The sequence below is a fragment of the Cariama cristata genome, unplaced genomic scaffold (genome assembly GCF_000690535.1).
Source record: "Cariama cristata isolate BGI_N322 unplaced genomic scaffold, ASM69053v1 scaffold144, whole genome shotgun sequence".
Taxonomy (NCBI): domain Eukaryota; kingdom Metazoa; phylum Chordata; class Aves; order Cariamiformes; family Cariamidae; genus Cariama; species Cariama cristata.
This window is the reverse complement of record NW_009614444.1, coordinates 34,425-105,726: the sequence shown is the minus strand read 5'-3', so window position 1 is coordinate 105,726 and position 71,302 is coordinate 34,425. Positions and strand designations below refer to the sequence as shown.

Genomic DNA, 71,302 nt, shown 5'->3' with positions numbered 1-71,302 from the left:
TCCAGCATGTCAACCACATCACACAGCTTGGCGTCATCGGCAAATGTGCTGAGGGTGCACTCAGTTCCACTGTCCGTGTCACCAAAAAAGATGTTAAATAGCTCTGGTCCCAATACTGACCTCTGAGGAAAGCCACTTGTCACCGATCTCCACTTGGACATGGAGCTGTTGACTGCAAAAATGAGGAAATGTGTCTGCAAAATGCTGAATTTTCCCCGAAGTGAGTTAACTTGAACATACCATTTTCCCAGAGGAGACAGGACCTCATAGTATTTCTGCACTTCTTTCCCTCACCCATGTTTCTTACAGTGATGGCTCACTCTGACATGTGGTGCTCTGAGCACTGGGATTACCAAAACCTGCCTTCCTCTGGATTCATGCCTTGTGGTTGACTCTCTAATGTCCAGTAAGTGTTGAGGTTTTGCTACAGACTTTCCCTCTGGACAACCAGTAAAGGTTTTCTCCATTGACTATGAGCAGAAAATCATTAGCTGTAGAATACCTCCGAGGTCTCCACCTTTCTGTCAAAAGTGATCGAAATTGGACAGCATGTCCAAAAATACCTGGGGAAAAAAGAAGAGGACTGAATAGTTAAGCAGGCAAAGACGCTTATGGGGAGGCAATTGCAAAGGTAGTGCGATTACATAGCACTCTTTTCCCTAGGAAACCAGGGCAAACAACACTTTCATTGCTTTTGATTATGTCCTGCTGTGCATTGCCATCTTCAGCCTGCAAACATCAAAAAGCCACTGCTGTCGTAACCACACATGACATCTGATGCTGAATAGGAGGAGATGAAATCCCCAGGAACAGGGGACCTATTTTTATCTAAACTTCCTGGGCAATAACACTAGAAAAGTGTTTTATAAAATGCAAAACATAATGACAAGCTGAGAAAATATTTTCAAAAGTTCATTTCCAATCCTCTCTAAGAATTGCCATCAAATCTTAAAATTTTGTTCTCATTTCAGTGCAAAACAAAATAAGTGTTAAATAAGGTCTGTTTTATGGCCTGAATGAATCTGGAGATATTTGCATTGAGACCTCTACCTGCAAGGGAGGGAGCAACAAGATCATGGACTATAAGATAAGACTGGGCAGATGATGTAAGCAACAGACGGTGACATTTCATAGCATTGTCCCTAGACAGCCCCATGTCGGTTCCAGGAATCACTATGCAACCTGGTGGATCACAAGATGCTGAGAAACATCGTAGAGAGCAACTGCTAAAGGGGATGTCAAGGTAGTAGCAATGATGTGATGGGGAGTCCTTCCTTCGAAAGGAGGTCTTCTACGGAGGGGTATATTTTGGTCCTGTTACATTCGAGTTTGCTTGTCACAAACCTTTGTGCTATGAACTCTCTAGTCCTCTAGGTACTTCTACTTCTTCCTTAACCAAAACCAGGAAATAAGTCACTCCTTATCTACAGAAATGGAGAAACATTTTCTTTGAGTACCACGTTAATGGGAAGAACCAGCAGGGAATTCTTGAAAAGCACAATAGATACAATACATTTGCTGTATCATCTCAGATCTTGCATCTACCAGTGATGAAGGGACACGTGTCACCCTCTTTAATGCCATGGTGGGTTGAAATGTGAAAATTTCACATGTTTGTGTTTATTAGCAGCCTTGTTGAGAGAGGTGTTCAAGTCCTTCTCTCCTGTTTGTGAATTCTTTCCACTTGCATTTGTTAGTTGCAGCTGGACTCACCATTTCTGTCCTGAAGCAGACTTCTCCTTAGCCTAGGCAATGCTCAATGAAACATCGACAAGTCAGTCATGTCATTAGATGAAAGATGATCCACCTGGGCACAAGGTTTCCATCAGGTACCTTGGAAGAGGTGATTGTGCAGTTGCAAACACATCTGTGCAAGCCCCAGAGCTGGACCAGTGAGAAACATCGCAGCAGAAGCAACATGAATGGTGACTACTTGTAGGATCCACAGGGATGTGTGCCCAGTGTGGGGGCTGAGCAGCTCTGAAGGCAGCTGGGTACAAATACAGACGTACACCTTTCTGGATCCAGTCTGCATTGATCTGGGCTGGGCATGGACCTACCAGCTCAGGTCTTTGATAATCTGGGGGTTCTCGCTGTGGTGTAAACATGGTCTAATAGCCAGAGGGTTAAACACAAGAGTTAACATCCCTTTTCACACCTGTTGGCACTAATGATGGTACCTATATGATAGTCATATAAAAATCAAATTCTTTTGGAAGGCTATTCATTTCCTGCCTCCTGAAAAACAGTCTCCTCCCTTAGAAAGAAACTAAACCACAAAAATTCTTCTCCCTTTGGAAACCAGTGTCAAAGAGGCCGCTTCAAGACAGAGACACTTGGCCCTGTCACCTCTGAAAAGTTTGGAAACCAGTGTCAAAGAGGCCGCTTCAGGACAGAGACACTTAGCCCTGTCAACTCTGAAAAGCCAAAAGACTCCATGTTACTCCCAGAGGAAGCTGTGGTGGTCCCATGCACATGTTTATATGGGTTATACTGGTCACATTGCTAGGACAGTGTATCTGATCCACCGTGTCTTCAGTGCGATTCAAACATCATGGTGGCGGAGGCACCATCCTTAGATGAGGTGGGTGAGAGACTGAATGTCCAACCCACCCCAAAATCAGAATTCTTGGTTAACCTCTGAAATGTTAAGGCATTATTTAACCTCAAGAAATCTGCACACTCACCCAGGCTGGTTGTCACTAGTTTTGATTTGACCAACTTTGAGCTTTGTACATTCAGATACTTTGGCAGCTCTCTCATAAGAATGACATGTGTGAAGATCCTTCCTCCATCAGCTGAAGCACCAGTAGCTGAGATGAGAATGCCTAAAATAGCCATCATCCTTGTTGATACAGCAAGAATTAAACCTAATGTCTTCAGAAAATGTATAGAATCTGTCACACACCAAGCCAAGTCATCACAGACTCACCTAGCTAGGGCTGAAGGAGATCCTCTTCAGTTAGAAATGGGTTGGGGCAAGTAACACGCATCCATCTTGTACAAACAAAACCATTTGAGACAACAGCAAAGCCTTAAAGCAATCAAAGCAACTCCCAACAGTGCCAATAGTTGTGATTCTAGTCTAGAAGCGTGCTGAAGCTGTGCCTTGGTTGACTGTCTATTGCTGCACGTTGGTTGTTTGAGGGCAGCACTGGGGAAGGTGTCAATAGCCACCTTAGTCCCGCGAGTGCCGTGGGCTACAGGGAACATCATGCGCTAGCCATACGAGGCTGAGGCGACCACCAGGCTCAGAATACGCTGTGGCCATTTTGCTGCAGAGAATATAATTTGTTACCTGGTTTTTCTGCTGTAAACATATGGCCATCATTAATACTAATCACTGATTATGCCAGTTTCTAATTGAACACAAGACACCTTGATGTGCAAAATAGGATGAAAATATATTGGCAGACATGCTAAAAAGACAAAAGTGAGGATTGTGTGGGTTCATGTGGGGATGTGATGGTCTAGAAGAGTGAACCAGAACCTAGTTTGACCAGTCATCTGCCATTCACACAAAGATGTCATTTGTGATTGTAGCTGAAGACATGCCTGCTCACTATTTCTTTCCTACTGTGTTATCCCTACTCATTTTAAAGTATGAACTGCATTGTGGAGTCAGACTCATAAAGGAAGCCAATAATTAACAAAATCATTGCTACATCTGTTAACCACAGATTCATCCTTCCACGTCTTGCCAATTCCCCACCAGGGTCATATTTTCCCCTACTATTTCATTTTGGCAGAATTTTCAGACATAACTGCCGTGACACAGAATGACACATATTGGCTGAATAGCAGCTCTTAGGGCATTGTATTCATCAGTTGTAAGTTTTTATCCCAGCTAAACATGTTTATTTTCTTAATATTATAGTAGTGATTTGGACAAAAAGATCCATGGATTAGAGAAATCTGAAAACTTGGAATAAAATGCAAGAATGTTTTTTCTGGGTCAAACAGTGACTTGTCTCTGACATGTCAAGTCGAGAGCCTGTGGAAAATTTGTAATGGACAAAGATAAAGTGAATCTTTCCTAACAGAACTTCTCAGCTTTTAGTAGCAAGTGATTTAGAGACCTCCCGAGCTAGAGCATGAATATGGACTACACTTTCTGCACGCCTAACATGGACATACATTTTTTGGATGCCATCTAGAAGCAAATTTCCATGCATCAAGTGAAAAAGAAACATGCCGTTCCTGCTTGTTTTAAACCTGACACCAGGAACTTCTTCAGAAGTTCCTTCATCACCGAACAGTGAATAATCCTCCCCTTCTCTGCACTGCTCATGGTTGTACAGATCATGATATAATAAGCAGCCCAGGTAGACAAATTCACCTGCAGATTACCTAACTGGGATTTTGGTAACCCTCTTCCCCTCCAAATGATTGTTATTATTTACGTGTTGATTTTGGTTTCAAATCAGCTTCATCTGACTTGGCAAAAGCTTCTGCTGTGCTTTGTTTCCAAGGAAATATTTGGGTCAAACATAGCAACCAGAAGTTGCTGTTATTATTATTTAGCAAATAGCTCAAACGTTTGCTCTCCATCCAAGCATCCCTCAGACTTTGAAGAGTTTGGAAATCTAATCCCACACTGAAGCTTTGCAAACAATCCCTCTCTTTGTAATGGGCCAAACCACAAAGCCAAATCCAATCATGCCGAACCTTTGCATTGCTCAGTACTTGATGTGAGCTCCAATTGCTGCCGTGTGTTTCCATCTCTGTTGTTCGTTACTGCTGTTATGCTCTACCTCCTTCTCCCTGTATCCATAGGAAAATGCATCAGACCAAAACTGATGAGGCTTTCTAATATTCTCAATGGTGTTATTGCGGAACTGTATCCGTTAGGTACCTTGAGGCTTATTAGAAGCATCTGGAAAGTTATCCATCAAGGGTGTCGACAAAGACCTCTGAGATTTCACCTTTTTCCTCTCAGACAAGCCTCTTTTAATTTTCTTTTGGGTAAACAGCTCCAAAACACCTCTGCTTCATCTCTAGTCAAAATATCACACATGAGGTAAGCATACCCCATTTATATTCAAAATTTTGCTTGCTAGCTTGGTTTTTTATTTTTGTTTGGTTTTTTTTTCCCTCCAGAGTTGCACAATAAAAATTTAATGATCCTCTGCATATATTATAGACTTATATGGAGATCTACGCTGCTTAAAAGTTAAGCAAAAGTGTTCGCTTCATAACAAATTGCTGCAGAGGTTTACACTGCCCGTAAAACAGCACTCAGCATGGGGCAATGAGAGCCAGGAGTTGCTGTTTAGAGATGTGACCCACTTTAACCAACATTAAATGGAAATCCAACCACTGATACGGGCAAAGGAGTGAATTATAAAACATCATCAGTGCCTGGTTCCTACATACGTGCGTGTCCTTGATTCTTTCTGCCTTCCTGCTATATGACTTTCTAGTTCCTGTGGCTTTTGGGCTTTTCTACTAAAGGTTTGGAGTTTTCTGTAGGCTTCTGGGAAGCTGTGACATCTTCTTGGTGGTTTTCCATGAATCTCTCTGGACTATGTGGCTTCACCTGTTCTACTAAAGAATATTCTCTGTCTCTGGGGCCAAATAATACTGCTCAGACTATGTCCATATAGCTGGTTTCTCTCACCCCAGAACTGAGTGGTCTCCTCCATGCTGCCTAATCGGAACAGCCTTTAACCTGTGCTCTCCTCCAGACTTCCTGAGCGTTGCCTCATCTGTTCACTGGCATGAGACAGCACATCACCAACTCACAGTAACACTGAAATGGACTGAACAGCTACAGAACTGTGCTAGAGATCATGCCCTGGCAAGGGTTATTCAGCTGGGACACGTGTAGACCACACCTGCTGTAGTTGTATGAGGTGGATGAACTCAGGATGTTTTCCAAGGGTCCTTCCAGTCAAATGTTCCTCTGATTTTACCTAAAGAAATTTAGATATTGATGCACAACTGAGTCTTAAAAGGACAGTAACAGATTTTTATATCCATTATTTTAGAGCAAATATGGAAAAACTACCCTGACCAGCTAGCTGAGGGCACAGTTTACCACTAGAGGAGATCAAACAAGTAAGGCTCAGGTACGTAGAGTGGTTTACACTCTGCAGCTGAATTCAGAGCTGGCATTTGCCCTCCGTGGGGAGCTGACAGCAAACATGGAGCTGGACTGCCCTTGGCAGCAGGTGACACCGGGATGGGTAGGTGATTGCTGGCATGGACCTTGCTATTCAGGACGGCCGCTCTTGGCATCACTCCCTACCTCCACAGCGGCAGTGACTTTGGCATTCCACCTACCTTGAGGACAGCACCTTACCTGTAACACTGGAACCCTGCAGTGGGGACCTACAACAATTCAATGTCACTGAGAAGGAGCTTCCTTTGACAAAGGCCCTTGAAGACACCACAGCTTGGAAGAGAGATGATGAACAGAAGGTAACTTGCCGTTTTGCACCCAAAACATCATGCTGTGGCATTGGTTCAGGCTAATTCAGGATGGTAAGTAGACATAATTCATCAAGACCAACTGTTGAAGTCAGCTTCTCAATGTATAGGCATCAGCTATCTGTGGCAATAGCCTCTCAAGGGAAACAGGATGGCAATGCCAGGACATCCACCTTTGCCCCTTTTCCAGCTCTGTTCCTGCCTTCTTCTGCCTCCTTCCTTCCTGCATTTGCCATGTTCTAGCTCTTAATCAAACCTCAATCTTGCTGGGAAGCCTGAGTCACAATCTGTCTTTGATGCCTCCCGAAAGACCCAGAGACCTCGGCCTGATGTGTTGGGCTTCATGCATCACACTCATGTAGCACAGAAGTCTAAGCCAACATTGCTGAGCTCCAGGCTGTACAGTTTGAGAAGACGTTCAGTTTCATTCATCGTACAGCCAGTCCTCTCTCCCAGTTTCCATCTGAACTAAACTAGCAGTGTCACTAAGCTAAGTCAGTTTAGATACACAGCTTTTTGACACTGCGATGGTGCAAACCGAAATCTGGCTAGCAATAAACTTTATCCTCCTTCATTACTACGCCTCATTTTTGCTTAGTCACTGCTTGATGTCAGGGGTTCATTTCCTTGGAACAACATGTCTTCTGCCCTGGAACAAGGCTTCCTTGTGAAAAGATGGATGCTGTGAACAGAGATGCCTGCCCAGCTGGAGGGTTCAGCTCCGGGGGTGGGGGCTGGACAAGTTCTGTGCAGAACAGATACTTTAATATGGTCCTCTCTCCTACCGCAACAGTTAACTCACTGCAAAACATGACCCTTTCTGTATTTCTTGCTGGGAGCTCCTTTAGTGTCAGCACAGATGTCCACTCAGGGGAATTATTTGCTTTTCCTCTATTTATCCGTTTTTCTGCCAGACAATGAAATAATAGGGGTTAGCACTCCCATCCTTGACTGGATGTTTATAACAAGCCAGTTCCAGCTAAACAAACTCTGGAGGAGACCTATATATTTTACCGGACCTCAGAAATAAAGAATGCTGATAAAGATACATAAAATCCTTGCGGGACACCATGCCCTGTGGCCAGGGAGTGGCAACTACATTTTGCACTCTATTTCTGGATGAACTCATGGCAGGAACACCAGTGAATAAAGACCTGTGTATAAACAGCAAGCAGGAGACACAAATGCATTTCCATTATCATTTCGACTTGATTCCATCCACCCATAATTCAATGGCTCCCGTTGCCATAGCAATGGAGTGCCTCAACATTTTCATGTATTTTTCTTTGCAACACCCCTGTGAGTTGAGGACGTATTGTCTACACATTACAGATGGGGAAACGAGGCACAGCAGGAGATGTTCCAATCCCCCCCTCTTAGCACCTAATTGAAGTGGTGGGTTCATTTCAACACTCTGGCTCATGGCAAAGAGGGAGCCAGACACCAGCACCCCAAGTCTGACATGTCCCAGTGTCTCCCTGCTCAGGAAGAGGGGGAATTGCAGATGTAAAGTGTTTTACCAGTTAAAAGCAGTCCAAGGACAGTGCTGAGAGACAGCACATCTTGGTCAGAGGATGCTAGGAGGTCTCTGGAAGATCACAAAGTTGAATACTGATCCAAACCAATCCCTCTTACCACGTCCCTGGTTGCTCAGATACAGTGATACCCACATGCCTGTGTGTACTTGGGCCTGGAGGCACCGTCTCACAGGGATTAAACTGTGGTAGCATCCCTCCCATTAACTCCCATCTACTCAAAGTGGAGTGCAGTGGGAGCTTCCTTTTAAACACCCTCTTTCTGGGCAGCTATCCCCTCGCCGTACAGCAGCAACTGAACACCAATTACCGTGCACCCACAGGGCCCTCTGCTTTGAAAGGACAATATAATGCACTGTATGAGCAGGAAATTACACTAATTCTCTTAGTGTCCAACCCCATGCCATCCAAAACTCAGCAATTAGCATTTTCCCCCTTCGTTTGTTCTTTTTTTTCCCCTGCAGTGGTTTTGGTAAAATCTAAAGATAATCCCCCTGAAACATAGTTGGGCTGCTTGCAGCTGTAATTTGCAGAAAGAACCTTTCATTTATACCCCTGGTCCTGGGAATTTAGTATTTATGTTGGGATATAAGGACTGTGGCTAGTCACTCTCCCTGGCAGGATGGCAGGCTGAGCATCCCAATGCACGGGGACCCACAGGCTTTGCCACGTCCCCTCTGCACTGTGGCCACAGTACAGGGAGCACCATCCAGAGCTGAGCCACCTCTCTCTGGTTTTCTCCTTTGAGGCTGTGCTTGTCTGCTCTCTTCTTACATCTCTGTGCTTGTCTCCTGCATTTGACCACGCTTCTCCTAGGTGGATGTCCTCTCTGACCAGTTTCTCTCCCATCCCAGCCTTCCCAGTCCCAATCCTCATTGGTGCTCTCTGGTCACTGCTGTGTTGCTGGTGCATGCAAAACAGAGCAATGGTAGCAGACAACCTTCGGTTGAGCAGTGTTCCCTCCTCTCACTCCCTTCCCCTAGCTCCTTTCCCTCCTACCTACTGGGACTAGTGATGGGATAAAATGTCTGTTCTCCCCCTCCTCATTAATAAAGAGTGACAAGCCCATAGCTCATCTCCACAGTCTGCTCAGCCTGGAGATGCCAATTACAGCGCTAATGATGTGGATGTCAGTCCACTGGCAGTTGGAAGGACACCACCGGTCTGCTCTGCAAAGGCTGTCATCTGCTGGTGTTGTTTAAGTTGTATTGACTTGAGGTACCACTTGACCATCAGTTTTCAGGCACACAGGGCACTTCCAAGCTCCCGAGAGGTTTGGACATCTTAGCCATTGGCCTGGATCTTGCCTCTTAACAGACTGGAAGAGGGCAAGGAACACATCTGGGTTCAGACCAGCCACCCATCCAGGAGCACCTTGTACAGTTTGAGATGCCCTGGAGTATCTGAGACATCTGCATGGTGCTGGTGATAGGTATGACATAGCCTATGGGAGACTCTTGCTTGTTTTTAAAAGTCAATAGGAGACCAGGTGGGACAACTTTGGGACCTCAGAGGGCATTAGGGAACAAGGTAGATATGATTTGTGTGACCACACTCTGGTATTTAGTGGAGCAGGAGATGGTCTAGGGCATTGCAGCTCCAGTAAAGCAAGCAACTCCTACCTGAGGCATGTCTGACACTACACTGATATGTTAGACCCAGAGGACAACATATATGTCGATATATACCTGGGGGTGCAACTGAATGGAGCTATTCAGCTACTCCAGTGTTTTAGGAGGAGCTGAGTTACTTTCCAGGCTCTCCGGGGGCTCCACTAACTCTGTCACGGGAGCTTGGGTACCCTGTGGACATGGACACACATCCTGGCATCATCTGGAGGGCTCAAACCCACACCAGTGCTGCCACAGGGGATGCATCTGCCGCAAGGCAGAGCTGGGAGGGGTTTTCTTACAGCTGAAGGGCTGTGTTGGAGGAAAGAAAGTTTCAAAGGATATCAGGAAAGGAGGGACAAACTCAAAGTTCAAGGCATTTTTGAAGGACCCAGCTTTCCATCCAATGTCCATTGCTGTTCATCCAAAGACCACTTCCTGGGCTAGCCCCCAGCCTCACTACTAGGGTGCTGGGCAACTCAGGTTCCCCAATTTTAAAGCAGGGGCTTTACCTTGCCATTCACAATGTCTGGCCCCACTGCCCTGGAGAGGACAGCCTTTCTTCACCTCTCCCAGTGCAGCAGGATGGTGAGTCAAGCACAGTCTCCATTTCTATCCAACACAGAGCAATGTGTGAGAGACAGCACACCAGGCAGGCAACACCATTCTCCCCCCAGCCACCAGGTCCAAGCATCACTTTAATCATGACTGAGGGCATTCCCGTTCCCTGAAGGAACAAGCTGGGTGTTTTTCAGGCATCATGCTTCATTAAGTGTTTTTATTACATTACTTTGCAGCTGCAGGGTGCGGTAAGTGGGGGGCTGCAGCTCTGACTTGCTCATTAGTGCAAGAACTCTTACGTACATGGCTCAATGAGACCCAGTGATCATCTGAGCAGGAAAAAGCTCAGAATAACATAAAATCTGGAGTGGTTATAAGTCTGGCATTTGGGGAGTCCTATGAACTGTCTGTCATCCTCATACGTTCACCACGAGGGAAACTTAATTAAAATGAGACGTTGAGAGAGGTTCACCACTCTTCTTTCCAGAGCAGCTCACTGCTTAATTGGAAAAACCAACTGTGCTTAGTGACTTAGGGGAACAACCAAGGGACAGGGACAGGAGGTCCCTGAATATCAAAAGAAAGACTGAGGGCAGTGAAATTTATTTTGCCAGCACAGATTTCAGCTTGCTCTAAGGATCAAAATCCTGCTGGTGACAGTTTAGTCCAGATGATGAATTGGCAGATCACAGTTGCACTCGGTGAAATGTGTGGCTGTGAGAATAGAAACTCCCTGCCTTGTCGTGCTCTCCTGTTTTGCTTGCAAACGCTTGTACCCTGCAGAAATCTCTTTCCTGGGGAAAAAAAAAAAAAAAAAAAAAAAAAACAAAAAAAAAAAAAAAAAAAACAAAAAAAAAAAAAAAAACAAAACAACCCAAAACCCAACCCTCTCACACACCAGATGCTGATGCATTGTGTCTGATTCCCAGGGAACTGACTTTGGTGGGATTTGGGCATGAGCGGGGGATTAGAGGACAGCCCAGGGACCAAGCTGCCCCAGCTGAGTTGCTTTCCAGCCTAACCAGTTGGAAAAATGTGGAGTCTACCAGCAAGAGAGTGCTCTCTCGTGGGCTACGCAGAGCATGTGTGAGTTACATTGGCTCAGAGGTGATTAATAAAGAAAATAAAGACTGTGGAAGGAAGACATGACATAAGCCAGCACGGCAGTAAAGTGCAACCAGATGTCAGGTTGTTTTGATCTTCTCCTTGAAGAACCAAGGAAAAGGGAAGACAAATAAGCACCCCAGTGTCAGAGCCACTTTTGGCACCCGCTGTGATGTTGGAGGCCAGCTGAGATGAAAGAGATGGTCCAGCGTGTCACATACCCCTGGTTGGGCGTGATGAACTGCAAAAGCATGTAGGACAGCTCACTGCAAGGCATTGACATGCTGGGTTTGCTCTAACTTCCCCCGTGTCGGGGCTTTGGCAAAGCAGCCGGCACCTGAGGATGGCAGCAGGACCAGGAAATTTCCGGTGGGTGTTCTTCTGCCCATGGTGGTGAGAAGGTGGTGGACACAAGGAGGAAGAAGAAACGCAGATGATGGATGGGAAGAAGAGCCTGTTAATTGGTACATGATGGTTTGCTCAAGGCTGACTCATATCTTCTCTTTTAAAGTCTTGCAGCTACGCTTCTTATCTTTGCTGTGTGGGTGAAATGATTTGCTTATGGTCTTACAAAAAGCCTGTGACAAAGCTGGAAACTCTGAAACCAGTTCTCCCACCTCCTGGAGTACCCTCCACCTCTTTGGATCTGCCTTGCTATACCATGAAGAACACACAAGTTATTCTGCTCACATTGCACCCACATGCTTATCTATCTCTGATGCATCTCATGGCACAGGAGCTTTCAGGAACTAGAATAGCCACCAGAAAACCCCAGGAAGATAGCTGGAGCCTCTTCCAGCCAGCTCCAATACATGGAGCTGAGCTAACATGCGAAATGTGGATTCTTACAGTTAAGCACATCCTTACATACTTTACTGCATTGACATTCCTCCTGGCCCAGGAGAACTCCTCCTTGGCCTTTCCACTCAAGGGATAGTGTTCAGAGGTTGGGTTAGGACCAGAACCAGAGTTTGATACTGCTGTGGATGAGCATCTTCACTCCATCAGCTGAATACCTGACAGCATATTTACACTACTGCTTGAGATCCTCCCTGCCAGTCAGCCTGATATGAAATCTTTTGGCAGATCCTCATCTAAACAGTCTAGTGCTCAGGAAAAACAGCATAAATTGCTCAATATGGGGTAAAACATGGCTTGCGCGTATGTCTACGGGCTTAGAGAAGAAGCAGAAGTGACAGCTCTTTGCTGCATCTGCTGCGTTATGTACGCGGTATTTCAGTCACTGACAGTGATGCTGATCCAGATGCAGGCTTGGAAGTGTTTCGTGCTCTTTAAAACACGGGAAAAAGTAATCCAGGCTCCAGTGTCTTATTGTATAAGTCTACTCAGTCTGCTTTAGAGACAGCTGCAGGACGTAAAGTCATAGAAGAAAGGAGGCAAGGACTGTCCCCCTTTTTCACAGCACAGAGCCAGCAGTGCTAGTAGGAAAAGGCAAGCTGCCCTTCCCCTTGCCTTGCCCCTCTAAATCCCTCTGAGAAGGAGGCAGTCCTAGAACCTGGGGAAGTGATTTCTCACCAGACCTCTCTGTTTCACCTGCCTTTGAGCACCACAAGCCTCGCAGAGACATTCTGAAATCGACTTGAAAGGTCAAATGAGAACTGGCCTGGTCAGGGTTGGAGTCTGGGCTCAGGTCAGATACAGGACTTCTTGGTCTCCAATGGGGAGCAAAGGCCAATGAGGCTGGAACCATGGAAAGTCAGGACCAAGACTTTCAGGGGCTTTCCTGACCCACCTCCGATAAATCTCCCTGCAACTCTCCATACAGATCCCTGCAGATATTCATAGGCAAGCCGGGTGGTTCCTAGGACAGCAGATTGGCTGCTTCCCCAGACCTGGATGTTGCTCTCACCTTTCTCTCCCAGGGATACTGAGAATCCAAGGTTTCCATTCGGGCTTGCAGAATGACTCCCTGTGCCTCGTGTCTGCTCCCCACCCACAGCAGCGCTGGAGGTAACAGCAATGCACAGTCAGCCTGAGAGGCTTACTGTTATCAGCTTAAGAGATGTAGGTCTTCAGGGAATTTTAATCAGCAGAGACACTTTCACATACAGAGAGACAAAGATATTATCAATTCTTTTAAATGGGCACCAGAAGAGCTGAGCTGCAGCTCTTGGGACTCTTCTTCTGTTCATCCTGACTGAAATAAATTGCTCCATGAACTGCAGCGATGCTGTGCTGATCCCCAACTGCTAATGCTCCGGCTCGTTGGCCACAGATGTACTTTGAAAGTTAAATTTTTCTGAAGGGTTTCCTTTTCCATGAGGAACAAACTGTTTATTTCTCTCACTGCTCTGGAAGGCACCGTTCGTGATGGTCACCCTGAAAAACTATACCAGGATACAGCAGGCTGCTGCTATTTAAAAATGCCTGGTTGTCTTCTGGGTCAGTGCTTATTTTCACTAGTAGTTTTGATTTGTTTTTTCCTCTCCCTCTCTCCAAGGGCATGCCGCACTTGCCCTGCTGTAGCATACCATGCTGTGCAGCAACAGATAATGGGGACTTAGAGAGGTGTTAGCCTGGATATGCGTGTTTCAGATGAAGGGATTAATATCGGGGGGTTTGTCTGCAGACTCCGAGTTTGAAATACCGCAATGTTTACACTAGGATTTATCCTTTGTCTTGCTTTTGTCAATGTCTTCATTAAACTATAATTCCTTTTTGTAAAAAAAAAAAAAAATCACATAGTTGGCATAAAGATAGATAAGACCAATTGATTATTTTATTTTTTGTCCCCCTTCTGTGGTTAGTTGAATTGCAGGTATTGCTGGTTATTTGATGGCTGGGTGGCAGTTAGGACTGATTGTTTCTGTACCCCCAGAAGGCAAAGAAAAAGAGACATTGGGAAGTGTTTTGCTTTGTTATCTCTGGTCTTAGCTTTACTGAAGAGTCAAAGCGGGTGTTTAACAGATGTGTCACTCTAGCTGGCTTAACTGAGTTTGAGTAGCACTACAACCATCTACAACCATCCGTGTGGGTCAAATGTCCCTTGGAAACAGTCACCTCAAGGGTCATCTTTATGAATGACAATTAAAGGGCACTAAAAGGTAGTTGTGCTCTGAAACTGGGTACATTGACCCTCGTTAAGTTTTGTGCAGGCTATGGAAATGAAGGGAAATCAAAATATTTCCTTCAGAGGGTGTTGTCAGAAAGGCTTTAAACATAATTTTAAAAATGCCGGTAAAAATTCGTACAGATTAGCTTTTCTGCCAGTCTGAAATATGTTAATTGCCATCCCTGTGGGCACAGAGGGGATTAGTGGGAAGTCTCCGGTGAACGGTGGGCTTTCCAAGGGAGAAGTCTTTGCGAGGAGTCAACAGAGCCAGACTGCGTCCTGGCGGTAAATCTCCTGCCACCCTCCAATGCAAAGCAACTGCCAGACACTGCCAGAGCAGCCCAGGATATATATATGTATAACCGAATATATATATATATATATATGTAACTGAAGCAGGAGAGATGAAGCCGTCAGGTTGCTGGAGGCTGCTGCCTGCTAAGACCTTCCACCTACCCAGGAAAGTTCATACCTAACTCATACTCCATACTAATCGATTATTTTTTTTTCTGTAACCCCTCATTATGGATGATGTGGTTTTAGAAAATGGGGATATAAGAAATTATTGCATATGCTGGTGATAAATTAATAAAGGGCATTGTGTCAGGAGAGCTCTTATGCAGTAGAAGTTGGGTGTCGGGGAGTCGAGATGCTGTCAGAGAAGTGATTTAGGGCTGCAGGGACATGCAGCTCGGAGCCTGGGGTGGTTTCTTTCTCTGCTCCTGTGTATCTTTTGTGTAACATCTGGCAGGTCATGCAGAGACCTTGTCTTAAAAATGTCGGCCAAAGTCCTACATATTTGAAGTCTACAGCTATAACAGAGGCAACGTACTTCTTGGGTCTTGTTTCATCCTACACTAAAAAGAACATGAAGCTTTGGGTCTAGTACATGCATTTCCTATGCAACCTAGGCTAGATAGCTAAACATTGCATGTCCTCAGTTTCTAAACCTTTAAATGATGCTAATGATGCTGTTCTACCACCAAATATTGACTAGATGTTTGAGTGGCCCAATAACAGAGGCCAAAGGTGTACATTGGGATAGGCAAGGTGTGAGTAGGAGGAAGATATAACGCAAGTACTGTATAGCCTGTGCTGTGGCTTGGTATCCAAGTTAAAGACTCTCCAACAAACATTTGAAAGCTCAGAAGTTTAGATAAGTTTTAAAACTGGCTATTTTCTTCAAGCTGCTAAAGATACCAGAGGCTAGGAGACACCTATTGGGACAGAAGGTGTTCTGGGATTTTTTCCTCCATGGGGTTTGTAAAGCTGTGGTGTAAAGTAAACGTAACTCAGTGTCATGTTCAAACTTTATTTTAGGGATAAGTGCCATTTATCAGATCTGGCAGGATCTGATGAAAGCTCCAGTGAGATTATGTGGTTGCGGGAAAGTTTGCAACAAAGCATAGGGTAAGTCATCGTGCACAACATCAGCCAGCCGTTCATGAGTCCATTGACGCACTTGGAAGTCTTGTCACCATTCACTGTGAACACGGTTGGCCAAAACCCATCATTCTTTGTCTGCCAGCAGATTTAGTGTGCTTTTTTTTTTTCTTTTTGTGGTTTTTTTTTTTTTTCCCCCCAGTCTGCGAGGTAGTGATTTACTTTTTAAATATCCAAAGAACTGCAAGCTTCCTGAACTCTGCAAGTGCTGGGTTTATTTGTTGTTCCCCTCAGGTTTTCTGTTAAGGCCATCAATGAAACCATCATTGTCACGGAGCTGCTGTGGTTGGTTTCCAGGCTTCTCCATGCAGGCCAGCCTTGTAAAGCATATAGCACACACTCATCTGCTTTCAGCTTCCCTGCCTATAAGACAGACTTACTTGAAATCTTTATTCCCAGATAAGACACCTGGGAATTTCTAAGGTCTCCAGACATAGATCCAAACATGTCTGAAGTTTTTCTGAATCTGACATATTTCAAGAAAAACATTTTAGACACATTGGGCAAGTGCTCTTTCAGTTAATACCACATGAGATATTCCATCTCCTTCAGCACTTGGCTTTAACTTGCTTATTAAAAGTCCAGCCTCGCTAAGCCTCATGTAAAGAAAATGATGAACAGTAGCCACTTCTTAGGTTGAATCATAGCTGGATTCTGAGAGGTTTGGAAATGTCCCTGGGAAGACGACTGTTTCTCTATGTGTTGCTATATAATGAGCTTTTGGAGACAGGGCTGTCAAATTAAACACTCAGGTTTTGATGTCTAAATACACGTATACATACCTCATCCGGCATTATGAGACTGTTTCCTGCCAGCACTAATATTAACTATCCAAACTACCTCTAGCATCATATATTCCACTAATACCACTGCCAAGAGACTCAGATCTCACAGGTTACAAAATCAGCTTCCAAGAAAATCAAATAAATCTGGCCATTTTGGGGAAGAAGTGGACTCACTTGAACTAGATTCTATAAGACTCTTCAAGGCCAACATGTAGCTGTTCTGATGCACCGATGTATAGCTGCTCTGATGCAAACCAGGTAATCTGGAGAAAAAAAGGATTCCACATGCTGGACTGCAACTTGAAAACAGGATCATATGGCACAGCAAGACACTCCCTCCCAAAAAAAACCCAGCACCACCACCAAAACCATGGGACATCAAACTCTTCCTGTGTTGCGTGGCCAAGAAACTGATGTCAGATTGGGTTGACATCAAGTATACTCAAAGTCTTGGGAAGGACAAAATTGAAAGGAACTTGTAAAGAATTAAAGAATGGAGGTTAAGTAATGCCAGGCAGTGAGGCTGGAGTGATAATAAATCTTGTCAGCCTGACTTTACATAATTTTTGTGATCGATTCACAGGTCTGGCATGTAAAGTCAAGTAGTGGCATTGTCATCTTAAACACCTACAGGTTGTCATCCTACTGAAAGGTGGTATTGAGGCAGAAAATTAGTGCTACATAGTCAGTGTGTCCACATTATAAGGGAATAAACAATGATTAATTGATATTCTGAAATAAGATAGTAGATGAGGAGCCTCCTTTGGTAATGTTTTCTAGTGGAGCCTCTGAGATCTCATTTTTTCCAATGCTGTTCAATAACTGTATCACATTATCTGGAAGAAACAGAAAAATCATTATTCATAAAACTTGCAGATTGGTCTGGGCCTCTCATTAAATGAACGTATTTGAAAAGTATCCACTAAACTAAAACCAGACGGGTTTGTATACATCTGGGAACAAAGAATTCATACCACACTTCCAAGGCAGACGTTTGCATTAAGAAAAGCAAAGATGCGCTTGAAAACAGTAATGCCGCAACTGTGTTCATCTAAGCTATAGAATTAAAGTGGAGAAAAATCAAATACATGACAAAAGATGCCATCACCTCTATATTCAGTATTAAAGGAGTGAGGCTCACTAATGGACACTGTTTTTAATTTAGCAAAGAGAAGGAAAATTAAAAATGAATGTCAAAAGAGCATTGCAAGGATGAAATCCTGAAAGCATGCTTTATGGCAAAAGCCTCAAGGAGCTGTTTATTTCTTTTACTCGGAGGATGACTAGGATGTGAGCTAATTATGGCGTGCAAATGTCTAGAGGGAGGTGATATTTATTGTGCTTCCTGGTTTTTTGTTTCTCAGGCAAAGGCGGAGTGAGAGCCAGTTGCAGGAAGCTGAAGCCAGACACCCTAGATGTTAAGTGGGTATTTTTAATGTTGAGGGTAATTAACAGTTGGAATAATAGACGTGGGAACCTGGTAGATCCTCCAAGACTGGAGCTTTTAATTAAGGCTCGGAGGATGTGAAGAAAGGCTAATGCGAGCGTTGCCATGCTGCTCTCCCTCAATTTTCTCTATAATCAGTGGAGATATGAGACTTTTCTGCGAGGAGAGTCAGAACAGGAGCCAAGCCTTTCCCCTGTCTCTCTCTGCTGGCTGCAGAGGATTTCCAGAGAAATCAGCTTTATTCAGCGGTACCCTCTGGTATAATTCATTACAAAACGCATTTTATTTCCAGGATGCTTGAAGAGCTCAGAGCAGCAGCAGCTCCTGGAGGCTGTTTGGCCAGGCTGATGTGGGAGGTCAGACCAAGAGATGAGAGCACCCTCTTCTGCTTTAAAAATTTAAAGCAAAGCAATACAGCTGTGGTTTAACCTTCCCATGGGAAATGTTATGTCTGTGTGAACGCGCGCATCTCTCACTTGCTTCAGTGAGTACGGAGGAGCGTTGGGAACTGATGCGATGGTGTGCAAATAACACAGCATTACAAAGAAATCTTTGCTCTGCGATGTGGTTGTTGTGGTAATGATGAGCTTAAGATGTGAGAAAAAAGCAAGATTTGGAGACATACGCAAGGTTTTAAACTTTAATGTGAATTCCAGCCAGATGAATTATCTTAATAACACTTTTTTTTTGCCTCAGCTGCTTGATTTACATTGTTTGTTTATTAGTGAGGCAAATCCGGCAGTGCCAGGACCTGAGCTGGGTTTGCAAATATAGGAGTATTATCCCCAGGCCTGGGTACCCTAAGCATGGGACAGATGCTGCAGAGCTATTTGAGATAACCAGCTTTTCCTTTGGAGGGTGGATTCCTGCCACCGTTATTACTTGATTGCAAGAGGATCTTTTCTTTCACTGGCAAGCAAGAAGCGGAAGAAAAGGGAGAAAGTGATAAAGGTTTCAACTCACTTGGCCGTGGAAGAATATGAATTGTTAAGGGTCAAAGTAATTACGCTAATAGACTTCCAAGTCAATTATTTTTTAATCTTTCTTGGGTGCCTGACCTACATTTTTTTCAACACAGATTTTAATGCTAGAAGCATCCTCTAGAAGTGAGCCACTGGAGTTTTGCAGCTACTCCAGGAGACTTTGAGACTGCTGACCCTGAGAGGAATTAAATTGTGCGGCACCGTTGTCGATACCAAAAGAAATGAGATAGCAGTGAGCATATGATATATGGATAGAGATGGAGAAAACTTTGTACATGGATAAATCAAACTTTTAAATGCAATTCAAAAAGAAAATCAGAATCCTAGCTGCAAAAATTTCATTTAATTTTATGCTTTGACTAAAACCTAGTGTCAAAACCTAATGCACTAGTAGCATATAAAGCAGTGTTCTGAGTTTAGGTTTGACATTAGGGCGTCTTTTAGGCACTTTCCAAATGCGAAACTATTTGGTAATTCCTGATAACTATCTTGAGCTGTACCAGTCTTCAATGAAGCACGTGTCCAGGAACCTTCCCAGATCTGGGCCGTGCAAGGAAATGAATGAATGGGAGGAAATGAATGAAATGAATGGAGAGCGCTGCTCTCCCCACTGCATCTGAAAGACTTTGTGGCTTCCCTCAATCATTACTCATGAAGAGCTGCTACTGAACACACACCAATGAGATGTGTATAATTTATATGATGTATTTGAAGTAATACTGCTAAAAGGCTGAATGACAAATGTTCCCTCTAGACCACAAGCGCTGGTGCTGTGACCTCAGCTAAGTTATTGCAAGGGGCTTCCTAGCTAGGACAGGAGTGGAGACATTCGAGGTCTTTCCAGGTTGGCAGTTTTATTGCCAGGTCCATTGGGGAAGGAAGGTGCCTGAGAGCGGATTATTGGAGGGCTCAGCTGTAGGGAGGTGTCTAAAAGACTCAGGGAAATAACCAAGAAGACTTTGATGCAAGTGTAAAAAGATCTGTGTGTGTCATGATGGGTACAATGAAGAAATGTGGAAAAGGGGAACGTAACACAGCAGGATGGTAAAGCCTGAAATCAAATATTCTACTTACTTACCCCAAACTTAAAATAGCTCCTGTCCCTGCTGCTTACAGGGCTGAAGAGGAGCTATCCCTGCTGCGGTGCAGAGACTTAAGGAGCTGTTCTGCAGGGACAGATCCCAGGAGCTAAATCCCCCTAATCCAAGGGCAGAGCTTTAAGATGCCGTCCCTACTAATACTAAGTTAGATATGAGTACATCTCAGCACTGAGGTTGTTCCTAGTGAAGCAGCCTCAGAGCTCTGCAAAACCTTCTTTAAGGAACTAAGGGCTCAGGAGGATGTATCCCAAGTTGTGAAACCTCGGAGAAGAAGGATGGCTCTCACCAAAAGGGACATAGAAAGCTTTTGACACAGCATGAAGGGTCCCAGAGCGCCCATGCAGTTGGAGTGGTCCATGCAAGCAAAAGTTGAAGGAGGTGGGCACTCAACAGCAATTGCAGGGGAGGCTGACCATGCATCATCTATCCTTGAGGTGGGACCCATGTCCAAGGATAGCCACTGCCACCGGTGAGAAACTTCTCCACTGGTGGGTGGCTTCTTCTGGAGGTCTCTCTCCATCCAGCTAAAGCACCTGAGGGTGCATTTACAGTGCACGCTGCATTGGGGTGCTCTGCATTGCATGTCATGGTAGCTGAGGATCCAGGATAAAAATACTTCTCCAGAAATTAACAGGTAAGCTGGTGTAAGGGGCCTGCTATTTTTAAGAGCGCAAACCTGCTTGGATTAGCAAATTTTCTAAGCCACAGGGTGACACCGCAGATGGTGGGGAGACTGTTGTGGGTTTGCAATATCTGTGCCTGGCTGGGAAGGGTGAGGTTGTTATTCCCAAAAATACCTACGGCTCCTAGTCTTTAACCAATAGTATTTTAAGTCAAGAGTGAACACAAAGCTTTTGCCCTGACAGTTATTTAACAGTTCTTTATCTAAATTCAAATCATAATCCTCCTTTTCCCTCATTTTGTGATTACCTGTTTATCCACCTTTCATTTTGCCAGGTTTAAGAGACTCTGCTATGAGTTGTCCTTGAAAAACCTTTTCAGAAAGTTTTAAAATCTTATGCACATACGTATGTATCCCTAAGTATACGTATATATGAGTCTATGTATGTCTGTGCGTGTGTGTGTATATTTATGTTTGTGTGGGCTCTGATTCCTGCTCAAAACTCACTGAGGATATTCGGTTGGCAAATTTGCCAGCTTAGTGCGTTTCACCTTTTTAGTTGCTTACAGGTGTGTTTGTCTGTGTGGTTTAGGAATTATTCTTCTGAAGAACTAAAACCATAGTGTAGCCATAGGTTGTGTTCGCTGCTGCAAACAAAGCAGACTCACTCTTCACTGCCTGGTTTCGGAATATATTGCAAAACATTTAAAAATGTTTATTTAAATGCAGATTTAAGGGCTATGGTACATCTAACTGACACTGCTTGGATGCTTCGTGGTGCAGTGGCCTGTGTGGTTTATGTCCACGTGTCTCTGAAGGGTTTTGGCACCTCATAGACTTGCACCTTGAGAACTGTTGTGTAATTGGGGCTGACTCAGCTGTATCTACACGCACTGAACAAATACGTGTACAGGAAGGCAAATATAATCTACTTTTCTTCCAGCAGCTGGTAATGCACTGCCTGGCTTCCTCAAGAACTCGGCGCAGATCTACTCACCTGTAAAACAATGTCGTTTCTCCTACTGCATCCTAACAGCTTCTTCTGGGTGCTGTCAAGGCACATTAGATTGCGTCCGTTCAACACTGGAAATTCGTTCAAGACATTTTTCCAGGCTCTCTGGTGGCTGCTGTTGGGAATAATCCTGTTTTGCTCTCCAGCACATTGTTCTGTTTTTAAAATTGGACTGCTCGGACCCTGGAACTGTGACCCCTTCTTTTCCAAAGCCTTTCCCCACGTGGCTGCCAGGTTAGCAGTGGGACGAATAAGCAAAGATCCTTCACTAGATCTTGGCCACAGGCTGGATTATGTGGTCCTGCAAGAAGAATGTGAGACATCAAAAGCTTTAGTTAGATTCATTGACTTTGGAAAGCTTTCCTCAGCTTTCATAGGCCCTCTGAATCCTGGCTTCTGTGAGGTGGCTACACTTTTAGGGGAAAACTGGAATAAAGCTATCTTCTCATGGATGTGCATCAATTATAAACTGGATTCCATCATCCACCACCCTACATTTGCAAGGACCCTGCCCTCTCCAGCTCGAGTTTTGTTTACAATAATGAAATATTTTAACTGGGCTCATGTTGGCATCATTGCTTCCAACGAGGATATTTGGATGGACACAGCCAACAAGTTAGCGAGTGCACTCAGGAACCAGGGGCTTCCTGTAGGCATTGTTACCTCCATGCATAAAGGAGAAAAAGGCATTGAAGACACCTGGAATGAGATTAAAGAAGTTGATGGCATTAGAAGTAAGTGCTTTGAGACTCATTCCTTTTTTTTGTTTTCTCCAGAGTAGGTCTACATTGTAATCCTATGGGTACAGCTTAGAGAATGAAATTTTGAAGTAGTTTAAATCAGGCAGAATTTTACCTCTGACCTTAATGGAGCCAGGGCTTCATGTAAAAGAATGTTGGGCATTTTGTATGTGATGGAGACAGGGCGAAGTAGTCTTCTACAACATGAAAGATTGGGTCCAGCTTATCTGAAAAAATAATATTTAATAGACAGGTGTCTGTGCTTGACTCTGTCAAGTATAAAGAGGGGTTTATAAGAAGGTTTTATATTTATGGTGTTTTGCATTATGGGTTATCAAAAATCTCATGTTTTGATGCTGTGTCCTCACTACCTGTGTTCAGTGAAGGTATCAGAAGTGAAATCCAGTGTTATACACCACATACTAAAGCAGTGGAAGGGCCCTTGTTGATGGACAGCACGTAGTAAAGAACGATCTTTTTTCTCTTGAGAAAATGTGGGAAAAAAGTAATGTTTTTCTAGTTCAGAGCCCTGTTAGGAAGTCTGTGATGGAGCTCTGATCCTGGATGTAGACCTCTGCAGTCAGCACTGTCAATCCAGATGAGAATGCATTTCAGCTAGGACTTTGACTTTTATGCCAAAGACTAACAAGAGTAGCAAGGTGCTGTCTAACTTGGAGTTTTATCAGTGCTCAAATCTATGCTTGAGACCAAATCCACCTTGGGTGGGTTCATCTCATCACCATCACAGCAATCCATGCAAGTTAGAGATAATGGGCTCCTTTTATAATTAGTGGAGACAACCAGTTCCTCTTCAAACATGATTCATCTGACCAACTTAAGCTCTCTGCTATAGTATGGGATGAATCACTGCCTAGAAGTGCCTGTGTCTTTCCTGTAATTCAGTAACCTAAAATTGCTCTTGTTCACTTCAGCTTCTACTTTGCCAAGGATACTTTTTCTCCTAAGGAAAGACCACAGCTACTCTAGAGATCCTGCTCCCTCATGGTTTAGTAGCAGGCAGGTCTCCTTTCCAACTTTATTTCCCATCATTACCCTGCTTTGCTCCTCTCACTGACTGAGTTTTGAAATGTTGTCTTGGATGAAAGATCAGGGTTGCTTCCTTTCATGAAGAGCCAGTGAGCACCGTGGAAAGCCTGTTAAACAGATACATCTGTATTTCAGATCTCCTCACTAGATGTGGGGACATTGGCCCCATGGCATTTTGCAGGCAAAGACACAGACTCTGGAATGGCCAAGCATGGACCAGATGTTGAGACACAACACAGTGCCCAACCTAAAATCTGTACATATGGTGATAGGGTGAATGAGTAGAGCTTGGGCACTGCTAATGACTGTATGATGTCTTTCAGCTCAGGGCACACAAAGGGAAAGCTCATGTCTCTCAGTCAATGACAACAATGATCATGACTATCCATCATGTTAGCCTGTGCCTCACTTCTGTCAAAATTTCTCTCCACTTCTCCTTCTGTATGGCTCCAGGAATGGGTAATGCTCACAGTCTCCTTTGCTAGATGTTGCAGACCTCCAGAGGTTGAAGAAAATTGGTGTAGCTGCCAACTTCCTCAGCACGTAACATTGTTGGGGACCATTAGGGTCTGACCTGATACAACAGTTCAGACAGCTCTTTTATTGGGAGGGAGGGAGCTATTTTGTGTTGAAAACCCCAAATGGGTTAACACCACTGTCTGCAATCCTTGTGTTTCAGTTATACTCCTGTGCATGCATTCTGTGCTCATTGGAGGGGAGGAACAGGCCACTTTACTCACAAAAGCTCTGGAAATGGGACTAGCAGATGGAAGATACGTCTTTGTTCCATACGACACTTTACTGTACAGTCTTCCTTACCAAAACAACTCATTCAAAGTCTTTGATAATGACAGCAAGCTCCAGGAAGCATATGATGCTGTGCTAACTATCACACTGGAGTCTGGAGAAAGGACTTTCTATGATGCATTCAGGGAAGCTAAAGAAACTGGGGAAATAACCAGGGACTTGGAAGCCACCCAGGTAAGTATTCCTTCTCTTGGGCTTTTCTGGGACTTGGCAACAGGATACATGGGACAAGCAATGGTTACAGAGAAAGTACAGGGAGACAAACCAGACTACGCGCTTTTATTTTGAGAAAAATATGGTGCAAGTTAGGTGTGATCTGCATTCGTTTGGAAAGAATATTTCTGTTGGACGTCTGGCAACCTAACTCAGTTGGTTCAACTACAGGACCATGCTGGGAATTCAAGAGAAAGATTTGGTTTGCTACGTGCTAACTGCAGTAGACTCAAGCTGAAGATGTGTCTCCTAAGGTGGATAAAGTCCATGGAGTTTGTAAGGCACCAAATAAGATGTCCATGTGCCTGAGAATTTGGGGGGATGCAACAGACAAATGAAATAATACTAGATGCTTCTAGAGGGAAATGCTTAGGATCATTGCTGCCTCATCTTAGCACTATAGTCAAAGATACTCTTTGTCAACACAATTATCTAAATGTCACCAGTAGCCTATAAAAAAACCAAGTCAGTGCTACCTTGTAGACATTACAAGAAGAACTGGGGAATCTATCATACTGGTGAAGATATGCAGGATTCAGCTGAGCTAATCTTCAAATCTCACCACGATCTTTAAAAATTTACAAGTACTTTTAAGGCATGATTTATCAGGTCTACATGGATGTCTACATTTCTTTCCCTTCACTACAGTTAGAGTCCAGTTTAACTATAGTCAGTGTAGAGTTCTTCAGCGTAGGTGTCTGCATCTGATCAATGAATCCCACCGCAGATGCCAAATTCTATGGTTCCCAACAACACTACTCATTTTATCATGAGTGCATGGTTATAATCCCTCTTCATCTACCAACTGGGAATGACTATGTGATTGCAAAAGCCACCATGTGTGTTTTTAGGGCAGGAGAAAGTTACAGGTTCCTAAATCAAGTCTGGCATGGAAGGGAGCAAAGCAAGGAGAAAAGGCTCTGGTACCCCAGACAGCGAGTTTGCTGTGGCTCTGCTTTGTGATTTTTATATCTTAGGAATAAACACTGTTATGACAGAGGACCAATCCTTTGGGTATGACACTTTTCCTACCTGGGTAGGGAGGCAGGCCTCTGACTTTAATCTTCTACTTGTGGAAGATGCTTTGAGGCAGGTTGTGATAAAATGCCAGCCCAACGTCAGGCTCAGAGTCTTGGCTCTTCCCATGATAAAGCAATTTCACATGGTTTTAGAAATATTTTGAAATTGTATTTTGGGAAGCACTCATAAGAGAAGACAGATATCCAAAGTCATACATGTATTGGGTCGATCCAGAGCTACCTTCAACCTAAGATTCTTCAGACCCATTACTCTGAGTCCCTTAATGCTCAGGTGTCTCAGTTCTTGAGTTTACAGCTTAGCCAGTGGGATATTTTTTTGCCACAAACCTCAAACCAGAGACAGGTAGCAGTATATCCTGACCTCAATTTCTCCTGTATTTTTAGGTTTCTCCACTCTTTGGAACAATCTATGATGCCATTTACTTCATGGCAGTGGCTATAGACAGTGCACGGAGGAAAGGAGCCAGGGTCTCAGGAGCTAACATAGCTGAGCACACAAAAAACTTCAGTTTCCCTGGATTTAGTCACCTGATAGAGACAGACAACTGTGGTAAGGGACTGAGCAACTATGTGATACTGGACACCGATGGTCATGGGAACCAGCTCTTCCCAACGCACTTGTTGGACATGTCTTCAGACTCTGTGAAGTTCCTAGACCGGGCCATTCACTTTCCCAGTGGAGCTCCACCCAAGCCAGACTCCAGCTGTTGGTTTGATCCAGATGTTCTCTGCACTGGAGGTAAGAAAGACAAAAAAACCAAGCCAGGCTCAAACTGTTGTTTTGATCCAGATGTTCTCAGCACTGGAGGTAAGACAGATGAAAAACCAGGGTCAAATGGCATTGGGTCCATGCTTCTTATTTCTTTCATCTTTCCTCTTACTCCAGGTGATTGACCCTTTAAATTAGATCTCCCCAAAGAGAAAAGTCTAAATTCAAGAAATTGATATAAAGATGCGCAGTCATCATGCTGTTTGTAATGGGAGTCCTATGCAGAGACCCCGCTATTGATCCCCAAGACTCTCTTATTGCTTGTTAGGTCAATAAGGTTGTTGCCACTGTTGTGTGCTGGAAAGGGTTTTCTAGTTCTAACAGTCAACATCTGCCTGTTTTAAATAGCAATCAATATATGCCAGAGGCTCCACCCAGCACTGTGTCCCTGTCCTTCTGAGGGACAGGGCACTAAGAGGATTTGCATCAAAGACAGCCCAAGAGAGCTGCACAATAACAGATGCTCTCACCACCTCTCCTGGTTAACTCCAGCTCCTTTACCCAGTTAGCTACGAGGCTTTAAGGATCATCAGACTTCAGCTCATCAAGAAAAGATGATAATCATTACTCAAAATATTTTGTGTTACTGTAGACAACAGAGGTGGTAATCAAAGACTTAGGGACAGAGATATCTGTGCTACTTCCTACGTTTGCAAGACAGGGCGCTGGGTTTACTTATTGTTTTTAATTTGAGGCAACTGCGGTGCAGTTTTAAAGTCCACAGGGAAGCCAAAATCCGGGGTAGGATACTTAGCCTCCACTTGACATATTTGCTTATAATACTAAGCATTTATTCCTACTGCTCCAGGATATGACTTAAACAGACAAAATTAACCACATCTACAGAATATTTCATTTAGCAGCTGAGAAAAACATTCCTCTTGGCTCAGCCATAGCTGGTTCAAAGCAATGTCGCTACATGTAAGTTGGAGATATATTGTTCTTACAACAGCTGACAAGCTATAGAAGAGATAAATATAATGCTACCATATATCTAATTTTGCACTGCCACTAGGAATGGTGTAGCAATTTAGCATCCCATTGCAGTCTATGGAAAACTCCCACTGATTTTTAGAAAGATCAGATTTTACGTTCGCACTTTTACAAAAGCATAAAGCTCTAGGCATTTGTCAGTGAAGCGGCAATTTATTATTATTACTAATATTTCAAAGACTGAACTTTAGCACTAGATTTAAATCCAGACCTCAGTCTGGCTTTTGTATGGAGTTCGGGTTGGAAGGAGGCTGGACGTGAAGCTGCCGGGCTGCTGTGGTTCCTGACTCCAGGTCCACCAGGAGTTGGGCTGAGCAGGTGTTCCCAGTACACTTATGTACGTACACACACACATGCACACACACACACACACACTGTACACACAGCCGGTCACCGACAGAGTACCAGGATGTGTTCTGGTTTCACATTCACACCAATCCTTCTGGAGGGGAGCACATCTTCGACAGCTCCCTTGCCTCCTAGGGATGAACATTGGGTTGCTGTCACCTGCTCTTATGGGACCGCAACACTCTGACTTTGTCCTTGCATGAAGGACAAACTGTCCTCCAGGTCTGTTTGTTGTGGTCTTGCTCATTCCTGTATTCAAGGTGAGCAACTCCTGGAGAAAGCTGGCTGTGTCTCCATTGCACTTTGAAGTGGAACCTTGGTCTACATCCACACTATCTGCCAGGTGGAGAAATGGATGTGAAGCATCCACTCTACTGTGCCCAGATTTTTTCTCAGATGGAGGTGTACAGGGATAGTTCCAGGCTGGAGGATGAAAGCAGAGTGACTTCTTATATAGAATCATAGTATCATAGAATCACAGAATTGTTTGGATCAGAAGGGATCTTCATAGATCAAGTCCAAACCCCCTGCCATGGGCAGCAACATCTTTCACTAGAATCATAGAATAGTTTGGCTTGGAAGAGACCTTTCAAGGTCATCTAGTCCAACTCCCCCATCTAGTCCAACCCCACCACCAGACCAGGTTGCTCGAAGCCCCATCCAACCTGGCCTTGAACACTTCCAAGGATGGGGCATCCACAACTGCTCTGGGCAACCTGTGCCAGTGTATGTGTGATGACAATCAGGGACTGGGGCCCTGGGCTGAAGCAGAAAGTAAGTCATAACCTGGCAGGAAAATTTCAGCTAAAATGCTTTATCTATTCCTGAAAATGACACCAATTTTCAAAAATATCTGCAGCTTTCACTGGGAAGCTCTAGATTTCAGTGCTTGCAAAAAGGTCTGTGATTTAGGTGCAAGTGTGACATAGAGTTGTGAACCTTTCATCAACCCAAATTTCTTCATGCTTGTTTGTGTTTAAGGATACAGACAAAATAAAATAGGAAAAACAGAAGACAGAAGAGACAGAGACAGCAAACAATTCCCACTGGAATTTAGCTCATCCACTCATGTCGGCTTTCCCTAGCTCTCTAGCAAAGACACTCATGAGCAAAGTATCTGTCTCCAGTACTTTCTGTCGATGGGCCAGTTGAGGAAAACATCAACCTTCTCCTCCTTCTCTTCTGATCTTTTCAGCATTAGAAATCTGTAGCAGGGAATGAAAAATCCTGTATGGGCTGGTGACTCACGTTGGCCGTCAGTCTGGTACCACATGATAAAGGTTTTTCAGTGTTTCAGTTCCTGGAGAGAAGAGGGTCAAATGTTCAAAAGTTATGAACTTTGCAAAAGCCGCCTCTAAAACTTAATACTTCTCTGTGAGTCCAGTCGTTATTTACTTGAAGGAAAACTATTTTCCCACTGATCCAGGGCTCTAGGTCTGGTATAGAAAAAAAGTGCATGGAAATAAATAATCAAAGTAGTTGCAGCCTCATGTAAATAAAGTCAGTAAGTATTTGTGTATTCACAAATTAACATTGCATAAAAATTGCCTCCTAGCATTCCCCTGGCTGAATATTTGACTTTGTAGTTGAATGGCCTAATATTGTTATTTTTAATCTTATTGCCTAAATCCGAGGGGATTTCTAATTCACTGATTCTTTTCCCCTCTTTGCACAGGGATTGAGCCTGCAGTCATGATTTTGGGAGTAATGCTGACATTTGCCCTGGTGCTTTGTGCTGTGGGTCTGGCTTCCCTCATCAGGTGAGAATTGCAGTACATATTTGATTTGATGCCCCTTTAACTTCTGTGGGAGACTTGCACTTTAGCCAGCGGTTTGGACCATGTGAAGGCATCGCAGGTTTGACTGTGGTCTTTGCTCTCCAGCTACGTGTCTCTTCACTTTATTAAGTGATAGTGGCTTGAGCACTGTGGGCATTGGTTCTGCGGTCTCAGGATGAGCCATTTTACCCTTAATCCAGTCCAGGTTTGGAAGAACATTGCAGTCTGTTGCTGGAAGGATTAGCTGGATGATGGCTCTGAAACATTAAGAAGGTGACTATCACTTTGGAAGTGCAAAGTGTGCCGTACAAACCGACGACGGGACTCTGCTCTAAGACCATCGTGGTGGAGACCGAGTGGGCTGCCCTGTTAAATGTCTTTTTTCTTATCCCAGATCATTCTTTCCTGGATTTCTACCCCTAATATAACCATGTTTCCTATGAAGCACCTAGGCTGACCTTCTTCACTTTCTCCATGTACTAAAGAGAGAGACTCCTCTGGAGAGGGTTCAGAGCAGTTGATTAGCATCCCTCTTTATTACCAAGCTGATATTGACTCTCTGTTTTGAACTGGAGTCCAGCTCCCTGGTCATTCATATTGCATATATATTAGTCTGGGCATGGGATATTTGGAGCAAATGAAGCAGTCTGCTGGGGAAGCGACAGTGTCCAACAATTGCATAGGTCACACTTGCATCCCGACTCTATATCCAAGGTGGGTATGAGGCAGCATGGACTGCTTGGTCCAGGAGCTATGGGTTGCTCTTTGGCAAGGACACTATGGACATAACTGAAGCTAATCTTCGGCTCCAAACTGGCCCCTGGATTAATCATCTCTTATTATTGATGTCTACATGGTGCATGACTGAAATTAGAGTGAAATTAGAAGGCCTATTTACCCTGCAGCAATGAGTTCAGCAGAACAGGATTCCTGGATTTTCCCATCCAGCTTTGCCTCTCAAATCATCCCAAAACATGTTTTCTCTCCACTCCTGAATCATCCCTCCAAACCCAGATGGTATAAGGCCACCCAGCAAGCAACACCCTGAGTAGCTCCCCCGCTTATAACACACAGCTGCTTCTGATATCTTATAATTGCAGGCACTGAGGAGGTTGCCTCCATCCACCCGCACTTTAAAACCCTGCTCTATTCCTTGGCCACCAGCCTCTACAATTAAGTAAATAAAAGGCAATCTTTCTGCCTACTCTACCTATAAGCTGTTCCACAAGTACCAGACTCTACTTGGGAAGGCTCAGTCATGAGTAAAGATGTATGGCCATCTGCAAGGGAGGAAAAAAAAAAGTCTAGCATGACTCAGACTATGATTTATGTTAGGGAAGGGCATGTCTGGAACTAAATTTAAACCACAGCATGGTCTGAGTTCAAACGTGGGAGCTCTGGTCTTAGCTCTGCCAGGGATTTGCTGCATGACCTTAAATGAGTCACTCCACCCTCTGTGCTTCGCTTTCGGCAGAGGGGTGCTCTGCTTCATGCTTGGGGGAGAGGTTGTGATTGACTGAGCAAAGTGAAAAATACATAAGTGATGAGTTTTTTGCATGAAGCCAAGTTGGGTGGCTTGGGACAAAGCAGTTAGAGAAAGATTATAAAAAATTATCCTAGGTGATGCCCGTGGCTGTATGGTCAAGGCTGCCTCTGAACTCCAAAAAACTGTCTGTGCGCTTCTAAAATGCCTGGAGTGGCACATGCAATGGAAACCATGGTGATCTATGGATATATTGTGACATGGATTCCTTCTACAGTACAGTTAGCAAAAGGCATCCTATCACCCACCTCATCAGGAAAAGTCTTAGGTGTGTGCAGATCAGACATCTGCTATAGTGTAAACAAAGTACCTTAAACAAACAAACAAAAAGTGACATTGAGGGCAATGAGGGAGTTTTCCTTTCCCTTCTCTGTTCCTGCTTGATGAGTGTTTGACTGTCTAATACATATAGTGTGCTTTGTTCTCAGTGTTAGACAGTGATGTCCACTGAAACACTGGGTTCAAAATGATGGGGTGTGAATTCTGCCTCTTCTCCGAGTCCCTGTAGTGGCCATGTGGTGGGTATTAGTGTCAGGTGTATCGCAGCTAAGAACTAACAATGAAGCTCTGGAATGTTTCATATTGATTTGCACAAAATAGACATAAGCCTGTTTGAACTATTCCATGAATATGTAGTCCTTGACATTGCACCATTTTTTTCTTGTGGTCTCTGCTGCCTTAAAAATTCAGGAGAAGTTGGGCAAATAACAGGATGCAGTCAAGCAACAGATACTGTCTTTGCTGGTCTGATGACTATACTGAATTTTCTTTCTTGCTCGTGGCAGTTCTGCAAATCTGGTAGCCTGTCAAGGAGTGCAGGGAGTCATCCCTTGGAAAATGGGCAGCAGTATCCTGTGGAAATGCCAGAAACACATTTATCCTATGTTACACAGTGTGTGATAGACATCTCATCTGGCTCAGGTTCTGGAAGAGGTAGATCTGAATCAGCACAGACTTCTTCTTGATCTGATTACTCCTGACCACGAGAAACAGCACTGGCTCAGCAATACCGCTGCCAAGACCTCCACGCTGCATTGCACTACGCCACACACCAAACTGCTCATCCCCTGTAGCTTGTGCCTCTGTATGAGCTTGCAGTCGTTACAAGGGGGTACCTTGCTGTGTGCTTCATATCGCACCATGATACAGCATAGAGATTCACCCAGCACATTTGGATGGTGACCTGTGTCCAGGCAGCCTTTGTAAATTACTCGTGGTTCAGTTTCAGTCCTTAAGAAAGGCTGGTATGCCTGAGAACTGTTTGCTCCCCAGCCACATCGGCTGGTCTAATAAACCTTATTATTCTCTTCTAATGGAGAATGATTTGGGATATGAAAAATAAAACCAAGCAAAACAAAGTATGCATTACATATATATCCAATCCATATTTGTAACCAGATTGACTCAAGATGTCTGTGATGAGACCCTTTGAGATTATAGCTTTTGTGATCTGTGAATTGGATAACCTTTGACTCAGGGGATTTCAGTCCAAGTCAGAGCATCATGGTTTGTCTACTGCTTTCACCCGTGTCCATCCCCACTGCCACACCACAAGCTGCACTTTCCTAATACTGCAGGGAAGCCAGATGTGGGGGACTCAGAGGTGGTGTAAACTGGTTACCTACCTAAAAATGGTAACTGTGACTCTCCAAATCTCGCAGGCATAGTATCTTGAACAGCCAGCTATTCAAGGGACCTAACAAGATAATACTGACCTTGGATGACCTCATCTTCATCAACCCAGAGCTACATAAAAAGGTAAGTCCTTCCACCCGTGAAAGTAATCTGGTGGGACACTCAAAGACAGGATTGCTGTGTGGTATTTTCATACCCATGAAGCTCTGGGAAGGTCATTCACTTCTCCATGTCTCGTTTTCCCCTGCATATCAGAAAATTTCCCATATGTTGAATGTTTTTGAGTGTCAGATTAGATGCACATGCAGTGTCAAAGCTGTTATGATGACATGAAATAGTACACTTGGTTTTTAGTACACTTGGTGTTTCTTCTGACAGCCAGGTGCTATTGTTATCTGATCAATACTTAAAATTACCTTAAGGGTAGATGTCAAGAATCATAGAATCATAGAATCATGATGGTTGGAAGAGACCTCAAAGATCATCAAGTCCAACCGTATACCTGGTGCCACCATGTCCACTAAACCATGTCTTGAAGTACCCAGACTCTTTTCAGTGGTGCCCAGTGACAGGTTAAGGGGCAATGGGCACAAACTGAAACTCATGAAGTTCCATCTGAATATGAGGAAGAACTTCTGTGCTTTGAGGGTGGCAGAGCACTGACACAGGCTGCCCAGAGAGGCTGTGGAGTCTCCTTCTCTGGAGATATTCAAAACCCGCCTGGATGTGTTCCTGTGCATCTTGCTGTAGGTGACCCTGCTTTGGTGGGGGGTTGGACTGGATGATCTCCAGAGGTCCCTTCCAAACCCCACCATTCTGTGACTCTGCGATTCTGTGATTCTTTGTTCTCGAGGTTAGATGGCATAGCATAGTCCATGCCCATATAGCTAAACCATCTTACTCCCTAAAATAAAGAGTCTACATCCTGTTGGGAACCATTGCTGGCCTGTGCTGGCTCCTACCCAGAGCTGGGGATCTCCTGGGGGAGCCTTATTTGGCACAGGCCAGAGCCATGCCCAGGACCACACCAACGATATGGACTGCTGTGGAGCCATCCCTTTGCCTAGGTCACCGGCACAGGTACAGACTTCTTGCTTATGCCAGAGGAGACACTTCCCCAGACACCTGCTTCCTTTGGTGTGTCCCCCAAGCCACAGCATTTCCACCACCTAAAGTGCCACTGTAGTGTTTTAGTGTGGGTACTAAACAGAGTCGATCTTATGAGCCTTTTAGAGGTATTCAGAGAGGTGAGATGTGAGGTTTGGGAGATTGCTAGCATGGGTGAAATGTATGGCCCAAGGCAGAGCTGGAGTGGAGGTTTACATCCAAAGGTGGTAACTGTCCTGCATCTTCTTTCCTTGCCTTCCAGAGGCTGACCTTGGACAGTCTGACTGATGCAAACAGCATAGCAGCCGACGGCAGAAGCCTGAAATCCGTAACCCACTCCTTTTCCTTGAAAAGTGGAGCTGCCACCCACGAAACCTCCAGCGTGGCTTTGTACGAGGTAGGTACGGACCTCATGCAGCCCTCTCCCACCGCTTCTGTTCACTGAGCTGCTCCAGGGAGGAAAGTCTTGGGCTGCAGTACTGTAGGTCCCAGGGTGGGAATATTGCTGACAGACATTAAGAGTGAAAATAAGTTACTCCCAAGCATGAACTTACCAATGTTTAAGGTGACTCTACCCTAACCCTCACCCTGACACTTGGAGTCATGTGGGGTGGTGGTATTCGACATCCATATGCAGCATTGCAGGTCTGGTCCCTGCTAGAGATGTCACCACCTAAAGGTACCATGAGGAACCTTTCTTACAAGACAGGCTTTAGGTGACGACAGCTCTAATAAGGACCTTTCTTACAAGACAGGATCCAAAGACACAGAATAAAGGCTGTCAAATTCCCCTTTGTGCCAATAGGACTGTATGGAGTTTAAGAAGAGGTAATGATCAAGAAAACTTACCCCATCCATCGGTTCTTTCCTAAAAACACAGCTCTTTGAAAAAATGGCATGGCAATTTTTCCCGAAGAAGAGCAAAATAAACTCGATCATTAATGCCAGAGAAAAGCTGTGGACAGAGTAACTTTTCTTTTTAATAAATTTATCATTGTTTATCAGATACTATTAAACCTTCTAGGTATCAAGTTCTGATCTAGGTGAAGGTCCTGCCTTGCCCCATTTTGGGGTGATTTGCTTTGGATATTCTTATTTGGGTGCAGTATAGAAAGAATTTATTGCCAAGAGCATTGAAAATCCCCAACTTGACTTTCAAAGTCAAGGATCTGGAATTCAGACCTAGGTCCCAATGTTAGCTGTTGCTCAGAGATTTGCTCTATCATTCACCCACCTCTGTTGTGGACAGGGAGACTGGGTGTGGCTGAAAAAATTTGAGACGGGAGCAGTTCACAATCTGCGGCAAAGCTCCACCAGCATCTTGAGGAAGGTAGGAACAGGGGATGATGGGGCACGCGGAGGGAAGGTTGCTTGGGGGACTTTTGCGACTGCAGGGTATTTTTACGCTCCTTATGTCCTGCTTATCCAATGAATCACACATCATGGCTATCAATGAGCCTTGCCCAGTGAAATCTGGTGGAATGGACCATGCAAAATTGCATCTGACAAACTTACCAACGACCCACATGTCAGAGTCAGCAGGTTGCAAAATCCCACCCTGGACCTGCCATTTCGAAGCTGGTGCAATGCTGAATGTAGAATGAGTCCTCTAAGGGACCTTGTCTGCAAATGCAGAGTGGTTTGGAGAAAATCATCCTTGCCTGGCACAAACATAGTCATGTTTTCCTCTGGGATTTGCTTTGTGTCTCCAGTTAAGATGCCTGCTAAAAGTTTACTTTTAGTCTTCAATTTTACTATTATTACTAAACGACAAGCAAACACATTTATTTTCCAAATTCAAGGCCATCAGCTGTTGGCAGCTACTGCTAACACAGAAGTGGCATTTTTATGCTTATAACAGATTTACCAAGGCACTTCTCCAAACGCACAATTGATGGATGACTTTGGATCCTCCAGGCATGGTATTGCTTTCCAGATCAGACCAGGGCTGGAGCAAGACTGTACGTGCTGAACTCAATTTACCCAGTGAAGCCTTTTTGTCCTAGTGAAAGATCCAATCCAGCTTGTCTAAAGAAAAACAAATTTCTGTTCAGTTTACTTTCGCTATCTTGCTTTCTTTGTCTTAATGGATAGACTAAGAAAAGCAAAGCTTAAAAAGAGTGTAGGATAGCTGAAAGTAAGCAGCAAAGAAATTGTTTGCTTTCCCATCCTTGTGTGAAAGACTGGGAGTACAAGAATGATAAGGACATCTAATGATATAAAGAAGCTGCTGAGCAGATGTCTGGCTGTCTTGGTCTTGCTGTGATTCACTGTCTTGTTTCAGATGAAGGATCTGCGTCATGAAAATGTGAATCTGTTCCTGGGCTTTTTCTCTGACTGTGGCATCTTTGCCATAGTGACGGAGTACTGCTCCCGAGGAAGCCTGGAGGACTTGCTGAGAAATGAAGATATGAAACTGGATTGGATGTTCAAGTCCTCTCTCGTGATGGATCTAATTAAAGTAAATGCATTGCTCCTGCTGAGGCGTGACCTGCATGTGACTTTTATATTGACATAGCTATTTCATCCAGGACTTTGGGATTTTTATAGTAATGCAGGGAAAACCAATGCGAATGTAATTATACTGGTATACAGGGTCTTTAATGGAGACCTCTTATTCTTGTTTGGTTACCATCTGAGAGAAGCACTATCTGGGGTAATAGGACCTCCTCCATGCAGCAGGATGAGAGGTTGGAACTACACATCAGGCTAGAACTGATCACCCAGAACCATGAATTTGGTGACAAATTCAAAATTTCGAAAGGCCCTTTCTTATCTTAAATCAGAAATGCATCCAGCATGGAATCAAATGGTAGCCATCCCCTCTCACAGGATGGCTACACATGTGGTCACTTTAGAAGAGTGTTCACACGCTTCCAGTCATGTCCCGTGTGTTTTCATCCTCTAATGGTGACCTACCAGTCTGGGGTAGGTGGCCTACAGAGGGTAAACTGCCAGAACCATTCTTACAGCCCATGATCCACCTTCTGATCCTCCTTGAGGGAGCTGGGTTAGGGTATCCAGCTCTTAATGGCTTCCCTTGACCTAACCGTTGGGTACCACTTGTGTCCTCCTTCTTAACTTTGTCTAAAAGTACAATTTCTGAGTGCAATGAGTCCTGGGGCTACAGAGGGAGGCATCTGACTGTTCCTAAAGCTCCCAGTCCTTTCCAGTATTGCTTTAGGGTGCAGCTAACCTAATTCTTGTTCCTAACCCATTTTTTAACTTTTCCCATAGTTTCTTGGGTGATCAGGACTGCTTTGACACAGAGTCAATGCTGTGTCTGATGCCATCTGAGGTGACAATTTGGCTTGGTGTCTCTGAATACTGATGGATAATATCATTCTTAAGGAACCACCTCAATCTCTTCTGTGTTTCATAGGGAATTAGGTATTTGCATCACCGAGATTTTGCCCATGGACGTCTCAAGTCTCGTAACTGTGTTGTGGATGGCCGGTTTGTGCTGAAGATTACTGACTATGGTTATAATGAGCTCTTAGAAGCACAGAAATGTCCATATATTCAGCCACCTCCAGAAGGTAGGTGCCATAAGTAAGAATTTTTGGGAAATATTTGTCCATTGATTTAACAGATGCTTGTCCTAATGCAATTGCAGGCCAGTGGCCATGTAAGGATTTATGTGCTCAATCTCACATCATCTAGTTCCCTGTATTCAATTCATTGTTACACGAAAGGATAAGCAAAGTTTTTTCAGAATTCCTGAAAATGAAGTGAAAGTAGAGTGTCATCGTAAAGTAAAAAGATTTTAGTGTAAACAGCAATAGAACTTAAGCTTGACATAGTTGGAGAAGGATTTAAGTGCCCCTGAAATCTGATCAATCCTGCATTTCTGTGACTGGTGGAACTGGCTTCACACCCTTAGCCCCAACCCTATATTTGAAGGTTTAGGTTAATCCGAATGCAAAAAGAGCCTTGTTTTGCAAAACTAAGCCATCTGAAACACAAGATGATAGAGGTCTCTTTGAAACAGGTCCTCTACATGCCAATCACCAAAGACTGCCACATGACATTCCCACCACTTAGGGACAGCATCTCATGGGACCAAGTCTGGAGACTTTGACAGGATTTCTTTCACCTGTCCATTGCTTTGGTGTTCCTCTGGTATCCCAGTTTATTCTTGAAACCTGGTTTCAAGTAGTATGTATTGTTTTGATCCCTCTGTCACAGCATTTGATTCCTACACATTTCCAGTGTCTCAGATAAGGCAGTTGCCAGAAAGCCTTCTTCTTCTCCCTTAAAAAAGTTACATATCTATTGCAGTAGCTGAAATGTTCCTTATTCCCATGACTCAGAATGCACAGTTACCAGGGTGACAATATCCCAGTTTGAAGTAGATTCATTTCTTGATGAGGGTATGTTTTACAACTCTGTCTGTCGTCACTTGAACTATTGGATTAAGACCGATTGCGCTTTAGACTGCCACAAACTGCTTTTAAGGAAACTACTTTCATCTAAGAAGAACTACAGAAAATATTTTCTTAACTGTTGCTTTGTAAGCGAGTAACAATAGTAACAAGAAATCCAGGCTCCAGCGCCAATATTTTGTCTGAGTGATATTTTCAAACAAAAAAGGCTAAACTTTTGGAAACAGTGAGAAGACTTCTTATGTTGAAGTTCAGGGCTGGTGTTATAGGATATAAACTGTTGTTACAGCAACATTTTTTTAAAACCTAGAGTGAAATTTGAAAAAATCAGATTTTTTGTCAGGATGGAAGTTTAGTATTTCTAACACATCACAAGAAACAAAAGACTTGATTCAGTAAATAATGAAGTATGTTCCAACCTTTCCTCAAATGACTGAAATGAAATGTTCATTTAAGCACTTAATTTGCAATAGTCTGAGCCTAAGCGTAAGAAATGTGATGCTCTTGCGTTTTTTAGAATTGCTCTGGACAGCTCCTGAGTTACTGAGGGACCCGGACATGCACAGAAAAGGCACGTTCAAAGGGGATATTTACAGCTTTGCAATCATTCTACAAGAAGTGGTTGTTCGGGGTCCACCATACTGCATGTCAGAACTCTCAGCTGAAGGTGGGCAACTATTTCAGTACATTTTTAAGGCTTTACACAGAGCGCTTATGAAAGATCTGACGAAGGCCCTTGGGTAAAATATTCGTATGGAAGTACTGTCCCAATCTTATGACCTTTCTCAGTGACAAAAGGCTGTTTTCAACAAAACATCAATGATAAACATCAAAATGTGTAGTTCTGATCTCAGCCTTGTTACGTGACTCAACACTTATCGATGGGGTTGGGGCTCTGGGTTTCCCCCAAGATGCTTCAGAGCCGGCCGGCAGTCAGGCCACTGCAGCAACCTCCAGTTCCCTGTCCAAACTTTGACTTGTCATCACTGTGTGGGGTGAAATTTGATGGCAGAATTTCCCATAACTTGGAAACTCCTTTGTTTCCCACTCATCATCCCTTTTTGATGTCATGGGAGTTGAGGTTTTTGAGCTGGACCTCTTTTGTCCATCTGGCCATCTATTTTTCCTTAATTACTTCCCCATTTAAAGAGGTTCTCTCTTCAGCAGAGGTCAAACTGATGCATCGTGACCGTGCTGACTTACATGTAACGTGGCTTGTATCAGAAAAAACAAATAGATGAACTCCTTACGAACTACTCATGATGCAACTCTCTTTGGTTCAAACCGTGTTGTGCATGCATAGAAGAGCAAAGACGCTGCAGTCAGGGTCAGGTCAAAAGCGCTTGAACAGGGAGGGAATGAGAACAACCAAAAAAAGAGCTGATTTCAGTGAAAACTCATTCTCTACACTTTTTAAGCTGGACAATCACTAAATGGGGTATGGCCATTCAGTATCTGCCAGTTCAGTGCCTGAAAAAATGGGACCCTGACCTTGCTGTGCCTCAAGCTGCTACAATACAACAACAATGATGATTACGATGTAACCCACTCTGTAATTCAGAGCTGGACCTATGATGTAGTCTATGATGTAATTAGCAGGTGTCTCTCCACCTAGTCACCCTGGGGAACCTCCAGCAAATGCTGAACATAGTGCACTCCAGTTTCTTGACCTGATAAAAAGACAAATTTCTACTCATTGCATCCTAATCCCCAAGGAGCTTTCTCTCATGGTGTGAACTTTAAAACTGTCTGGGGAAGGCATTTCCCCTTGACTGCCCCTGGAAATATTTGGATCGGGTGCTTTGTTTAGTTCATTTGGTGGAGACTGGTGGGATGAGCCAAAGAGTTTTCAAGTAAACTGTCGACACTGAAAAGTTTTGGGTACTCACAGTAACAGCTGTGGAAATGCAGGGCTCCTGCCAGAAAGAGGGTGGCTTTCGTTCCATTTGACTGCTCTGCACTACACAAAGTGAAACCTTCAAATACAATCACTTTGGGATTTTTTTAAGTGGGGATATATAGCACTACCTTACAAAAAACATGTTTCCTCCAGGATATTCTTACTAAGAAATACCTAAATTGAAGTCAGAGTTGGGTTCAAACATCACACTCCCCCATCCATGCTTCAGCTGTCAACGAAACCTGCAGCTCTGCTCCTTCACTGTAGAGCTGTTTTATCTAAAAACCACACATTCAAGGACTGACTTCTCAGGGTCTGAAAGCTCAAACTCAGTTCCCTATTAGTCTTATTTCACCTCTGGATAGGGAGTCACTTCTCAGACATTGTTCTGAACCCAAACTCTCCCCATTAAAATACTTTCCACTGTCTCCATTCCCATCAGCCTCCTACGTACTGGTTCCCAGTTAACGATAAAGCGTCAGAGGCTGGTATCCTTCCTGTCTGGGCTCAGCCATAACCCTCTCTTCTCTTAGAGGACTTCAGATACTAATGGAGAGAGTCAGAGGCAATTTCATTAAATACAAGCCTGCAGGCTCACACGTCCATCTGTCACACAACCTTCCCCCACCCAGCCACTTTATTGCTCATAACCTGATTCTCCAGGGACAAGAAGGCAGATGAATCTCTTATCTTTTAAATCCTCTAAGACATTCCAGGCAGAGGAAAGCAGAAAAACCCAGACTCATTTGACACAGCCGTTGGGTGGTGAGGAATAATGGTGATGGTTGAAGGAGTGAGCAAGGGACGGGTGAAAAGGTCCATGTCCTTTGTTCCCACCAAGACCCTCCATCTCACAACACACTTCCATTCTTCTCTTTGTCACAGAAATTATAAAGAAAGTGAAGAAGCCCCCTCCCCTGTGCCGACCAAACATAGCCCCTGAGCTGGCCCCCCTGGAGTGCATCCAGGTAATGAAGCAATGCTGGGGTGAAGCCCCCGAACGACGTCCAACCTTTGAGGAAGTATTTCATAAGGTTGGTGAATAGGGCAGCAGATGCAATCCTTTGTTTGTACTTGGCATGAAAGTGTGGGTTGTTTTTTTTCTTTAAATGAGCCCTTAAATAATGATTTAAGAAGTCCCAGAGCTCTAGTCTTGCCTTTGCTCTTGGGTTATTTTGTGGTTTATGGTGTCTGGCTCATACCTTGTCCTGAACTTGGGCTGTCATGGCACCACCATGGTGGGTGTGAAGCAGGCTGGACGTGGGCTTGGTGTCTTCACATGTGCAGTGTACCTGCATGGATGGTCTCATGGAGATCAAAGATCTGTAAATTATGAGAGCACCTTCAGACCAATATGGGTTTTGATCTTTTAAAGTATTTAAAAAGTGACTAATTTAAAAGGAAAATTCATCAAAGGCTGTTAAACACAAAGATACATTTGTCCTAGGAGTTCTCTGAACTGCAGACTGGTGGAGGCTCGGAGCATATCCCAGGGAAATATAGCTGTACCTGAGCCCTGTTTTGACAGTTTTCCCAGATATCTGTTACTGGCCAGTCTCATGGACAGGTACCGGCAAAATAAACCCCTTGTCTGATTCAGCGGTACTGTTCCTGTGTTCTTATAAGGTCAAACTAGGTAAACCAATATCCATAATTTTTATCTTTAGATTCTATGAAACTGTGAATAATTTTACACCCATGTGACTCCACTGTTGAGTCTAAGGTGGCTTATGAAGACACAGATTATCTAAATGGTCCAGAGGCTTAGCTTCAGGTCAAGAGGAGAAGGCAGAACTGGGGATGGGAGGTGGCAGTACACACACACGCCAGTGTGCAAAGGTGGATTTAAGACCAGTAACACATAAGCAGGTTGTAAGGGTTGCTAATGCACTGTAATTTGCACCTCTGAATGCAAAGGGCTGCAAGTTACCCTAAAGGTTAGTCATGGCATAAATGAAGGTGCAAATTTGCAGCATGGTAGGACTCCATAACAACTCATATACATGTTGTCGTCTCATGGAAAGTGGTGTTTCACTCAACCTTCACTGAAAGTTCCTAGAGGAGCAACATGGTCCTGGGCAGCTTCCATAGTTATTGATGCAAATTCACCCTCTAGTTTCCCTTTTTCCTTTATTGTTGAACTCTTGCTACCGAAGAAGCCAGTCTTTAGCATTGTCCCCTTAAAATAGGTGTTTGTTTTTTGTTCCTTTCCAAACTTTGTATGCTACAATAGTGTAATGAGATGGAGAAATAACTCTCCATTTTGATTTTCCAGTTCAAAACCATCAACAAAGAGAAAAAGACCAATATCATTGACTCAATGCTCAGGATGCTTGAGCAGTATTCGAGCAACCTGGAAGATTTAATCAGGGAGCGGACCGAAGAGCTAGAGATTGAAAAACAGAAGACAGAAAAACTACTGTCACAAATGCTCCCTCCGTAAGTACTGGTACTTCCGTAAAAAAAAACCCAAAACATAGCTAGACTGGGACAAAATTGTTCCCCAGAAGTGAGCAAGATTGCAGAGCTGACCTCCAATTTTGGCAAGCACTTTCAATTCAAAGTAAGGCATTTTAGTCAATGTCTATTAGAGCCATGTAGAATCTTCTATTTAGTGGGAGATGTTTTGAGCACAGTAGGACAAGAGTGTCCGAACTCTTGGGCATGTACTACAAAAGGGTTTGTGCCCTGTCATCTTTGCTTGCGTTGTTGTTTCAGATCAGTAGCAGAAGCCCTCAAGACTGGTGGCACTGTGGAGCCAGAGTATTTTGACCAGGTGACCATCTACTTCAGTGACATTGTGGGCTTCACAACCATTTCAGCCCTCAGTGAACCCATTGAAGTTGTTGACCTTCTGAATGACCTTTACACGTTGTTTGATGCTGTTCTTGGAAATCATGATGTTTACAAGGTGAGGAGTACCTGGGCATGAGGATCAAATTGTCTGTGGGTCGAACGCGCTTGATGCCTGATTCTACATCTCTTTTCCATCTTTTTAAATTTATTTATTTTTTTTTTAATGTAATGGTATTTGCTAGGTGGAGACAATTGGTGATGCCTACATGGTTGCCTCAGGGCTCCCAAAACGGAATGGAAACAAGCACGCAGCTGAGATAGCCAACATGTCCCTGGACATCCTCAGCTCGGTGGGAACATTCAAAATGAGACACATGCCAGACATCCCCCTCAGGATACGAATCGGGCTGCACACAGGTAGGCAATGGCATTTGCCTGCACCTGAACATCAAAGAACTCCTTTGCAATTGTATTTCCAGCTTTGAATGCTTTCTTCCTGCCTGCCCCAAAACAAGCACCCTTAGAAGATGCTTTAAAATCTTCCATAGCAAGAAGGGCATTAAAACGTAAACACAAACTCCAAGGAGGAAAATGGTTCAGTATCATTTGGGGGAGAAATTGTGTATTCTGTTGCAGTCAGGAGCTACATCAGACATGTTAGTCACAACGGTTTCATTGTAAGGGTGGCTCTTTGATGTGCCATAGGATCTTCACTGCTGTGATATGGAGACATCCAGTGATGTCTTTGTAACTCTGTTTTGAAATTAAAAAGCACAGAAAAACAGGCTTATAGAGTGAAAGAATGAAAAGATTGAGGAGATTTATTACAGGTAGGACAAAACTGGAAGAATATGTGATACAGCTATTAAGAAAAAGTTATATTACAAAGAAAGTAAATTATCTCTAATGTAGAAGTCATGATCTATTCAATTAACAGAAAAGTGGCTTGTTTAAAAAGAGAAGAGAAACTTCTTTTTTTTATACAAAATATAATTAAACTCCAAAACAAAAAAACCCCAAACCTATAGGTCTGCAGTCATATAAGCGAAAGTATGACTGGGATTTTAAATGGAGGAAAAGACATCTGCTGTTATCATAGAATCAATATTTTTAGAAGAGATATGAACCTTCATAATTTTATACCATAGTCATCCATTAATAAATTTTTCCCAACTGTTCATCACCAGACTTCTTGCGTCTTCCTCTGAAGTACCAGGTATTGCCCATTGCAGGAAGGGAAAGAATGAATAAGTTTGTCCAGGAGTCTGACCTGCTTATTACAGGGGATTTTATCCTTCTGTTTATCTGATAATGCCCACATTTTTTCAGCTTTGGCATGCTCGTGCTTTGCAGAAGTCAATATCCCAGTCCCTGCTGTATACATTGGGAAACAAGAGCAGAGAAAGGGAAGTATCTCACCTAGAATGAGTCAATATCCCAGTCCCTGCTGTATACATCGGGAAACAAGAGCAGAGAAAGGGAATATCTCACCTAGAATATCCCAAGAACAGAGATGTGACTTGAACAGAGCTAAAATTAAAAGTTCATATCTCCTAGACCATATAAGTTCTTCTTTTGGGGTTATGTCTGAAAATTCATCTCCCTACTGTTTTCTTTGCAGTTCGGGGGGCTTAGCCTGCCCTTCACAGAAGTCTAAAGTGTTAAGGAATGTTTGCAGGAGGTCTGTGGGTTTTATACTCTGGCAGAAATTAGATGAGACTATGGCCCCAGCTTGTCTTGCCCAAAGCAGGAGTCTCCGGAGCACCAGCAGCACATTTTCAACATGGAAAGAGAAGAATTCGGTGTGCAACATCTGCTGCTGCTTGTTGACAGCAGTTCTGCAATGCATCTTCCATGCACCCAGCCAAAAATCTATCCCTAGGTGATGTGTATGGTGGGTAGTTAGATATTTTTCTTATTTTTATGAACTCTGGGTATCTGGAAAGCAGTGCTGCTATGACCTGTTGTGTAGGGGGTGAGAGGAAGAGTGGGAGGAATTGGTGCTTTCTTTCTGAAGAATCAGAAGCCAGATCTTGTTTTGCACATATTTGGCAATGTCCTACTGTCATGGGAGCAGCGAGAAATGCACACTGCGAAGAAAACCAGCTCTCTGAATTGACAACAGAGTTTGATTAACCTTAGACCCCATTTCTCCCGAGGAAAGAAGCATGAAGAGGGAATCACCAGCATCATGAAAGCGTTGAGGAAGTGCTTGGGGGAGAGGAGGGCTTGGCTAACAGTTTCACTGTACTGGAAAGGATGGAGAACGGGTGCGACCACCAGTTTTGTGGGCCAACTTCTCTCTGGAAACTGGTGCCAAGAAGAGCTCATGATCCCTTCTCTGAAAAAGCATTAAATGTCATTTAGGCACGGGCTGCCTATGTCCTTCCAACCCCAATGGAGAGCTGCACCTCTGGGAACTTCTGCTGGCCCATGCCCGTGGTCTGTTTGTGGCAATGCATGGATAAGACGATAAGGACAAGACGACCAGTGTTTGGTCTGCAGTTTCTGCCCTGCTTTAAATGCACCCTGGTGTTTTGGCTCTCCTCTCTTGACTTGACTGCGTGTCCAGAAAAACTCAGCTGACTCAGCTGTTTCCACGCTGTTCGTGTCTGGGCTGGAGCTGGACAGTCAGGGAGAGCGGTGGTGAGAAGACAAGATTTTCCATGGAGGTTGAAGAGGATCTGTTTATCGGTCAGGCTCTCTGGCAAGCAGCCCCACATTTCGATCGAGCTTATTAACCTCTGCAGCACCACTGATGGTTGCTGCAGACTCTCAGCCAGCACCGCTCATTAACTGGCCCTGCAAGCCCTGGCAAAGAGCCATTTCAAAACAAACCAGCGAACATGTATAATTAAACAACTAGGCCATAACGTTCTCATCACAGGGCATCTGGTTTCCTCTGAAACTTGTTATTGTGGGAGATTTATCGCTGGAAGTTTTTGTTAGCCCTTTGCTGAAGCTGTCTAGACAAGGCGGAACACACACAGGCGTTGAAGGCAGCAAGTGAGTTAACTCTTGGATTCTTGCAACATGGAGAAGTCCTTTGGGCATGCTTACACTCTAGAGTTGGTTTTGAAATAATAACTTTCTACAGCAGGAGAACAGGCTTGAAAGCAGTAATCTAGAAAGACAGTACCTTGCCCTAAAACTCTTACCTGTCCTAGGTTGTGACCTTTGCAGAAGTGATTGGATGATTGCACTGACTGAATAGGAAGCCTAAATTTAGGAATTTAGGCACCCATGTGGAGGTGTTTCCAGGAGTGTGAGGGAGCCTGCACTCATTTTGTGGTTGGTGGAGATCTGATGGACACGTAAGTGGACCATGGAGAGCTGTTCAGGTGCAGGAGTGGAAAGGCTCTCAGGGCTCATTTGACTGTGTTGACTTGACCTCCACCGACTACAGTAGGAGCTCAACTGTGTATAATTGTGCTTCTTAAAATGGAATCAAATCCTCCTCAGTGAGGGCTGTGTTTTAACAAGAATCACTTTTTTGTGCTTTGGTCCTTACTGAGATTTCTGAGTGCCACTGTCATGTCATCGCAACAAGAGGAAGAGAGGTGATGCTATGTGAGTTAGTATTTCTCAGACGGAGCTCTTACTGAAGCATGAATTAAAAAGTCTCCAACAAGACTCTTTTTTATGCGTGTCACCTTAGTGCACACACATTAAGGACCCATAAGGTCCTTGACCCAGTAGCATCAACAGTGCCTTTACAGTTGTGCTATAGAAGTTCCTATAGACTAGACCCTGAAAAAAACTTCCTCTAGTGGATATAGCTCCTCTCCTGAAGAGCTTGAACCAAATTAGTGAGTACTAGTAAGGATGGGAATTAAATTAGAAGAGATTCTGAGGAGCAGTGTCTTATCCAAGGTTGCATGGCATATTGGCAGTAAAAAAGTACCCATTAAATCAGGTTCTCCTGATCTCCAGCAGTCCCTGCAAGCTGCGTTTGATCCAGACATGCTGTTTAAGTCCTAATAACGTTTTTGGTATGAACCATTCTTCCTCTCTCTTTTTTTTTTTAATCTTTAAGCAAGGGATGCTTCCTCAGGCAGGAGTTAAAATCTGTCTTACCTCTCAGTTTACATCCTTTGTAAATTGTATTAAAATCATGTTGCTTTGACTCTGCAGCAACAGCTTTTCAGAGGTCATAGCAAGAGGGGTTCTTGCAAAGTTCCCCATAGATTTAAGCTGTGGAATTTCATTGTCCTTAAGATGTATCTGAAAACTATATGAAGAATTAGTTTTTGTAACCAAGAAGGCTAATATAACAGTAAAATTACGTTGTCCTAAACCTAGTAAGTGATCACTTCTAAATTAAGCTACAATTACTATTATTATTATTGTTATTATTATTATTTTAAAAACAACATTTTTACCTACAACTTTTTATATTTTGAAAAACCTTATCTACAACATCTTTTCAGATACTGTTGATGATGTACTATGTTCACACCTCTTGTAACCTTGCATGGGAAAAGATTTCTTAGATCTCAGTTTTGCTAAATCTTAACCCAGAAGGATCTTGAAATTGAAATTAAATTGAAAAGACAGGCAAAGCCTGGAAAGACATATGACATAAATGCATCCAATGGAAAATACAAAGAGGCTTGTCTTTTCTCTGCGAGAAACCCCACACCTCCTTACATTGCTAAGAGCATTCTCTTTTTTTGTTGTTGTTTTGCATCTATTTCGCAAGACTGATATTTCAAATATTGAGTGGTGAAACTTAGCATCTCATCCTTCAGAGCACAACCCAAACATCAGCTAAGCCGGGTGCCCCCGATGGCAATTGTCCATGCTGTTTGGCTGTCACCCATTTTATCTTTGTGTCCGTGCACGTTCGTGTGAATCCTGCATGCATACCTCTCCCTGAGAACTTGGCACTGGTTCTTTGGGAGCTACTTTGGAAGGGAGTGGATCGCATCTAAAGAATGAGAAAGAGGAAAAATAAACAGTTTTTGGCTAGACAGGCAAGCTAATGATGTCTTCCTTTCCAAGGAGGGGACACAGGGTGGTCCAGCGTGCTGCCAGAGTCTCTGGACTTCCAGGGCTGATTTTCAATCCTGTTTCACTGCAATACAGGGCATGTCACAGGATCTGAACTTTGGTTTTCATGGATGGAAAAGGAGGTCTTTTTAAAATGAGATTGTGGTAGTCCTTGAGCTTCCATGAACTCTGAACAAATCTCTCCCAGATGATAGTGAACTGAAGTCCTACCTTTCTCAAGCATAAAACACCAATGTGCAATCCAGAGCAATACTTAATTTTTGATCACTTGTAGCAAGCACCAAGGCCAATGACTTTAAAAAACCTTCTCCTGTATTCCCTAGTGGTTTTTGAATATCAGAGGAGAGGATAAGACTTGTCAGTGAACCCCTTGATTAGTGCAGTACCATCAGGGTTATACAGATGATGTGTCTTTCAGGGCCTTGTGTGGCAGGTGTGGTGGGACTTACTATGCCACGGTACTGCCTCTTCGGAGACACGGTGAACACGGCGTCACGAATGGAGTCCACGGGCCTGCGTGAGTACTTGGGACAGCCCCTGGGGTGGGTGGTTGAACAAATCTCTCAAATAAGATGAAGAAATGGGCATCTTTAGTTATAAGCATCGCAACTGAATGATCTCTGAAGAAAGGGGCAAGTCAAATAACAAAATTCAAAGCAGCATGAAGGGGAGGGCATCAGTTTTGCTGTCATGGGTCAGCCTTTAAGAGCCTGCCTTCCAGTTACGGTCCTCTGATTTGGATCTCATCAACCAAAATCAACATGAATCTTGCCCTGGGTTTCTCCTGCATGGGTCGGATCTTGCTTTCAGTCAGTGTTGAGGACCCTTAACTTAGAGCTGTTCTTGCCCAGTAAAATAATGCACTTCCCTGTCATGGCCAGTACAAGGCAAGGGTTGAAGCACATGCAGGCACTGCTTCCATCATGCTGAAGAGAGGGAAAAGCAGCCCACATACAACGATGTCCTGCAACATGAAGGGCATCATTTGTGATTGCTTCATTTACCAGCAGTAACAACTCCACGAACAAGTGTTGGCAGGTCCTAATCAAATCCTTAAGCTTCCCTTCCTCTTCGGGTTTTCTTCATGTCTTTCCTGATGGGTTGATGTTCATGCAATTTTTCCCTCAAGGTCTTGCCTTTGTTTCCCTGAGGCTTCCAGTTATAAAAGCACAGTCTGCATACACAGAGCCAATAGCTGCAGCAGATTAGACAGTACCATCTCTCAGCTGGTTCTTATTGTCCCATGGCTGGAGACTTCTAGGCATGCAAAAAGAGCTGGTGGGGAAGAAATGTTTGCCTGCTTTTCAGTCATATGTGTACGCAGTTCTGCTGTTTGTTGGTGTCCTTGGCTAAGAAATGGATATGCAAACCATAGTGGTTGAACTGTGGATGACGCAGGGGACAGTAGTGTCAGAGCCCTGGATGAGTTTTGAATTGGATTTTGACGTTCAGGTTGTCAGTACAAGTTGCTTTCCAAAGGCAACGTCTCATACATTTTAAGCCTTCATCTCTGATCTCCCTTTTGATATTTTCAACAGCTCTAAGAAATCACCTATAAGGCTAGTTTACAAGCTACACACAGTCTGTGGTATTTAATATTAAAATCTTGAGGTCTTGCCAGGCTAGAAATATGTTGCAGTATATATCCCACATTAGAACTTTTTCACTTTTTCATGAAGTCCTCACATTTCTAGCTCCAATGATTTTGATTAGACTAATTAAGATGAACAATTAGGCTAATCATTAATTAAAGAAAATGGCCTTTCTTGTGATTATGGCTGCCTTATTTTAAGAGGCATGCGTTGCATTTGGAAAGCAGTGGAAAGGAGGAAATACTTTGCTAGCGGATTTCTAATGGCAAGACAGATTTTTGAAGAATCCCAAGGTTTAGACCCTTGGAAGTGCAAAGTCCCACTGAGACTGGAGACAGCAGGAGCACTGCAGATGCAAGAGCATCGTTATACATTAATAGAAATGTGTGCAGATACACAGTAACAGGAAGATTGTAGGTTGGTGTCTCAGGAAATGTAGCCCAAAGCCATATGGTCTTCCTCTGCATATTTGAACTGATGTTCTTCTTTACGATTACTCCGTAAAAAAAAAATTTAATTCGTTCATCCCCCATCCTTCAAGTGAGAAGGGAATGCGATTGACACATTTGAAATGAAAGCTCAACAAAAATGACAGCAAAGAAAACTATTTGGGGGGAAAATGTTCTAGAAACATTCACTGGCTTGTTCACAGAAGCAGAACAACAAATTTCAGTGAGTTCCAGCAGTGGTTGTAAAAGAAACTGGAGGAGACGGGAATTTAATAAAAATCTCCACCTTTGCCCTTTTTGTCCGTAGACTCTTAATGGCGACTGTAGATGGAATCAACTACTGAAAACCCCAGATCGATCTAGATGCGCAGCCATATTTTTGCTGTGTCTCCTTGCAAATTCTACCTCTCTGCTCTTCATCTCAACTTCCAAATGACGTTGGGTGTCTGGAGCAGGACAGTTGGTTATTTTTCTTTTCTTTCTTACTCCCCAGTTATGCTGTGGCAATAGATAAAAAGAGCATTTTTTTATTCCAGCTGACAACTTTGCTGAAAAACCACTTACCACCTTTATTAAGAGCTGGACTTCTACACTTAGCATGTTTGGTATCCTTCTCCAGGAAGTCCCCAGTGTAGATCTCCTCTCACCCTGTGCACGTTACAGCCCTATGTGGAAGGATCCATCCATCAGCATCAAACTCTACGTAGAGGAGCACCACAGAGCTACACCAGCTACACACCTGCATGCTTTGGAGTGTTTTTCCTTGCCAGTATGAAGCAGTGGGGAATTCACAGCATGTGTGCAGTATAGTCATCCAGCTGTTTTGCTTTCCGTTCCCAGCTTACAGAATTCATGTCAGCCAAAGTACAGTGGATACGCTTCGGAGTCTAAATGAAGGCTATGAAATCGTACCTAGGGGAAAAACAGAACTGAAGGTAAGAAGGCCAAGGCTGTGTGAAATGCTTCACAGGGGAATCTTCTTGCTTAAGGAATTTTCATATTAAACTCTTATTTGGCCTTCATCCACTACTGTCCTGCTGGATCCTTCCCAAATTGTCCCCGTCAGTAGTTTCAGTACATGAGGCAATTATTGAAGGATTGTGGGATCAAGCAATCAGCTGTATGTGCTGGATCTAAGTATTTATTTAGGATTCTATTCAGTCCACCGTTGACAGAAGCTGCTACTTTTCACAGTGTCCAAACAAGATAGCACTAAATAGTTCAAAACATCTCTTCTCCCCTTACGTAGTCAATAGACAGAAATAGGAGCTTTGCTTGCCTTAAACACCTACAGTAAGAGGTCAGAATACAGCCTCAGGTCCCTCAACAATCTTTCATGACAAGTGGAATCGTCTCACCCAAGTTCATATGTCTGAAGTGGAGATCTGAGGCAATTATTCCAGGTTTAGTCAATGGAAAGAAACGTTTACGTAGTTCGTGGAGATAAATTGGCACTTTAGGAAACGGTTAACCTGACTTACTTTCAGAGTCCAGATTATGTAAAGATGAATGTCACCCTAGAAGTGTCTGTTTTCCTCCACTTCCCCAATCGAGGGTGATTGACACTGCTATAGATGCCTACAGTTCATCAGGTGCATCTCACCTTAAAAGTTAAATCATCAGTGGTGGGAGAGGAAATTATCATTCTGATATTCAGCCCAGAAACAATTGTAAAATCTCTCAATTAATGATGCTAGTGCTGCCAAATAAGATGATTAGAGATCCTGTAGTTCCTCATTTCTGTTAAGCTGTGTAGTTTCAACGACCCAGATCAATGAGGGTCATTTGTAGATGACAGTTTGAACAAGGCCTCCTCTTTTAGGATACTGAAATTCAAATCATTCGTGAACCATTGTAAAGGAGAGTGCAAGATTTACAGCCATGCTCTATCTCTGGATATATATGAAGCCCTCAGAAACCCAGTGAGAAAGTTACGTATTGAGCAGAGGGTGGACAGAAAGCTGCTCTTTATCTGGATTTTTGTTTTTATTTTAGGGTAAAGGAGTAGAAGACACATATTGGCTAGTTGGGAAAAAAGGTTTTCTGAAGCCCTTACCTAAACCTCCTGAAATAAAGCCAGGGTAAGTGTGACTTCATCACTGTTCAATGCATTCATTAAAAGGTCCTTGTTGGAGTTCACAGACTGAATATCTGGCTTTCCATGTTGTCTGTTTGCAAAGTCTACATAATTTTCCTTAGGTGACTTACATTTTCAGACATAGTACTGGGACTCAGAAGTGATGTGGTTTCTTCAACTCCCCTCCTTAATCACAGTTCCCAAGAAGTGGCATGGAAACTTGCTGCTTCTCCCCTGTAGTCCCTTGGAGATCGAGCACCACAGAGTTCCTTCCTGAACCTCCTTCCTACTCTCTGTGTGTATGGGAGATGCACAGGTAGGGACACTTTCAAGTCTCTAGGGTCATCAGTGTATGGGTGACAGATTTTTCTCTCCTTCCTTCCATCAAACTGCTGCAGAAAACACCAGCCTCATCCACTATATAAACGTGTTTCTTCCCTGTAGACTGTTCATTCAAACAGAACGATAAGGAGACTTTGTGTTGTGAAAATATGGCACTGTTAGATAATTAGAGACTTAATGATGTTGCCTCCATACAAGTGGCGGTGAGCAAAGATTGAGCACTTGAAATTTATGAAGCGATTTTGTAGCTTTGCAAAGCCTGACTTTGCAAGCAGAGTACTCCCTGTTCAGCTGTCACATGCTGTATGCCTGGAAAGGGTGCTGTGGTTAGGACATAAAAACCTGGAGTAGGATCTGTTTGACAAGAACAGTGTAGTCACCCATATTAAAACTAGTCGACCTTGACTCCCTTTACAGTCAACAAAGAGAAATACATGCTCAGGGGTCTGATTCAACTGGCCTGCTTGGACATCTGTATTAGAAGGTGAATTGCCCTTGCGAGATGCCTGTTTTGTTGACTGTAAAGAGTGACTAGCACAGACAGATGTCTGAGAGCAAACAGGGTCTGTTTTTACTTTGACTCTGTCTTCCCTTGAGCAATCTTGTTCTAAGTTTTTCCTAATTTCCTCCCAGTGAAATGAAGACGTTTGTTATCTCCCTTTGCAGATAATGGTGAACTACTTGGGCAGTTGCATAAAGGGCAGTCCATGTGCTAAGAGCTGTCCCAGAGCTTTCGTGGAGTAGCATGGAATTTACAGTATTTTGTGCTATAACTTTTAATTTGTTTGGATGTGAATCAGGGTGGAAGATAAAAGGTTACTGGAAGATAATTTTGAGAGACAATATTTGTTAGACTTGGAGGCATTTTTTTGTTAATACTAGACGGAAATGAGCTATTGAGTAATGTGTATTGGTACCAGTGATGCATTGTTCATGGGAAATATGAAATTTGGAGGAGTTTTGCCAGGTTAGCAAGGTGGGTTGGCTTACCATGCAATCAAGGAAGGACCAAAACTTCTACCTTGAGACCAGGTTCTTCCCATCCTGGTTTTACTATCTAAAAGTCATGTGTTAGGCCTCTGTTGACTGTTGAGGTTCTTTCCATCATCCTCAAAGATACAGTCCTCTGGTCATGGGTACCAAAGTCAGACTTATGCAGGCCCAAGCTGTTTCTAAACGTGGATTGTAAATGACACAAAATATATTAGGTCCAGGGTGACAATAAGAGGAGGCAAAAACTTTTCCCACTTACCCAGGATCAGGGGATCTTGAGCATCCTTGTGTAACCTCAGAAAATTCACCAGTAGCACTGCAGAGAGGGAGAGGATCTTCTGCTCTTGTCCCAAGGCCCTGATCTTCACTATTCTTTTGCAGTATTTCTGTCCCCACAGATTGTCATACAGCAGTTGAATCAATGTGAAAGTAATAAGAATAAAAAGAAAAGTTATAAGAAACAACCTGTGCTAGTGAAGGGTTGAAATAAAAGCTATACCCTATAGAAGTTAAATGTCAAATGGCAGAAAGAAGTAACTGGATATTCAAGCAAAGCAAATATTTGGAGAACTGCCCTGTGCATAGGCTGTGCTACTATCAGATAGGTGTCAGACATGTCCTGTTTTTCCAGCCTTATCTTGATGGTTCAGTTTTGGGCCGGTTTATGACAGGTTGAAAGTTGTTTCTCTCTTACTGACCAATATGGTGGTTTCAAGTCACTGCATCATATACTTCTGTAGGAATTTGCTCATCTGTAGGCTTTTGATTTGAAGAAGGAGGTACTGAATAAATTCCTCTTCTACTCATCTTTTCACTCTGTCCTGAAGCAACTTAACTTCTGTTTAGGTCATTCCTTTCCATGAGGTCCATGAGCATTTGTTTTTATCTCATACTTTATTTTGTGACTTGGGTGGCCTAAACATCTACAGATGGGCAGTTGTGGTGGTCTTGCTGAGAGGTGGTACTTATTAGGAGAAAGTTAATAAATTGTGCTTGGTCTCATGTCCATACTATGGAAACGCAAACCTGTGGGCCATGGATTTAAGAGTCTGATCCTAGGGGTGGAAGTTGTGTGTGAAGAAAGGGCTCAAAGTAACCATAAGAAAAATTATTTCATCTTCATAAAAATCTCTGGATCTGTGTCTGACCCCATGAGTTATCTCCTGGAACTCATATGGACCTGGACAACTTGAGGAGCTTAGTTTCGCCCATGATCTGTTAATGGTTCTTACTGCCATGAGAAGTCATAGCCCTTGAGACATGCAGTATTTCAGGACTTCATTGCAGTGGTTTATGGAAAGGATAGCAGGTAACACTAAAAAAAAAGCTAACTTCTTATTATTTCCCATGATGTAAAACCCATCAGCCAATCAAAGCTGTAAGCACAGTCCTTGGCAGGAGGATTTCTTGTGATGTGAAGGCAATTTTTGAGCTCTGAGAGGTGGTCATGAGTAGATCTATGATCAAGTATCTCATAGAGCTGTTCATAGATGTGCAGGAACAAATCAAGCTTCGTTATCCCATTGTGCTTGCAATAGTCTTGGCACCCTAGACCTGGAGAACGGTCCTTGACCTTACAAAGGTGAGTTTATATGCAGGTTAGAAGACAAACTTCAGCAAACTTAAAAATATGGAAGTATATTTAATTATGTGATTGGGTTAATACTAATGGTCCGGTAAAATACTGTGATAACAACCCCTTCTGATATTGCTGAAATTGCTGAGAGAATACATCTGATTGTCTAGTAATAAATGTCAAGCCACCACCAAATGACTACCCAAGAAACAATAATTGCACCTACATAATTTGAATTTAATTGATGTTCATCAACCTCTCTGTTTAGTCCCAATTAAAGACTTATTGGAAGCATTGGTTGGAATATTCTTATTGATTTCCACTATCTGCACCAGCTTTTCATGCCTTTACAGTTGTGTGAGGATGTTCAGATAAATGCACTTTACTCTGAAAACCCAAGCGCTGCGGGTGACATGACTCACACAGGGTACAAAACATTTCAATTAAGAAGAAAGATAGTTCAAATAAAAGGCCTAATATGCTTCTTACTACCACTGCTTTTTTCCAACCGTGTATAAAATCAAATGAACTAAAAGGTTATGCTTAAAATTAACCTTAGGAGAAGCTGCTCAGGGCCTTTATACCTGTTTTCAGAAGCTAAGATCTTACTGGAAATCAAGTAAGAAACCCCTTCACATGCTCTTTTTATGGAATAGGGTGGAGGTTCAGTGGTAGTCCCAGGACACAGGGAAAGTAGAAGTTCAATGTCCACATTGCAGTGCTGGCTCCCGCTCCAGATAATTTTCCTTTTTGAAGGATAATCTCCTTCTTTTTAGGTCTGGTCAAATCTCAGTTTTACCTGCTTTACATGGGAGCTTTAGGTTAACATTGCATCACAAGAACAAGGCAGGCAGTTCAATAGTCTCCTTGGTCCTTTCCTTGCTCCAAAGCAAATTTCTATACCTTCTCGGGCAGATGTCTGCCTTATAATGAATATTATTTCTCCTCCTTCCTTGCAGCTTGTTAGGATTTCTACTGCTGCATCTCAGGATCTCGTGGGCTGGGGTTCCACTGTGCAATAGCTACAGAAGGCAAAGAAAAAAGCTTTCCGCAAAAGCCTGATAGTGCCACGGGAAATAATAACGGATTGGGGTGGACATAGAGAACGTGTAACAAAATGATGAGAGAGCAAAACCAAGCATGCTGAGCAGTTGAGCGGCAGCCTACCTGTAGGATAGATTTTTTTTTGAGATTTCACAGTGAGATAGGTTTAAAGGAAGACTATAAGGTTTCTTTGAGGGTACACCAGGAGGCTGGTTTGGGGGCTGAAGAATAGCTATGGAAAAAGCACAAAGTTGCTAGTTTATAAATGTGGGATATGGAAGTTGACATAATTTTCAAATTATTTCTGAACCCCTCACAAAGCAGCAAAATGAAGAAAAAGAAATATTCTGGTCATAGCTATGGCATAATGCAGGTGACAAAGAAGAATTTTTCTCTGAAATCAGATGGAGGAGAGAAAGGGAATGAAAGCCGATGACTCATCTCCCTTTGAACAAGGCTGTCTGACTTGGAATGTGGTTGCTCCAGCTGATATATTTAAACAAGTGCTTTTTGAGCAAGTTGAGGTTTCTGGGCGAATTGACTGGAATATTAGATTAGAGAATTACTGCTGGTAGCAAAAAAAAAAAAAAAACCCTAAATGCAGTGTTCAGAAAGGAAACAAAGTCATGTAGTGGCATTATCTGTCCGGAAGATGTGATTCAATGAATTCCTCTTTCTCCCATGGATATTTCTGCGGATTTAGAGAAAGGTAGTTCTGAAACTGTGCTGATGACCTGGTTGGCTTTGTGGATCATATTCTGGCTTGCACATATTGCCTTGAGCATGGCTGAGATGTGCCCAGATGTGCCTGGATGTGCCCGGTAGTTTCTCCTGTCTTGCCCAGAGAGGCTGGGAGGTGAAGTGGGAGGTGAAGGTCCCTTTGAAGGACGGTTTTGCAGAGGGACAGAGAGAGCAGCAATCAGCACCTCGACAGCAGGAGAGGCCGTCTAGGGTAGGTCCTGGCTGCAGGAGTTCATCTAAGGGTGTTTATCCCTGGGTCTGTCCACACTTCTCTTGAAAAGAGAAGGAGAGGAAAGCCCAGTGATGAGTGATCTGAGCTGTCTGAAGAAGAGCCAGCTTGAGTCTAGGAACATGTTGATGGTGTTGCACCCACTGCGTGGGCTGGCCAAGCGAGATCTCCATCCCATCACGGTACATTGCTCTCCCTCACATCATCTAAACAGGCTTTCTCCTTACACAGCAGCTCCAAAGCTCTTTTATGAACAATAGTGCTGAGGGACAAGAGGGAAGAATACGGAGGAGAAACCATCTCACACATGCTTTTAGCCTCCTCTGCTCCCCAGCCAACTGCTTCTACAAAGCTACCATTCATTTAAAGTAAGAAAAACTGGAGTACAATGAAACATGGGTTAAAATAAAATCAACCGCCTCAGAAACAAGTAACCCCAGAGACAATCCTGACTGATTTAAAGACAAAGGCGTGTGGGAAGCAGTCAATGAAAGGTCTCCGGGGCTGATTGGAGCAGGATCACAGAGCTGAGATGTAATGGGCTGCCCAGGATACCTGCGCCTTGCAATAGGGTCTGCAGCTATACGGGCTGGTGCGAAGTGAGGATAAGAGAAAGGAGGGCAGAGAAGACTACGTCTGCATCCATATGGCCCAGGTCTCAAGGCAATTTGAGTTGCAGTTGGTCTCACCAATGGGTACCGAGTGGTCATAAAGATGGGTCTGAGCCTTTCCCCCTGTAACTGGGAACTACAAGTTGTGCTGGCTGCCTAAGGTTCAAGCCAGGGTTTGTGTTTTCAATACTCAGAGCAAATCATTGTAACACACCATATTCAGAAAAGAGAAGGGAAATTCCTTAACTATCCGGGGAGCTGGGGTGCAGGACTTTACAGATTTTCTCCTGCTGGCTTTGGAAAAGAGGTGGTGGGAAGACAGGACCTTGGAAAAATAACAGCTGGCTTCAGACAGAGGGATTTTGCAAGAGAATGGGATGGAGAGTGCAGGATCAGCCCTCTCCAGTTGCTCAGACATTAGCGAGTTCATGAAATGTGTCAGTGCTGTTTGCACTGGATCTTTCTTCTTGTTATTGTGCCATGGATGCAAGTCAAGTCATTATCAAACAGTTACTTGATACTTATGTGAGCAGTGTTTGGAAGTGGAGCTCTGGCAATCTGATACTGTGCTTGATCCCCAACTATCCTGGTCAGGTTTCTGTGGGTCACAACTTACTGCACTACTGTGCAGAAACAGGCAGCAATCTCGTCCACTCTTCTGTGGATGAAGCCCTGTGCGGTGGACTCAAAGTCCAAGCCCCTCATCTTTACCCATGTGTGGCTGAATTTTATAGCTACTGCTTGCATAAAGGGGCTGGAGACAAAGTATTCCTTTTCTCACTCCAACTGGTAGGATTTAATCTTATTAAAAGTTATTTACCCCTAGCATAGACACCTCCATCTGAGCTGATCATCTTACGTGTCTTGTAGAGTCAATGCAGAGAAAGAGGCACTTCTAGGTGCAGCTCTTCTGCCCCACAGAGAACATCTACTTTGGGATAAACCTCCCCTGTGGTCCAGCAGTGCCTGCTTCCCTCCCCCAGCTCAGAAGAGAGCCCAAGATATTTGGCTCAGATGAAGACATCTCTCTTGCAGATAGCTAAATTTCAGGGAAATGCATCCCACCTGAGCTGTAGATTCCCAGAAGAAGCCATTCCTCATTTAACCCATCAAGATTATATCCTCCTGGTTTCCCTATCCTTGGGACCTGGCCCTAAAGCCTCCAGCACTCATGGGAGGGTTTTAAACAAGGATCAATGTTTCTATAAAAAGGGAAGATGTTCCCAGAGCTGAGGATTTAGGTAAGGCATGGAAGGACAGCTTGGTTAGATATTTCCATCTGCAGGACAAAATTGGCAAAAGAACTGAAACTTGACTCTAGTCTCACTTGGGAAAAGCTGTTAAATTTGTGCTAAGCTTTCAGGGAAAATTGTCTGTCTCTAGGGACAGTTAAATAGGATTTCCTTTTGGAAATGTACCCATGGCTTTGAGAGCTGAGAGTTTCTGAAAGCAACACCCCTGGCAGACCAAAGGGCACTGAGGCAGGAGCTGAGCTAACCGAAGGCAAGACCTTCACAACAGTTTTGTTCTACTCTTCCCTTTGATTAATGAGGGGGAGGATCAGAGGAATAATGGAATAATTCTCTCAGGATTCATCTTGCCTAATAGATTCTGGGTACAGCCATGAGAGATATATAGTTTGTGCTCCTCAATCAACAAAGTCATTCATCTTGTCCTGGGAGAGGTGTCTAAGATGTGCCAAGAGCCCTCTGAATGTGCCTGGCTATACAGATTACAAAAGATGCCTGTTTCAGAGCAGGTACTTAACTTCGGGACACTTTAAATTAGTTGACCTCACCCTTTGCAATAAGTCAAGCTGAAGTGGTACAAGAGGGGAATAAATAAAATCGGAACCAGGTCCAACATTTGTTTTCCTCTTTTGCACCAGAAGACACTTATCTTTCACTCGGTCTCCGTTACAATCTGTTCTTTATTGCAGATGAAACTGAACTGGTTCTGTCTCTAATGGCCTACATGTTCACTGCAGGTATAGAGCTCATGGGTTACCCTCGGAAGAAATTGCAGAGTTCAAAAGGAGGAAAGCTGAAAAACTCCTTGGCAAAAGGGCCTAGATCTGAGGTAGTAGCTGTAGGACAGCCCCAATGTAGCTCTGCTATTTAGTGTCTGCTTATGTGTTATTTGTCTGTACTTTGCTGGTTTTAGAGTCATGCTTTTATTTTTTTTTCCCAAAAGTATGTATTATTCTTTCAAAATGTACCATTCAAAAAGTACTCGGAACAGCAGCAAAGCTGTCTGAAGATAGTAGTAGCCTTGTTGGGCAATTGCCTAGCAAATTTATGACCTGTTATCCCATTGAGTCCTGAAAGATCTACGGTATTACTGTGTTTACCTGCAGTGTATTATCGATCCACGGGATGTCAATGTGCACTGTGCCAGGACGAGCCCAGTCCATGGTAAACACAGAGATAAAGCTGGAGTTCAAGCCTGGAAGAATCCAAATAGCCTATTGTTGCTTTTATGTAGTGTTTATCTCCTGCCTAATGTAATTCCGTATCTCATGACAGCAAAAAGGATGCAGCTCTGTTATTCATCCCTACGGTACCTACTGGTACAAGAAATAAATGTGGATTTACGATGATTTGGTTGGACTTCAGAAGTTATGTGTGGTATATCAGCATGACCTGAGGTGCCTGATCAAATAGGTGCTACCAGAGCAAGGCTGGTATATAAACATGCACACCCACACATGCACATAGAGGGTCTGATGTCCTGTGAAAATGCTGTATGGTTTTTTTTTTTAATAATATCTCTGAAAGCAGCATTAATGCTTCGGCTTAGTGCCTCTGAACCAGTTTTTACTTAATTTCTACTTTCTTAGAAAAAGACAGAGGTGGATGAAAGCCCAGAGTGCCTAGATATAGGCTGGTTACAAACCCCTAAGATACAGCCTGTCAAGCTAATAGATTACTCTAAAGACTAAAGCTCCATCCATTTTTCTTACAAGGATAAAACCCAGCAGACCACTTTTGGCTGTGTTCCTCTTTCCCAGCTACAACTTGTAAAAAGATTCAGGGGTGTAACTTCGCTGTTTTATCTCCCTTCAGAGATTTTAAAATTTTTGTCTGAGGCTCTCCCTATTCTAGGAGCTGGGCAGAAATTCCTCGTTTAAAAAAAAGAATTAAATACAGGATAAACTGTACAGAGACCTGCATAAGCACTACCATATGTGAACACTCGCTGCTAAATATAAGCTCCCAGGCATAGAAGACTGCCCTGCTGATCTACACCTATGAGCACAACCTACTCCTCCAAGGCCAGAAGCAAAGAGGATCTCTCACTAGAGTTAGACCTGCTTGACAAAATTGCACGTATAAGGATACACAAATATTTAGTACATATATCACCCACAGACCTAGGCTTCTGCCGTGAAGCAAGGCTGATTAGCACTACGTTATGGAGAACAGAAGGTCCTCATTGGCCCACTTGGCTCAATTCATGAGAAATAGCAGAAAAATAAGACATTTATACCTGGAGCTTTTCAACAGTCCTAGTTCAATCCTTCTTGTGTGCATGAAGCTTTCAACGGAGGCAATTATGTCCTCAACAACCACTTATTCCCACGTGCCTGATCGGTGGTTTAGTGATGTTTCCAGCTCATCTGTCTTAGACTTTTATGATGAAAGGGAATATGCCATCAATAACCTTGGTTTTCCTTGACAGCAATAAAGGAACGCTATACAAGGATCTCAGATGTAGAGATCTATAGTCCATTCACCCAGTTACAGTCCCATTAGTCTGGGACTGTAAACTTAACAGTCTCACGAGGTCGTTGCTGCGATAAGATAGGGATCTCCATCTTGGAGTATTTTTATATTTTGGAGTATTCAGTGGCCTGGAAGTCTAGCGGAAGGCCAAGACTCTGCTCCTCATGCTGAGGAAGTGAATCCTTTAATCTTGAAAAAGTGACTGTGGACTCTGATGGACACTTATCCTTGATGGACACTTGTTTTCGAAAAGTGATGGTTCTGGCCGGATGTTGGTAAAAATGTGCAGCAAACCATAAGGAACATCAAAGTGCACCTGCAGTTATCTGAAGATAAACCTCTTGGCTATACCAGTGGTGATCCTTATACTTCGTTCTGCAATAAGATTTGTGATCTTAACGTGGACCTACTAACACACTCATGCAAGTGGGATTCAGCCCGGAGCACCATGGTTGTCAGAGACAGTTGTGCAAAGCTGGCAGATGAAACAGAAGCTGAAGACGATGCAGGATAAACGACGACATCTCAAATACTCTAGAGGCAGCTGAATTCCACCCCTAGCATCTTGCAGTACTTCTGATATGAAGAAAGTGATTCCTCTCTTTCCTTCAAGGCCCAGCAGAGAACTGTCCCACAAAGAAGTCAGTGACTCCCTGTGATCTCTAGATTGATCTCACTTTGGAGATGAGACTTAGACCCCCTGCAAGTCAGTTGCAGTTCACTGTGGAGTTCAAATGGGTGAGATTTCACCCCAATGTGATTAGTAGCTGCTGTATTTATGGAGGGATCCATGATATCTTAGTCTTGGGATAGAATCATTGAATTATAGAATCATAGAATTACAGAATGGTTTGAGTTGGAAGGGACGCTCATCCACTCCAGCCCCCTGCCGTGGGCAGGGACACCTTCCACCAGACCAGGTTGCTCAAAACCCCATCCAACCTGACTTTGAACACTTCCAGGGATGAGGAAGCCACAGCTTCTCTGGGCAACCTCTGCCACTGCCTCACCACGCTCATGGTGAAGAATTTCTTCCTTATATCTAGTCTGAATCTACCCTCTTTTAGTTTAAATCCATTACTCCTTGTCCTATTGCTACAGGATCCCTGCTTCACGTAGTCATTTTACATATGTTTCTATTCTAAAGTAATTGCTTGTTCATTGTACAGAGCAATGGTGTGTACAATTTAAATCCATATCCATATGTATATACACAACAGTTTCTCAACTATTTCTTTTTAATATCTGTATAATCACAGTGGTGTTGTTGGTGTAGCTTAGCATTTGGTTCTTTTTTGGTTTACACAGCTGGAATAATATTTTCTTCTATTACACACAGTAAATTTGATTTCATGTGACGCTTTATGTAGGACAGGACAGCTGCAGAGTTGAGACCTACCTAAAGCCCTGCCATTCACTCAGCTTCTGGCCTTCTACAAGTCCTTGATATTTGTTTTTCTGAAACCTCCACTGTGTTTTAATAAATCTGTGCCCACTGACAGGGCATCATGGGCACTTGGAGCATCATAGCAAATGATCCTCTTCAGCTCCATCCCATCAGTTTACTCACCTGGATCTAGATGTAGTCTCTCCTTTAGCCCAGCTCTTAAGTGCTGGTACTCAGCACAGCTCATTCTGTCAGGAGCAGTGCCAGACTAAGGCGGCTAAACCACACCTGGATCTGAGGTCAATGTCAGGGCTTTCTGGTTCTCTGCCCATCCTGTCTTGGGCTTGGTGAGATCACGGGGCTGTCAGAGCAGCTAGACCTTCAGATTTCTCATTGGTGGCAGTGAATGACCTGAAACCCAGAGAAGCTCAGCTGATTAACAGGGAATCTCTTTTATTACCAGCTGGGGGCTTTATGAGGCTTGTGATGCACAGTTAGGAATGTTTTTCAGGAGCAGTTGAAGCCTTCTGGTTGTTTATATGTAACTGTACTTTACATTTTTAAAGTGGATAGCCTTGGATGAAAGCTCTGTGTATCCCATTAACTCATGCAACAGCTCCAGTGGTTGTATGGTCTACAGGGACCACCACATCCCTGCAGTTCTCTACCAACATCCCTCCTTGCCTGACGCTTCTTGATGGCTTTGAGAACATCTAATGTTTCTGCTTTGACACAAAATGATGCAAAACAAAAGGCTATTCCTTAGTGAGCAGGGTTGCTAACTCCTCCTCTCTTCTCTGTTTTACAGCCACAACTGGCCAGATGTTCTGACCAGGAAACTCAAATCTGTCCTGAGGGGCACACAGAGGACACTGACAAAAGCAACCTTTAAAGAACTGGGGAGCATGAAGGAGGCCAGAATAAGCACTGAAGAAGATGAAATCTGAGGAGAGCACAACAAAGAACTAGAAAGATCAGAATGGACACCTTGAAGCCAACCCAGCAGAGGAGCTCGCACCCTCCATTTAATTCCATTCCAGCCAAAAAGTTGTATAATTGATGAAGCCTCTTAGCTCTTGCAGAGGGTGATCCTGAGCAGGCAGATGAATCCTGACCATCATCTTTTGTGAAACTGGGCACCAGCTCAGAGCTGTATGTGTGCGTTTTGGCAGGGGTCCGTTGGGGAGGAAAGTGATGGTGATGGTAGTGCCAGCTCTTCGTCAGCATCTGTCACAAGGATGAGCCCAAAGAATATTTTAGCTAGGTCTGCATGGCAGCACAAACATGTCCAGCTGCACTTGGGCCTGGATTTGAACAACAATGCCAAGTGCTAAAAAGGTTTAACTGTTTTGAATTCAATAGATTTGTTGTTGTTGTTGTAGGAGACTATGGTTTCATGAAAATCAGTGCAATTGAGAAGAAAATGTTTTTGACAATGAAAAATATATTTTATTCCCCCACAAGGGGAAATTTTGAATCAAAATGTTTTGTTCCTGTATGTGAATTTAAACTGAAACATTTTCTTTTAAATTGACATTTCAACTGCAAATGTCATTTTAATGCTATTTTCAAACTGAAATGACAGTTTTGAAATGAAACAGTTTGGTATGAATCAATATTTGTTTCCAAATGCCAAAAAGCAATTCTGCTCAAAATGTCAAAATGTATTATCTTCACAATTCCAGATCTAAACTGGAAGAACATTTTGTTTTGCTTTATACACACACACATATAGCATATCTAAAACGTTTTATGCTTTTCATCCCAATGCAGAATGAAAATGGGATGCCAAAATATTGGAAAACCGAGATGCAGAGAATGACATTCTGCACTTCCTTTAGCTGAATAATACTAATAAGATACGAATTTTCTTTCCTGTAAAAGTGGGGCTGAGGGAATGAAAAGCACATCACTTAAGCAGTGCAAAGCCTAAACCACATCACTCTTTTTCCTTCCCAATCTCCATGTGGTCTCAAAAGCACTTGTCTTCAAAGTAAGCCTCTCAGCAGGTAAAAATACCTTTCTGCAAAGGGTCAGCATTTGATCTGTAGGCACTTCTCACAGAGTACACTTCATCAAGGTCAAATGATTTTGTTGCTGGCCACTTCTTCCAGGTTTCTTACTCCTGTTCAACATCTGGTTTCTAACAAACTGCTGGGAATTGTTGTTCTCTCTTCTGAAAGGCTGAAGAGAGCAGCAGATATAGTAATCTAATCAATATTACCACCAGAAGTTGCTCTTTGAAAACATGGAGACCTTTCTCAAACTCAGTTTGAACTCTTCTCATCAGAGCATCCAGAGCATATTTTTATCATTCCGATGATAAATAAGAGTCAACAACCACTTGCCAAACCATCTTTGGTTATTGCAAATATCTTTATGAAACAAGACAAGACAGACTCCACAAAGCTAAGGAAGATACTATTTTCACAACTAATTCACTGTAGCAAGTACAGAATGTGTACAGTCAAAGTAAGAGCTGTTTGGAGTATAAACATCTGAAAAGTGAAAATGGAAGGAAAGTCATAGACTCATAGAATGGTTTGCTTGGAAGGGACCTTAAAGCCCATCTCGTTCCAACCCCCCTGCCCTGGGCAGGGACACCTCCCACCAGACCAGGTTGCTCACAGCCCCATCCAACCTGGCCTTGAACACTCCCAGGGATGGGGCAGCCACAGCTTCTTTGGGCAACCTCTGCCACTGCCTCACCACCCTCACCGGGAAGGATTTCTTCCTAACAGCTAATCTAAACCTTCCCTCTTCCAGTTTAAAACTGTTACCCCTTGTCCTATCACTACAGTCCCTGATAAAGAGCCCCTCCCCAGCTTTCTTGTCAGCGCCTTTAGGTACGGGAAGGCTGCTCTAAGGTCTGCCCGGAGCCTTCCCTTCTCCAGGCTGAACAGCCCCAACTCTCTCAGCCTGTCCTCACAGCAGAGGTGCTCCAGCCCTTGGATTATCACTTAGCTGGTAATGTGACAGTGAGCAGGAGGGACAGAGACCTTCTATTTCTGATATATATCAAATTAAACATTTGTAAATACATGAGAAAAAAAACACAACACACCTCTTCAGTCTACCACTATGCAGATATTCTCCTTTTCAAAATGTACACATATGTACAGATACTGAAATATTTCAGTTTTGGGGTACCCAGTTCTTTATTGCATACTTATCCACTAAGACGTAATCTTTTGAGTGTGTGTTTTTGTTACTGTAAGAAAAGACAATTTCAAGAAAATTTTGCATAGCCAAAACCTGAATTTTCCAGCTGAAGATGATTTAAACAAGAGCATTTCAATCCGTGCTTCTGCACACAGTTTTTGGATTCTTTCTTCAGCCTGTAGTCTTCTAAAATAAACAACATTCCTTGAATTTATTTTAAAAAATGAAATAGTAAATCTGTGGGAAAGGGTAGCAGAGAAGCAAAGTTCTAATCACTGACAATTTTAGTAATCCCAGGATAATTCTTAATTCTCTTTGAAGCCAGTGGTATTTTTTTCCCCTTAATTTCAACAGGAAGAGGCCAAGGACCCTTCCCTGAGTGTGATAACCTCTGCTGTTAGAAAGCAATAAAATATATTTATATTTTCCTGGCATTGTTCTGCTTAGACAGGAGTAGGTTTACTCATGAGCTTTCTTCCCATACTAACTGTGATTATCATATCAGGCTCCTTTCTTGTTATTTTGCTCCTGAAACTGGTGTTTGGATGTTGTCATGAGGAAGATGCAAATGTAAATTTTGTAGCTGTGCAGCAGACTTCTCAGGTGATTGTGGACAAGTCACTTGGTGGATTTCTCAGATAGCGAAGCGCAGACTCTAGAAACCACCATCAACATGAACCCACCACGTGATTGCCAGAGGTTTTACCCCTAACGCTATAGGGTGAATTTTAATGTAATCGTGCAAACCCGCTGAGAGCTGTAGATGTATTTATGCGCAATATACACTGAATATAGTTCATATTTCATACAGTATTTTTAGCAGTGAATTAAACCCAAATTCCAATAAAGATCCTTGGAGACCTACCCTTCCACTTGAAAGTCTTGTTCTTGTTTGTATATTTACCTTCAGCTTACTTCTCAGCTTACTTTCCAGCTCTCTGTGCAGATAAGGCACCTATGGAGACCCCTGTTCACACATTCACTCCATTATTCAATAATTTAGAGGCAAGTCTCAAAATACACAAGCCAGCAGCAGGACAGTCAGGTGGAGGAGGTGTGAGGAGATGCAGAAGAACCCAAGGAAGGTATGGAACAGTCACAGCATGGATAGGTGTCCAAATGGCTGCAAGGACCTATGTCTGGGAAAGTTTCCCGTGACAGGAGATACTAAAGTGGGACCATTCCCTAGAGCACATTTCTCATTGGAAAATATCAAGGTGCTTCTCTGGGATTTGGGGCTGTAGCCAGGTGAAGGCAGGAGTAGGGCTGAGTGAGGGTAAGTCTTCTGCAGCATTACCCCTCTTTGAACTCATGAAACTATGTTGTCTCCGTCCTGACATCCTCATGCAAAAACATCGGCACAAACACCTTCTCTGAAGCTCTGCTTATTTACCTTGGCATTGTGGAGACGGGTCCTTCAATGGTGAGGTCAGGGGCAGCTCCACGGTCACTGCAGCAGGAGCCCCCCCTTCCCTGCAACCTTCTGTCCTCAAACCAGCAAGGGATTTGTCCTTTTGTCGAATGCATGGGAGACATCAGGGCAACCTGCTCCCTTCTATCCATGCAGTCGAGAACACGGTCTGGCAAGGTCCTGTGCACAGGCAGGCCCTTACCCCCCTTCACCCACCTGCTCAGGCACACAGTGACAGTGGTCATCAGCTGTGCGCAAGTCCATGGGCATCACTGGTGAAGGTGGGCTGAGGATTTCCTACCACTCTAGCCACACGTCCTTGCGTTCCCCTTCAGTCGTACCAGAAAGTCCTAGTGTGACACTCATCACTGACTTCATCTGTGTTAAAAATAATCGTTTGAATAAAAGTATAGGTGGGACAAGGCAGAGGAACTACAGCTCTTCATGCTCAAACTGAGGTCGTGTGACATGGTGGTCTTAGATAAAGCTCTTCCAGGTAAAACTCAGGCTGATGAAGAGCTATAGGATTTCCAGGTCAGCTTGCAGGGACAGTGCTGTAGGATACAGGGAGCTTGGTCTAAGGGGGTTGGGTTAGCACACAGAGTTCTACCGGACCTCCCCAAATGCACCAAGAGCCGATGCATTCAGGGTGATTTCCAGACCCTGGGTCATTGCAATCCTCTCCTCCAGCCTCCTGCAGACGGTGGGTGAGCAGCAGCACGCAGTGCTCCTGGGCTAGCGACTGCTGAGATAGGCAAGCAGGTGAAGCTTTTCAGCATCCATCCCACACCAGGGTACTCCCCCAATCTTCTTGCTGTGACCACAGGAGAGGGTTCCCTGAGCTGATGAAACCAGCTCCGTGTTCTGTGCAGTGTAAGCAGCACCTAACACTTTTCCTCTGATGCTCATTACTTTACAGCTGTTGGTATGAAATTCCATTCACCACCTTTTTCCTCATTCACTACAGTTCCTCACAATCCTCCACAAGCCTGACTTCATATCTGCAGATGTCAGTGTGCCTTGGTTCCCCTTCCTTCCCTCACCAATGTCTCTGAGCACCTCTAAATTCTCCTAAACAGCTCAGGACTCAGTGGGGGACTGCGAGGACCACCCACAAAAGTTGTTGCACAAGAAACCCTGATCATGCAATTCTCCTTGCTTCCTGCATCCACGTCAGTCTGGATCCATGACATTTACCCTTCACTTTGTCATGACTTGGTGCAATACAGTCTCCTTTCCTGCACAGGATCTGTTTAGGATCTCCTGAAAGTCAAGAAAAAATCCATGAGCTGGTTGTCTTTTGTTGACTGCTTTCATTGATGTATTAGAATTATTTTATTTAAAGGAATTAAATCCCCCTGTTACCATTATCTCTTCTCAACTCAGTGCTGTCCAGGAGCCAAATGAGATAGTACAGACTGCAGGCACAGTCAAAAAAAACTCTGCAACAAACTCTGAAAATAAATACACTCATTTTCAGAAAGCTAGATGTCTGAAACTTTTTTCGTTAACATATGCAGAGAAGCTCAGGAAAAGTCGATATAGGACCAAGGACCAATGTTGAAATATGTTATATCTACATAGGCCTGATGTCCAAATGAAAATCACAATATGATGCACGAAATTCCAGTTGGTCTTGAACAGAAGGCATTTATTAGCATGGAAGCTTTTTTGCTGTTGTTGTTAGAAGTTGCCAAGTTGCAAATGTTCTGCAGTTTTCGAATGGAAAATGGTCTGGTTTTCTAACAGTTTGTTTACCAGACAACTCAGCTGCTCGTCTGCTGGGCTATCACAGTCACTGATTCCAGCCTCTTGCTGCAAAGCAACCCTGGAGGCAGATGTCTCGAATCCAACCTCCACATCCAATTTCCTTCTTTATTTATTTTTTCATTCAAAAGCTGGAACTGAAATAGCATTTCAAAATATTGAAATCCTGCAGGAAACCAACTGACCTTTCTCCACGCTAGTCAGAAAACTGGGGGCAGGAAAAGAAGGCAGCAAACAGACTCTGTATGGCTGAAGCTCCAGTCTTGAGGTCTTTGCTCACCAGGAACAGCGCCCTGTCGTAGCACAGAATAATATCTGATGGCAGATGTACTGCAATTAACTGCTTTAAGAACCATGGTTTATTGAGTATGTCTTCTGCTGTAGCAGCAGAGGGCTTTAATCATGGATTGAGAGTCTGGCACTGTAGAAATTGCTTACACCCCTCTGCATGTGAGCTCTGATCTTCTACATTATTGCTTTAAAGAATAAACCTGAAAACTGTTAATCTGAACACTTCTGATTTCAAAGGAAGTTCAGGCTTGGCTCTGAACATGCATTTTGTGACTCAGGGCTGGTTGCAATAAGAAAACATCACAGGAGAAGAGCATTCCTTGCCAATCCTTGTTTTGAGCCGTCTGTGAAATCTTGGCACCGTGTCCCGAGAACACTGTGTGGAAATAAAGCTTTTGTTTAACCTACTTGTGTGGGCTCCCTGCGGAGATGATTGTCTGCCCGATCAGATCTGTAACTCTATCTCCCCAAACACCATCATCACATAGAAAGCATCGGAGGGAATAATCACAGGTTGTTATCCAAATAAGGTGCCAAAGTTTATTCATGGAGAGATGTCATTGAGGTTGCTCTGGTTGACTGCACCTATCAGGACTGCAACACAGCTAGGACAAGAGAGGGAAACAGGACTGGATACTCATGGTTAGTGCAAGCCTCAGGTCCAGTCTGCAGGGTAACCCAGTGAAGGCTGTTTCTCACGCCATGGAGGGGAGGGATCAGCCCAAAAACCTGCTCCTCTCTACCCCTGCTGCTGTAGCTTTGGGAAGGGTGTGTGTGGAGAGGGACAGGAGACACCAGAATAATAATCTCCTGAGCAGGTGAGGTTAGAAGGCAAAAAGGTCTTTATTTAGGTGGGATGAACCTGCCTTGGTTGTACATTCAGGCACTGTTGTCCACATATGCCTGGCCAGCAGAAGATGGGCAGGTAGAAAGGAACGGAGTGAAGAATCTCCCCAAGTGGGGAGTCTTCCAACTGTGGTGGGACAGTAGGTTTCACATCCTGAGAAGTCTCCAGCAAATCATTCCCCATATCTGGAACAATAGGAGGCCCTGAGCATTGCGAGCAACCAACCTTGCACGGTGTTTCTGTGAACTTAGAAAAGGAAAAGCACAAAAGGATGTTCCTCAGAAAGCAATGGAGATACCTGCATGATTAAATGACATGTGCCTGACACACTTCCCTGGCACTGGAGCCAGCTAATAAACTGCCTTCCCCTGCCAAATACCCCAACTACATGCTGGGAATCTCCTTGGCCCGAGACGTGCCCCAGGATTGTTTGGGGTGGTGCTTGTTGGGCTAGGGACCACCGGTGGCAGCAATTTAACAGTTGAATTCAGCACCTAGGAAGTGGTCACTGGTTCAGGTGGAGTTATCATGAGACAGAAAGGCAAACAAGTACTGCCACTGTCACTGGACAATGTGCTATAAATGGTGGGTCTGGACACTATGGACATCACCTCCGTGTTGCCTAAGGCTACATGAGTCCAGGGACATGGTGTGTTCATCCTGGTTCACAGCTTCAAAACACAATCCAAGGCAAATATGAAATCAGGATAATAATCTATAGAAGGGCTTTCAGATCTCAAGGGCTCCAAGGGCTGAAGGCTCTTTTCCCAAAGGGGAAAGACTGTAGTTTCACTTGGAAATGCTGAGTGGTGAATGAAGGTGTTGAGATGAGAGGTTTCTCTGGTTCACTTCCCTCTGGACGTAGACAAACCCATCAACACGCAGACAGCCTGAGAAGCCACCTTTGCTGTCCTTCCCACTGAAATAGGTCATCCAAAGAGAAAAGGCTGGGAATACTGCCTTTAGGCAATACCTATATATATTTATATATGACGTTGGACACACTTATACTCACTACGCCATGCCCAGGAGCTGGGCACGTTTGTAGGAGGTGCGGACGGCTGCATGGCAAATCCCTCTGCTCTTTACAGCTACAAGGGGAAATGAGTGGAAATACAATGTTGAACCCCTGTCGATCTGAAAACAAACCCCTTCGAGGGGCTGAAGAAATGTATTTCCTCTAAGCTTTCAGCCCAGGGCCACCTTTCCCTCTGTGCCCTCCAGCTAACCCAGACTG

At 43.6% G+C, this 71,302-nt stretch overlaps 1 protein-coding gene across 1 annotated transcript; it reads left to right on the top strand.

Moving 5' to 3' along the window:
* Positions 1-21,702: 21,702 nt before the first annotated feature.
* GUCY2F (guanylate cyclase 2F, retinal) lies at positions 21,703-63,534 on the top strand. The gene is made up of 18 exons (XM_009699393.1): positions 21,703-22,441; positions 24,174-24,475; positions 25,939-26,293; positions 29,340-29,424; positions 32,647-32,743; positions 33,990-34,124; positions 34,977-35,057; positions 36,012-36,188; positions 37,110-37,266; positions 38,630-38,779; positions 40,898-41,046; positions 42,288-42,451; positions 42,731-42,923; positions 43,051-43,225; positions 48,240-48,338; positions 50,703-50,797; positions 51,858-51,943; positions 63,396-63,534. Exons 1-18 carry the CDS (start codon positions 21,703-21,705, stop codon positions 63,532-63,534), a joined length of 3,378 nt encoding a protein of 1,125 aa, XP_009697695.1.
* The last annotated feature ends 7,768 nt before the right edge of the window (positions 63,535-71,302 follow it).

Coding starts and splice junctions, on each gene's coding strand:
- GUCY2F (XM_009699393.1), top strand. CDS start 21,703: ATGTCGTTTCTCCTACTGCATCCTAACAGCTTCTTCTGGGTGCTGTCA. Junction 35,058..36,011: donor CCACCAGCATCTTGAGGAAG/GTAGGAACAGGG, acceptor GTCTTGTTTCAG/ATGAAGGATCTGCGTCATGA. Junction 38,780..40,897: donor GTCAGAACTCTCAGCTGAAG/GTGGGCAACTAT, acceptor TCTTTGTCACAG/AAATTATAAAGAAAGTGAAG.